A 72,089-nucleotide genomic window follows, 5' to 3' on the forward strand; every position below is an offset into this window, starting at 1 on the left:
GCTGGGAAGTGAGCTCAGGCCCTCTGGAAGAGCAGCAGGTGCTTTCAAATGCGGAGCCTTCTCTCCAGCCCCTACTTAATTTATATTATTATTTTAGAGGATATCCTTTCCATGGTGGTTGTGAAGAAACAATGAGATGCGGAATAATAAACACTAGTGAACTGTTAAATCTACTTTAACCAGTATGAGGACACCCCACATTTCTAGCCAAAACTTGAACTATAAGAACAGAAAGAGAGAGAGAGACAGACCAAGAGACAGACAGAACACAGGAAACAAGGGGGGAGAAGGAAGGAAGGAGGGAAGAGAGAGAGAGAGAGAGAGAGAGAGAGAGAGGGAGGGAGGGAGGGAGGGAGGGAGGGAGGGAGGGAGGGAGGGAGGGAGGAAGGAAGGAAGGAAGGAAGGAAGGTAAAAATAAGGGAGAGGGCTGAGGATGAAGTTAGTTGTACGGCACCGGCACCGGAATAGCATGCCCAAGACCCGGGCTCAGTCCACAGCACTGAAGGGAGGAGAATGCCATGAGGGAAAACATCTCGAGAAACTTGAAGAGACTCGGGAGGAAAGAGCAGTGCACCGCTTATAGCTTGCAAGCTCTGCACCGTTGTTCATTCCTCCTCAGAACAGCCCAAGAGCACAGTGAATCATTACCATGATGGAAACAGAAAAGAATGTTTAAGGAAACACCCACTGAGAGCAAAAGGAAAAGGGAGAAAGGGCCTTGGTATTGACATAGACAAATGATTGCCAGTGTGACATAGGACTTCAAAACTTCCTTTACTGTTTACTGGAGTTTTTGTTGTTGTTATTGTTGTTTCTATTTGCTTGTTTCTTGAGACAGGGTCTTACTCTGTAGCCTACAGTGGCCTCAAACTCTGCCATTCTCCCACCTCAACCTCTGGGTGCTACTAACATCTATTACTTTCTCTTTTCTTTGTCTTTTTTTTATGTGTCTGTATGGAAATGCTTGTTTAAATAATGTGAAATGCTGCTACCAAAAAAGGAAAGTAAATACCAACTTAGATGCAAACCCTTCAGTCCACAATGGCATCCTGTCTGCAAGTTATGCTAAGACAATGGGAGCACAAAGCTTGTAGGAGTAACCAGCCAAGATCGGATCTGACTTCAGGCCTACTCCACAAGATGAAGCCATACCCAAGACTGCTTGAGTGACCAAGAGCCTGAGACTAGATAGTCCAAGGACCTAGGGGAAAATGAAATACTACTCTTCTACTAAAGGAACAGAGCAATAAAATGACTCCTAATTCTGAATACATTCTGCTATATTCATAGATCAATGACTTGCTCAGCCATCACCAGAGAAGCTTCCTCCTGTAGCAGATGGGAACACATACAGAGGAGACTTACAACCAGCATTATGCAGAGAATGAGAGACCTTGGAACACTCATCCCTAGAAAATATGTCTACATCAAATCCCTTCCCCTTGGGGCTGAGGAAACTGCTTGGAAGAGGAAGAAGAAAGACTGTAAAAGCCAGAGGGGATGAAGAACACCAAGGAAATGAGGCCTTCTACACCCAACAGAGACTGAGGCAGCATGAACAGGGTCTGCACAGGTCTGGTCTGTACCAGATGGGGTCCTAGAGCTTAAAGAAGAAGCGGTAACCCCTATTGCTAACCCAGAATCTCTCTGCAATTGATAAACACTTGCAATTGAAAATTTAGTTTTCTCCCAGTGAGTCTCACTGAGGAAACAAACTATTCTTAAGGGTAGACTTTATGTCCAGCAACAGATGGCCAAGAGAAAAGGAAAGCAGTGGCATCTTTGGAGGTTCCTTGTCTCACAATGCAGTGTCAGATTTTTTTTCTTCTTTTTCTTAATTATGCCTTTTTATGTTTTATGTTTTTATTCTATAGATCTTTTGCATATGAAATATGACTTTCCAGTTTTGTGCTTTTGTGGGATTTCTGAGTGTGTAAAAGAGTAGGTCTCTGTATCTATGCTTCTTGTGCCTTTTTCTAGGGCTTTTTTCCTTCTATTTATTTTGTCCTATTCCAGTGTGTTAGTTTTTGTTTTATCTTATAATTTTATCTTATTTTACTTTCTTTGTTTTATTATTATCCCTCAGATGCCTGTTTATTTCTAATAAGAAATAGAAAGGGGATGGATCTGGATGGGAGGGGAGGTGGGGAAGGACTCAGAGGAGTAGAGGGAAGGGAAACTGTAATCAGAATATATTGTATGAAAAAAAATCTATTTTCAATAGAAGAAAAATATACATGAAATGCAAGCCTTTAAGTACTGTTTTAACTAAACTGAACTTACATAAGTGGGAAAGGGGCTATAACACAAAGCAAAGGTTTCAGATCACACCAAGAAACCTAAGTTCTCTAAAACAGAGGCTACATTCCAGTAAGCTAGGAAATCCTTTTTTTTTTTTTTTCTTTTTTCCTAATCCCTATTCACACTCAATTCTGAGTGATGTAATGTCAGGTTGTATGTCAACTAAACCATTCCTGCAATGGGCCTATGACCCAAATACTTACGGAATCTGTCTGGAGTTGATAGCAGGCAAAAGAAATGAATAATTCTGTGCTATATCTGCGTTAGTTAACCAGAGGTTTCACAGAAGAATGCAGTCATTCCATTTAAGATGCTCACATACGTCCCCTGACCCCAATCCAGCTTTGAGATCAAATCTAGGTTGTGGCTTCACAGATATTTCTGATGATCTCCTCTCCACTGGCCCTTTAAGAGACAACAGTGAGTCACAAATTCAAACCAAAGATGAAATGCTTTCTGGTACTGCATGATGTAATTTAAACAGAATTTGGCATGCTTTTAAAATAAACTTTGAAGAGTTTGAGCTATCACAGACAAAGGTTATTATGGAATTAAGGGTCAGCCACCACAAAGTCGGCTGCCATAGGTGGCCTGGATATAGGAAGATCACAGGAACGAAGGAGTTGAGCAACCGCCTTGAAGTTGCCTTTCATCTTTCTGGAATGTCAGGGCACCTTGATTTTTTTTCCTTGAGAAGCTGCCATGCCCTTGGTATTTGCTTCATCAGACAGAGAGGAGCAGTCTCCCTGGCCAAAAGGTCATAATCCCACTACCCAGCATGGACTAAGGGCACAAATTTTCATGGGCACCTTATCACCAGCACTTTGTTTCACACCTCCACACTTCCCTTGGGACCATCACTTGTAAGCCAAATCACTAATTTCCATACCTATCCAGACCTAAGTTCTCCCAGATGAAGAGCTGGCCACAAGTATTGGCCTTGTCCTTCCCAAGAGTGTGAGAGTTCATAGGAAGTAGGAGGTGAGAATGGGAGCTGCCTTCCCACACCCCTTACCTTCCACTGCATATGACTGCAACAGCCTCAGCTAGTCTTCCCTTCTAATTTCTTCTTTCTGTCTCTTGTAGTTTTGAGCTCTGCTTCAACTGGTATACGAACTCCCCTAATTCATCAGAAAAAAATAATTTAAGATGTTTTTCTATTTTTATTTCTTTTGGGGGGGTGGTTGAGACAGGGTTTCTCTGTAGCCTTTGGAGCCTTTCCTGGAACTTACTTTGTAGACCAGGCTGGCCTTGAACTCACAGAGATCCACCTGGCTCTGTCTCCCAAGTGCTAGGATTAAAGGCGTGCACCACCACTGCCCCGGCCTATTTTTATTTCTTAAAAGAGTATATTCAGCTGGATGTGGTGGTACAATCCTTTAATTCCAGAAATTTGGAGATAGAGGGAGGTGGATCTCTTCTGAGTTCAAGGCCAACTGGTCTACATAGAAAGGTCCAAACCAGCCAAGGCTATATAACGGCATAAAATCTATATGTTCAGGGTTGAAGATGTTATTCAGTGGTCAATTACTTACCTTGATAACTTGTCTGAGGCCCTGAGTTAAAGCCTCAGTATAATATATGTGTAGGACAGAAGAGTAACCCCTTAATAATTCAGCTTTTGTTGTTGTTTGTTTCTGTTTTGTTTTGTTGTTGTTGTTGTTGTTGCTGTTGTTTTTGAGACAGGCTCTCTCTATGTATCTCTAGCTGGTCTGAAACTCACCATATAGACCAGGCTGGCTTCACACTCATAGAAATCTGCCTGCTTCTGCCTGTCAAGTGCTGGTATTAAAAGTGTGTGCCACGGTACCCAGCCTCCCTTAAGTGTTCTGAACAAGGACTAATGTTCATTTGGAGGTGAAGCAAACTGTGTAGGGGACTGTAGAGATGGCACAGTGGTTAAGAACACTGGTTGCTTTTCCAGAGGACCTGGATTCAGTTCCCAGCATCCACATGGTACCTCTCAACCATTTGTAACTCCAGTTCCAGGGGATCCAATGCCCCTTTCTGGCCTCTGAGGCCAAAGGCACACAAGCGGCACCCAGATATACATGCAGGCAAAACACTCTTATGCATTAAAAAAGAAAACAAAACAGACAACCCAGAATCAAAGAAACAAACAGAAACCAGGAAGAAAACAACGTGGAGACTGTAGTAGAGCACAATTTAGGAGTAGTCCGAGCCTCCTTATTTGCCATGAGCAGAACACTGAGTTTTTCATTTGTTGGAGTTTAAAATGTTTCTCCTCACAGAGGAAGGTTAGTGGTATTTGTTCTCTGTATTGTTTGGAGCACTGGGCAGTAAAAATCTACAAGGACTGGTCATTAGAACAGTACTCAGTGTATAACAACTTCCATCTAGTACTTTTCTACTTTCTCCCAAATTATCACAACAATTTGTGATTTTTTGAGTTAAAAAATTTTCCTGGTACAAAGAGTTTTTTGATGACCCATCATAGAGATATCAGTACAATAGACATAATGTCCAGTAGCCATTGCTTTATTTTTCTGAGAACTTAATTACAGCACTTATCTTTTATATATGATATTATATATTATATATTATATATATTATTTTTATATACAAATGCTCCGCATGTCTCACTATGATCATAAAAATATTCTCACTGAATCACAAACTGATTTTACAAATCACGCACACACACACACACACACAGAGAGAGAGAGAGAGAGAGAGAGAGAGAGAGAGAGAGAGAGAGAGAGAGAGAGAGAGGCTTGCCAGTAGCTTATGGAAGCGAATTTTCAGTTGCAGTGTTCAGAGTGTGAGATTCCTGGGCAATAAGATCAGTTCAGTTATAATTCGCTAACGAAAGATACACTGGGTTATGGTGACGGGCCTGTGATCCAATAACATGTCCTTCAAAGAAACAATTTAAGATACAGACATGGAGTAAAGAACCAGCAAATGTGAAAGCAGGGGGTGGAGAGGTTCTACCAGGGGACACATTGACCACTTGGCCATGGCTTGAGACCTTCAGCCTGTAAAACTGAAAATATTAAATTGTTATTGTGTTAAGCTACCCACTCTGGGAAACTTTGTTATGGTAATCCAAGGAAACAAACACAAGCGATTTCATGAGCTTTCTGAACTGTCTGGTGTCTGTCCTAGGCACTCACTTCCCCTGTCACAGTATTGGAAACTCTGAAACAGAGGAATCCAGGAGCCAACCCATTCCAGTTTGCAAGAGATTATTGTTAAATCCTCAGGAATTTTTTGCAAACCTGCTGCTAACCATACATATTATTTAAAAATTATATTGTATGAACTTTTGGTTAGGTAAAATGAAAGCAAATATAATGCAACCTCAAATTTTATTATCACTTCCTGATTTTTTGACATCTGATTGCTCTATGTTCTTGAATGTATTTATTTCTATAAGTAATTTACTATCATTTATTTACATAAATAGTGTGGTCATGTACATCTATCTGAACTGTACAGTGGAAATGCTGTACTGAGGTATATTACTGCACATCTTCCCCCAACTCATGTTGATTATTCCGTAGCAGATATTGATATGATGAAGGTATTTAAATCACTATAGAAAGCATCAAATCAGTTCTTTCCAATTTACATGGAGCTTGTTGTAAACATTTATCAACAGAGAATCAAAATTGTCATCCTGTAAAGCATACTGGGATGGCTACAGAGGAAAGTACCAAGATTTCTCTATCTGCCCAGGTTGACAAAGCTGAGCAAAGCGTGAAAGAGAAAATTATGCACTACTACAAGCAATGAAGGCCAAGTGAGATTTGACGAGGATTGTAAAGAGGGGATAAGGGAGGCTTAGATGCCAGTGACCTACTTTTAGTATTATGTACTAAATCTCTTCAGGAAGTGGTTAGCTCTGATTATAAATATTAATTAGATTTCAAAGAGTACTATTTAAAGGCACTGTGCTCTTTAGACGGAAAACATTTCAGATACACAAAAGGTAAAACACAGATAGAGAGGGAGGGAGGTAGATAGATGGACAGATGGATTTTTTAGATAAATGGCAATAGCTGTGGCATTCAAATGTACAACTTGCTCAAGTGGACAGTGAACTAAATGATGTTACTCAGTAAACAGCTCCAAGCCTTCAACAAAATCATAGGCAAATTAAATGATGTTATAAATGGTCCAGATAAAACTTTAGTGGCTTTAGCAGACATATAATTCTTCTATGTACGGGTAAGGTCAATATTCTTTAGCTTTGCTATGACATCTTCCTTGTTCCACCTAGAAGCTGAACAAAAGTATTTACAGGCACAGCAGTTCTATGCATTTAAATCAAAGATCCAGAGAACATGATACCTATTACATAGCTACTTCCGAAAACTCTTAAGGGTAACCTGCCCCTGCTGGAGGCTTAATTTTCTTTGGCACGGTGGGGAGTGGAGTCTCAAGAAGAGACTGCCCAAGTCCTTGAACTCTGTGCCAGCAGGAGCTGGGCGGACTTTCCGCCAGTGCCAGAGCAAAGGTGGCAGGCTGTTCTTGTTTAACCCGCAATGGTAGCAGCAGACTAAGGAGTGGTACTAACCACAAAGTCAAGTCCTGCTGAGTTGGCTTGTGCTCTAAGTCCTAGGCTCTGACCAGGAAGTGTTCTCAGTGAGGAATGTGTGAAGCATGCCTCACCTCAGTCTGTTGTGACCAGGGCATTCTTTGAGAACGTGTCATCTGAGTCCAAAAATACTATTTAATTAACCGACAGGGATTTTCTATAATAAGTAAAAGGTCTCTGTTCTTCTCTGTGAACACTGCCCAACAAGAGAGGAAATTCAGTCTCTCTGTTTTCTATGGTTTAATATCCATTCTTCATTTGTTGATGCATTTTAATAAAGTAAAAAGGCTAATATAGCTCAGACCTAAAGCAGTCCCCTGACCTATCACCTACGAAAGAATAAAAACTGTCCAAACTCATTGTTTTTGCAGTTCTGCTTTTCAGTACTTTAGGCTTGGGTAAAGAGCCTGAGTTTTGGATAGCATTGAGCTGGCTAAGTAGGAAGAAGCAGGGAGCTGTTAAAAGAGTGGGGTCGGAGTGCTTCTGTCCTTGTGTTTCTTCTCCTTGGCTTCCTCTTGCACAGTTACTGGTGCCACTCCCAGCCCTCAGCCTATCTAGAGCCACTACTGCTGCTTATGACTAACTTCCCACATCATGGCAAGAGCTACTGGCCAAATCTCTCACACATTTTCTCATGGATACATCTTTGAAATGAACAGAAAATGTGCTCAAGACCAAAAGTTAAAAAGAATCCAATTTTCAGAAGTTTAGAGTGAGAAATACCATCATATCAGACCACAGAGAAGATAAACCTGCCATATTCTATTATAGGCCTAGGAAGGGTTTGAGTTCTAAGTTGTTCCCCAAATTAGGAGACTGGGCCTTCAAAACATTTCTATTTTAACAAAAATATCATAAGACATCATGCAGAACCTTTCAAAGTTTAACATAACTAGTCTTTTCTTTGAAAGCTTAAATTTGCTTTATATTACACCAGAACAAAATGTTAACTATATATAACACACTTTGTATTAGAAGGTTCTCCTTCAGACTTACTTAAAAAGCAAGAATAGCACGTCTCTTTAAAGTTATTGTTAACGTCAACTACTGTCTGAGGTATGCAAGGTACTCCACTGATAATTTTACGACTTTTTGAACCAAGTTCAAGCTGGATATGGAACACATGGGGTTTGCTTTGCACTCAGCTCTGAGTTGGACTTTGAGTTTATAATGAAAAGCTGTCCATGACTCAAATGAGAGGCGTCCATAATTACATGCCACGGTGCAATCCTCATGCAATGAGCTTCTGGTTTGCCAGCTTTAAGACAATGCATGCAGTTTTATGGGAGAGCTGAGGTTTAATTTGGTTCTCCTTTGATTCCATAAATGGTGGTTTTGACTTTGAAACGAGCCACCTAACTTACCACTTTTTTTTTTTTTTTCATTTCTAGAAGAAGAGTTAACACATGTGAAGTTCTGGCTTGTTGACAAAACAATTTCAACAACCTTGTCCCTGACATGAGATATTTCATTCAGAAGGCTATGTTTTCTCTCCTTTTAAGGTTTCTTAGATGAGAGTATGATATAAACAAACTCCAAACACATTAATCTATGTTATTTTGAATAAAGAAGCTGAATGGGAAGCGGGGCCAGAAGAACCAAGGACACAAATATCTAGTTGTACCAGAAAACAAAACAAAACAAAACAAAACAAAACTCAACTTTAAAATACGTCAACAGAAACCAAAAATTATAGTTTAGTGGGTAGAAAATAGTATTTTCAGCTCTCATTGACACAAATACAATGTTCAAGCTGTCTTATAACCTATGTACTTTGTACTAATTTACTTGGCAGAAGTATTGCAGATTAATAGTTTACAAAGTTGTGGGTCTTCCTAAATAGCTGAAAGATATAGGGACATTGTCAAAGAAGACAAGCATGATTTCACTAGTTATTCTCAGTGTTTTTCTTCCACAATTAAAGATAAAGGATCCAGCAACTTCTCTGTTTGAAATTCAATTCTGCTGCCACCTCAGTGTTTATATGTATATGTATATATATATGTATATATGTATACATATATAAAATCTGGCTAGTCTATTTTTCATTTTGGCTTGTGGTAGTATACTGGAATATTGCTCGAGCAATTATTATTTCACTGTACATTTTCATTAAATTTATTATTATTATTATTATTATTATTATTATTATTATTATTATTATTATTATTATTTGGGACAGGGTTTCTCTGTGTAGCCTTGGCTGTCCTGGAACTCTCTCTGTAGATCAGGCTGGCCTCACAGAGATCCTCCTGCCCCTGCCTCCCCAGTGGTGAGATTAAAGGCGTGCGCCACCACCATCCTGCTTCATTGAATTATTGATTGATTAAACCTTTTCGGTCTTCTTTGGGGAATTATTGGGCCAGTTTTCTAATGCTAAGCGTATTGGCTTTTCGGAAGCTTGGGGGACAAAAAATGACATAAAATATAGCCATTCTTCTGCCCCTACATTAAAAAATATGTTTGACAGGTTGTAATTGTAGTGGGACAACTTTTAACTTAGTAACCTAATATGGGGGTGCTCAGTTTTATTAGGACTTGCAAGTCAGTTCCTTAGCTTCAAGATTGAGATTTTTTTGATGCTCTTCTTGTCTGTGACATACGGTACAAGGGTTGGCCCTGGTTTGGTCCACCTGCCAGCCGAGTTTAAAGTTTCCGAGGCTCAGAGGAACACAATGACTTGGATGAGACAGCCTAAATGGGGAGGACCCTGCTGCCGCAACCAGGGAGCCCTTAAACCCCAGCTAAGCTAACCATCTCTTCCTTTCTTAAATTCGTCCATACGGCATATAAACACGACGAACCCACTTCTTCCATTGACCAGAGATTCTTTTTTTTTTTTTTTCCCCCGACGATCCACGATAGTCTGATCCTTGGAGACATATGGCTGGAAAATGAAACGACCCGGGAGTGTGGCCACATCGTTTTTCTGTGTGGTGTAATACCAGATGGGCACTGTGAACGGCGCAGAGATGTGAATGGGCAGTTTGAAATGGGAATTTCACCCCCGATCGAGCAGGTTCCGTTGCCCTCTCCTGCCTCTTGGTATAACGTACTAGCTTTTGCCCTTCTCTGCAGTATCAATTAACTCAACTTGGAGGTGGAGTGGCCAGAGAGGAAGGAATGAAGCGATCTGGCTAATCTTGCTAGCTGCGGAGCGGCAGAACCTGGAACTGCGGCCGGGTGCAGATCTGCCGACTGCGCCCGCGGCATGGAGCGCACCGGCGCCCGCGGGGACCCAGGCCCGGCCCCGGGAGCCGGCTGCTGAGCTCCAGAGTCCGCCAGGCCTCCGCCTCCTTGCGCCCTCTGCCTTGACTGTCAGTGTCGCCCCTCTCCAAGAGTCATGGAAGACGGCCCGCTGCCAGACCTCAGAGACATCGAGCTGAAGCTGGGACGCAAAGTGCCCGAGAGCCTAGCGCGCTCGCTGCGCGGGGAGGAGCAGGCGCCCCGAGAAGGGGCTGCGGACCCCAGCGGGGTTGGCGGGAGCTGCAGTAGCAGCAGCAGCTGCAGCAGCTTCGCTCCCTCTGTGTCCTCCTCGTCTTCATCCTCCCCTGCTTCTGGATCTCCACGACGTAGCCACCCCAGCGCCCTGGAGAGGCTGGAGACCAAACTGCACGTCCTCAGGCAGGAGATGGTGAGTGGGATGCGTCAGCGGCGACCTGGGGACCCGGGGGCCTGAGAACCCGGAGGGTGGCGCAGGAACCGGAGAAAGGCCGGGAGGAGAGCGGGAACTCGCTTCTGGACGAGACTACAGCTAAGCTTGAACCCTGAGGACTTTGCTCGGTCACCGGGTGCTCTTGCCGCTCAGTCGGCTGTACTTTCTAATAGCGTCACTCACAGCGCACCACTCTGCAGCTGCTAGCCGCGGATTCTCCCGCACCAGCCTGCCGAAGGGCCGCAGTTGCTCCGCGGGTATGGGCCTGCTGTGAGCAGTTTATGCTTTGCCTCGGTTCAAAGGGTGGTTTTGTCCAGTGCACTTAAGGCAGAAATGCCTCCCAATTGTCCGGGAGGTGGCGCGGCGGGGTCCTTGCAGCCTGCCTTGGTAGTTTGCTCTCCCCCCACCCCCCTTGATGCAGCAGCTGCAGCTGTCCCAAGGCCACTGTAGAGTAGATTCTCCACAGCTGGTTCTGAAAACAATGGCTACTCGCCCTTGATGTGCCTATGAATGGCTTGTTTCACTGTTTTGATCCTGGAGAGCAGGTGACCCGAGCCCAGGGATTTGTTAATGACTGCCTCCTACCCTTTCCTCTAGTCCTCAATCAGCACTTGTTTTCTCTGCCATTTCTGTTAACCTCGGATTAGGACAATGGGTCAAGTAGATCTAAGACTCGTTATTCCGGATGTACTTAGTTAGACTAAGGCATTCATTCATTCGTTGGCCTTGAGCTCCTGGGCGAGTCTTAGGCTCTGCAGATCTCACTTTATCTTTACAGTGATGAGCTGATTGGAGGAAATTATCTCTTTCTAAGCCTTCTGAAGAAAAAGTCCACAACCAACAGCATTTCCTACCAACTTGCAGGGGAGGAAGGTTCCAACAGTGACCCTCCCTCAGTCCTGGGGGCGGAGGAGGGGGAGGGGTTTGAGAAAGGCTTCTTACAGAAGCAGCCTATCTATCTAAGCTCACGTCTCAGCTTCCTTCCAGTCTCATTTTCTGTGTTTGGAAGACACTAGAAAAAAAACAAAAAAAAAAAAAACAAAAAAAAAAAAAAAAAAAAAACAAGCAAAAAGACAGTCTTCAGAGGTCATGACCTATTAAAACACTATAGAACATCACCCCAAAGACCCCCACTAAATCTCTAAACATGGTCTGCTTAAGGACTTCATGTCTTAAAATACTCGCTTACCACTTGAGATGTTCCCAATATTGAAATATATGATATATTTCTGCTTGTAAGAATATATATCTTTGCATCGCAAATTATTTTATTACTCTTCATATTTCACTAAATATGTCTAAAACACATATACAAGTTATGCATATTAATCTCTCCAAATATTTATTAAGTAGTCAACATATCTTTCTAAGCAATGAGTTCTGAAATATAAAATACAAAAGTAAAGGAAGTGAGATTGCCTAGACGCTAAGCACTCCAAACCTCTACCAAGTTTAGAGTCATTACTGCAGTTACCTTTTAGTCTAAATAGTGGTTCTCAATATGTGGGTTGCAACCCCTTTGGGTCACATATCATATATTTACATTACGATTCATAATGGTAGCCAAATTACAGTTATGAAGTAGCAAGGGAGTAATTTTATCGTTGGGATCACCACAACATGAGGAACTGTATTAAAGAGTCACAGCATTCAGAAAGTTGGGAAACTCTGGACATTAGAGGGTGTAAAGATTCATGCCCCTGAGCCTGATGATCTGATACCCAGGACTCACATGGAGAATCAGCTCCTGCAAGCTGCACTCTGACCTCCACACTGGCACTATGGTGTCACATGCACACATATGTACACCCTCACAAATTAAATCATAGTTGTAAGAACAATTTTTTTCAGTGAGTTTGTCTACCAAGGGCTTTCAAATTCCTTGTGCTTATTTGCCTTTTATTTGTAGCATCCAATTCTGTAGGATGAAGAAAACTATCATTTTCAACTAAGAGTATCTGCCAGACATCTATTTTTTTCTAATGGAAATTTCCAAGTTCATAAAAATCCTTTTCTTTCAGCTAAATCTTGATATTTCAGATGACCAAGGTGTATCAGTTTTTTAAAAAGGATTTATTTTTGTTACATGTATGAATGTTTAGCATTCATGAATGTCTGCACTGCATTCATGCCTGGTGTTCTCAAAGGCCAGAAAAGGGTGTTTGACACCCCAGAACTGGAATTACAGATGGTTGTAAGTCACCATCTGGGTACTGAGAACTGAACACTGGTTCCCTGAAAGACAAGTGCTCTTAACTGCTGAGCCATCTCTCCAGCACTGGCATTAATTTTTGAAAAGGCAAGTGGACAGCAACAGCAGACTCATGAAACTTCTTTATATTTTCTCTATGATGTCTCAGTGTCTGGGGACTGAGAAAAATCCATGTCAGATGCTTTGTGATAAACTTTGTGTTCTAATGAAGATTGTCACTGAGTAAATCTTTCAGTGGGTTCAGAAATTTAGAAGGCAGTGGAGGTGTATTTCTTTGTCAAGAAGGCCATCGTTTCCCTCTATTTCTATGCTGTTCTTGTGGGTATCCAAAATGCTTACTTAGGTATAATTGCAAAGTGACTAACTAACTTGTCTTATGTAGAGCTGGTTAGTGGTTTTGCTGTGAAGATGGGATGGATACAACTCTGCAGTCCTTTTTGTCTCCTCCTAAGCATCCCAAAGTACGGGAAGTAGACAACTAGCCTGGGCTCAACCTTCCCGTCCTATTGCCCAGCACTGAGTCAGCCTCCTTAGTAGTAGGCTCAATCCCACATCTTATTTTGAGTTATTTATAGCTTGGGTAGTGAATAATTACCAAGTTTTTATTTTGCTTGTCCTCACCATTCCTTCCTCAAAACACTCTAGCTATGCACAAACCTTTCTAGGGATCTCCCAGAATTAGGCATTTCTTCCTTTCCTATTAGAATACAGGAGTGTACCCTCAAGGACACAGTGCAGTTAGTTTCAACACCTAAGCTTTTATGTACATAAAATCCCATCATTATCTCTGTTATTTTCTTTAAACCTCCGTGTGTGTGTGTGTGTGTGTGTGTGTGTGTGTGTGTGTGTGTGTGTGTATGATTGTATGTGTCTGGGTATGTGTGTATGTGTGCAAGTACATGTGTAGGTTGACACCATATGTCTTCCTCCATAGGTCTTCACCTTTTATATGGAGGCAGTGCTAGTCCATTTGGCTAGTCTAGCTAGCCAGCTTGGTCACTGGATTACATGAATGCACCTGGCGTTTGTGTGGATGCTAAGGATCCAGATGCTGGTCCTTACACTTGTGCAGCAAGCACATTTCCCATTGAACGCCTCTGAACTATCTCTTCATCTCTTTTTATGCTTCCATGGATAACATCTTTCATTCTCGTCTTCAAATGTTATAGCCACTGCTCCCAGAGATCAGGGAGGTAGTTTATGAAGCAGAAAAGTGAGAGAAGAGACTGAAGAAGGGTAGGAAGCTGTTTCTGGCCAAACTCCTTAAAGTTGAAACCGTTCTTAACAATACACATCGTGCCACATGTAAGGAAAATATTGGTGAAGACATTGGTAAGCATAATTGGATACAGTAGGCCAATTCTTAGTAATTTCAGGACTTCTTTTGCGGGGGAAGGAACAAAGATTTCAATGAGAATAGTTCTTATTTTGAATTTAGAGATTAGGACATTGACAATATGAGAAAGGAATGTAAAATTACACATGAAATTTCTTATGCAACTGGAGGTAGATGCTGGGCCTCTGATACCTAATCTACCCAATAAGCCTGTGAATGCTGGCAGCATTTGGGAAGCAGAGGCATGAAACAGGTTTTCTCTTTTGGGCCACCCAGTTAAAATAATATTCTACAACAGAGGCAGGCAGATCTCTGTGAGTTCCAGGCCAGCCACTGGGTAGCAGTGAGACCTTGTCATAAAAACAAAAACAAAAGTGAAACACCACAAAATAAATAGATAAATGAACAGCATCTGCCCAATAGTATTTGTTCACTACTTTTCAGTTCATTTTAGTGTGTGTCATAGCATTTGTACCTCAGGTTAGACTATAACAAAGGAAATATTCTCATCCACAGTTTGAAAAAAATTTTTTTTCTTGGCATAGAGATGGGTTGAGGACACAGACTAAGGTCACACAGTTAACTAGTGACCAATATCATCACCTGGACTCATGGTAGCTGATTCCATGTAGTCTTTTCCCCTACACTAGTCTGTATTCCAGAAATTTAAAAAATGGTTTAGCTCTGTAAACCTGTGATATCTCAGTACCTCATAAAATGACAAACCCACAAAACAAGCCCTCAGGATATATGGTAGGGTTGTTGGGAGGATGGATTCTTTTATCAATTAGCAATTATGTCTGTGTTACTCCTGCCTTTGACCTTAGGAATCTAGAACAAAATGCCATCCTTAAATACTCAGTCTTGAGGCCCTTGAGATGGCTCAGTGTACAAGGGCACTTGCTGCTCAGCCTGACAACCTGAGTTCAAGTTTGGAACCTACATGTAGAAGGAGCTGACTACCTCTAACAATTGTCTTCTGACCTACACACACACACACACACACACACACACACACACACACACTATGGTACATGCCACTACCCTCATACACATCATATATGTATACATATACGATAATATGTTTTATTTTTATCTGTCTGTCTGTCTGTCTGTCTGTTTTTAAAGTAAGTTTGGAGAGACTTTGGACTTTGTCTGGACTCTGTTTTGGAGCTTTCTTTCCACAGTATACAAAAAGACTCATTTTGAACAGTTTAAAAATGAGGACTTCACTGGTTATTAAATATGACTACATTTTATAATCTCATAATATCTGAAATCTTCTTCCAATAAATATAAATAATGTCTATCATTTTTCCGAGCACTTAGTAATCTAGTATATACCATACTCTTTCTTTACAAGTTATTCAAGAGATTGTTGTACTATTTCAAAATGTCTGTGTCATACTTCTAACTTGAGAACAAAAACCATTTCCATTTATTGACCCTGTAGTAAGTTTAAAATCCAGAAGATAATGGAGGCAATAAGCAAAGGGTAGGAAATAGAAGTTACAAGGTGTCTAATGGATATTCCTAAGCTTGCCTGTCTAGAGGAGTTGAAAATCAAAGTGTTTTGTGGACTAGGACATGCACTGACTGTGGAAGTGACAATCTGGATCCCAGTCAGGGCCATCTCAAGTGGAGACACTTTGCAGTCTTTATGTAGGGTGATGCCATTGTGAAAGCCGACTTGAAAACATTGTGTCCTAATTTCCATATCTGGGGCCATAGTTTGCAGATTTCAATATCTGTCTGTGAGCATAGAAATCTGAAGGTAGTAACGTAGACTTTCTCACTATAACACAGTCACATGCTGTAGCTGATTGTCAACTTTTGCTTTAATAAAGTTTTCAGAGCAACACCTTGGACTCGACACAAATACACATATAAAGAAAAATGGGGCTCAAGAAGCACCCCAGCAGTTAAGAACAATTGCTGCTTCTGCAGAGAACTCAGTTTCAGGTTTCCAGCACCCATATACATACATACATGCAGGCAAAACATTCAAACATATCAAATAAAATAAATAAAGCTAAAATTTTTTGAAAAACAAATTCATAAATGGTACTGGAACATAATTTTAAAATGTTTGAAAAAAATCTTGAAAATAGATTTGTGTTTGACTTTTATGGAGACTTTTCTTACTGAGTTTTACTATGTCCCTGCCATTTTAAATGGTTTCTTTGCTTTTGTAACTTAAAAAACAAAAAAACAAAACAAAACCTTCAAAATTCCCTGAAAAGCAGATTTTAATTTCATTAAATTAACTTTGCATTTGCTTCGGGTACACTTCAGTGTGGGCAAGGAGACTTTTATCACTTAGATCCCTTCAGGTAGATGCTGGGAAGTGGAAGGTGTTTTCTTTAATGAGTTCTCAAGATGGTTGGAAAGATAAAGTGGGAAAATAATTTGGTCTGAAAAAGATCACAAACCAACATGTCAGCAGGTGCCAGATGTCACACTGGAGACCGGGGAGCCTGGCTGTGGCGGTGACTCATGAGGATGAGCCCCTCAGGTGACCTGGCAACCATGCAAATTAAGGGTTTAACCTAGGATAAAGACCTGAAGGACAGCTAGTTCCCAGCAGTAGCTGTTGTTAGGTCTCAAACCTGGGACAAATAGTTGAGGTGCCAATTTAACATATCAGAGTGGACCTGGATGCCAGGTTCTCCCTGCATCCCCCAGTTCCTACCCCTTATAAGGTATGGCTGGAATACCCAGCCACCCATCGTGAACTTCTCCAGTCCAGAGACTGGAATGCCATACTCCAGCTGCCCTTCCCTATATAATCCAACCATTTTGTTTACCCGGTCTTTTGTTTACCCTTTATCCTCTTGGGCTCTTGATCTGACTCTCCCCTTCCCACCTCTCCTCACATGGCTCAGGGTCAGGCTCACCCTGGACTCTCCCAGATGTCCCTGTATCTGGTTATACTCTCCCTTTAATCTACAATAAACTTTCTCCTCTACCATACCTAGAGGCAGGCAGTCATGTCCTTTTGTTTTTATTTTTTATTGGAATCAGCTACTTCTGTCATTTTGCCACAGAATGGTAGCATTCTTAATGTAATAAGTAAATCTTCTGAGATATGCTTCCTTAAGGAGTGGCACTAAGGTAGACAGTAGCCCTAATGCCATTTTGCTATAAGTTCATAGAAGGTAAATATATAACTTGAAAACCATCACATTTCCTCAGACTAATGTCCTACCCAAAACTGAAGAATGTGCTTTGGAATTATTGACACAGATAAAGAACATTTTCTTAAATTTAAAAAAAATTACGTGGTGTGTGTGTGTGTGTGTGTGTGTGTGTGTGTGTGTGTGTGTGTGTGTGATAGAGGACAACTTGTAGGAATTAATTTTCTACCAAGTAGGTCCTGGAGATTTAACTCAGGTTATCAAAGCTGCTGCTGGGCCATCTTGTTTATCCAATAATGCACCTTTCTTTCTTTCTTTCTTTCTTTCTTTCTTTCTTTCTTTCTTTCTTTCTTTCTTTCTTTCTTTCTTTCTTTCTTTCTTTCTTTCTTTCTTTCTCTCTCTCTCTTTCTTTCTTTCTCTCTCTTTCTCTCTCTCTCTCTCTCTCTCTCTCTCTCTCTCTCTCTCTCTCTCTCTCTCTCTCTCTCTCCCTTTTTTTGAGACAGAGTCTCACTGTGTAACCATGGCTAGTCAGAGTCACAACTACCTGTGCCTCTCAAGTGCTCTAGTTAAAGGAATGTACCACCACACCTCTCCTAAGAACATTTTCTGGAAGAAAAGAACTTTCTTCCTTTCTGGTTGCATAACAGAAGCATACTGCATTGTTTAAAAGATACTACAAATTCTGTGGGAATTTTAAACTCATAGTGCCTGCCCATCCTGTGCTGACATAAAAATAAACCTCCTATCATCTTCCATTGAAGTGAGTCGCCTTTAAAAGATGTTTTCCTGCATCAAACTTTGAGTTTTTAAGACACAACTGTGGAACTTGGATTCCTGGTGAAAGTCTTTGGAATTCCTTAACAATTGTTAGTGTCAGTCAGAGGCATTGGGTCTCCTGGACCCGCTGGAACTGGAGGTACAGAGAGTTGTGAGCCATGATGTAGGTGATGGGAACCAAACCTCAGAAAGAACAATGATTACTCATAACAGCAGAGCTGTCTCCCAGACCCTTGTTTTTTCTTTCAATCCCACACTTTTGCTATTGACTTTTGCCCTCTACTTTGGCAGAGCCGCGGTAGATTTCAGAAGGGGCTTTTAAACACAGGCAGGATCTGGGAAAGTGGCACAATCCATACAGTGCTTTCTGAGCAAGCCTGAGGACCTGAGTTTAGAGCTTCAGCAGTAAAGCCCACCCTGGGGGGGGGGGTTGGACAGAGAGAGGAGGATCCATACAGTTTGCTGGCCCCATAGTCTAGCTAAGTTGGTGAATTCCAGGTTCTCTGCAGGACCCTGTGTCCCAAATACGGTGGAGAAATATAGAGAAAATCACTCAATATTAATCTCTGTTGGAGAGAGAGAGAGAGAGAGAGAGAGAGAGAGAGAGAGAGAGAGAGATGAGTTAATGGACTGAACACAAACTGGAGCTCCAGATGAATCTAAAACAAGTTTTGATACTAGGAGTACCAGTGTGAAGAGATTTTTAACACATCAGAGTCTTACTATGCAGCCCTAGCTGGTGTGAAACTGTCTATGCAGACGAGACTGCCCTTGAACTCACAGGGATCCGCCTGACTCTGCATCCAGAGAACTGGGGTTAAAGGCATGTGCCATCATGCTCAGCTATATTCATGACTCTTAGCAGCTCATGATGCAGCTATTTTTCTAGGTTCAACCAATCAATAATCTTCTATCGATCATCTGGATCATCTGTCTGTCTGTCTGTCTCTCTCTCTCTCTCTATATATATATATATATATATACATATACATATATATATATATATATATAATCTACATCTGTTCATCTGTCTGTCTGTTTATCTGTCATCTATCTACCTATCATCTATCATACATACATGTTGCTTTAAAGGATACTTAGGGTGTTGTGATTGTGTTGTGCCATTAGAGACTAATAGCAATAAAATTTGATGCTTGTTTGCAAAGAGAAGAGAGGTGCCAATGTGCTGCCTTGTGCACTGGAAGAAATGGTCACTGATGCTTTGCTGTGGGTGGAGTGTTAAAGTACCTTGATAGCTTGATATTATTATTAAAAAAAAAAAACCAAAATGTACTCTAAGGCAACTTAGGGAGGAAAGGGGTTGTTTCTTCTCACAGCTTGTAGTCCATCATGAAGAGAAGTCAGGGCAGGAACTCAAGGCAGGAACCTGAAGGCAGGAACTGAAGCAGAGGCCATGGAGAAGCATTACTTGCTCTCCACAGCTTGCCAGCTTTCTCTTTTTATACAGTCCAGGACCATCTACCCAGAGCTGGAATCACCCAGAGTGAGCTGGGCCCTCCCACATCAATCCTGAATCAAGAAAGTACCCCCAGATTTATAGGCCAGTCTGATGGGGAGGCAACTCCTCAATTAAAATCCTTTCTTCCTAGCTTGTGTCAAATTGACAACAAACAAACAGCACAACTGAACCTTTGTCAACCTGACACACAGGCATATCTCTATTAAATCATAATCCTTGCCTGTTTATCCCCAAGATATGATGTTAACATCATAATATAAACTATAATATAACATCAAAAGTCCCACAATCTTTAAAATTCAAACACAAAAATTTAAAAGTTCAGTCTCTTTAAAATACCCAAAGTCTCTCAACTGTGGACTCCTATAAAATTAAAAACAAAAACAAAACCAACAACAACAACAACAAAAGAAATTAAATACTTTCTTCCTTCAAGAGGGAAGAACCTAGTCAGGCAGTGGTGGCGCATGCCCTTAATCCCAGCACTTGAGAGGCAGAGGCAGGCAGATCTCTGTGAGTTCGAGGCCAGCCTGGGCTACAGAATGAGTTCCAGGAAAGGTGCAAAGCTACACAGAGAAACCCTGTCTCTGGGAAAAAAAAAAAGAGGGAAGAACCAGGGACAGTCTATAAACAAATGCAAGCAAAGCAAAAGTCAAAAAGTGTAAATAAAATAACTCTGTGCCCAGCATCCGGGCCATTCTGAGTGAGTAACAATGGGATTAATAAGTACTCTGAGGTAGTTGCAAAACATTCTACCCAGTGCTCTTGATAGCCTGAATACTGCTGGCTAGCGTAGTTGAGGAAAAAGCATTAGTCCCACTGAAAATGATTAAATAAAGGCTTTTAGGGAGAAAAATAGTCCTTGTCAAGACTAGAGGATTAGAAATAATTAAGGGCACAGAAAAGCTTCTTTTTAGGATTATACATGACTCATGGACGAGAATCAGAACCTGCACTTTAGTCCTCTGTCGCTACGATGTGACTATAAAGTCGTACTGCAGAGATAACGCACGGCACCCCCAGTATATGGTTTTATCACTTGGACCAGTGATTTTAGTCACACTTAAAACTTAATGAGTTATAGTCAGATAAAGTATGAACTGAAAAAGATCTTTCTAGAGGGAAATAAAGTTATTGTTAAAAAGATTCATGAGCCTCTGGTAAAAGGTTTCCATGGGGTGAAAGTCTGACAAAATTACACAGATGTGACTTCATTTGACACTCCCCTGTTGTGCCAGCGTCAGATCCTGTATCCTACAGTAGAATCAATTCCAGGTCACCGCTATGACCAATCAATTGGATGCTTGTGTTTCCCAAAGGCCTAGCCATTTACTTACAGCTAAATGTGGGTTCAAGTCTACCTCAGTCGGTTTCCAGCTTTCATGTGTGGCGTGCACCAGCACTGCCTCCTTTGCCTACCTCCTTGGCTGACACCAGCCAGACCCAGTCATTTGGAACGAGGCTCTTGATTAGAGAGCACAACATCTTGCTGCTGTCTGTGATTGTGGTAATAGGCACAAGATACTAAAATAACTATTTTCTACCTGCTTTGAAAGAGTGTTAGAAAATTTGTACTTGGCGTGTGGGTCCCACGCTGTCCTCACCTGCAGCCAATTTCAGCAGCCATGTGCCTAAGAGTGTTCACAGAGCACAGCATGGAATGGAGTTGCTCCTCCTTGCCTGTGCACAGAGAGCACATGCATCCAGTTCCGCCATCGTATCATGCTCTGGAATGAGATTTTGAGGTTTCAGGGTAAAGAGACAATTTAACATACCACACCATACACACATTACCATCCCCACCCCCAACACTCACACAAAGATTAGAATTCATATAATTTGGTACACACAGAGAAATATAGATGCACTGTGCAAAGTTTTGCACATTTTAGCTGAAAATGAGTAATCATTTAATTTGATAGTCTCACTTGAGAGCTAGGTAGCATTAGGGTATGAATTCTCTGACTGTCCTTGGCTTGGTGTTCAGTCTGGAACTAGGACATTACAAGGGCAGTGTGGCTGGGGCACATGGTATCTGAGGTGTTTAAAACAACAAACTGGTAATGACCTTCACATAAGCAAGGTCCACATGGGAAAGATGAGTGAATAGAAAGAGGAACACTAGATTTCTTGAATGTTCTCTATAGGATCATAATATTGGCACAAGTTTCGATGATTCAACCTATTTGTGTATGTGTGTCTTCATTTGAAAATGTATTAATTAGAAAGATTTTAAATGGTCACCACAGAATGTAGTGTTGTAACTAAAGCAGGAACTGTATATTCCCTTCTGGATATTTTTGTCTGTACACAGCTGTGTGAATACTGCCTTTCCCAGAGGCATCAGTCTTTGCCTTTTGAGAAGTACCACTGCCTGGAATTTTCCTGCTTATAATCAGTCTTTCTAATTCAAATCCTCTACAGGAAAAATTCTAAATATGTGACATGCATTTAAAAATAATGTGTTTTTTTAAAATATTTTAGTCTTCTCCTAAGAGTTGTGAAAAACTGGGCCCAAATCAATGCATTGTGCTTAACCTGTTTCCCCTTAAACCTTCTCATTCTCTTCCTTCTCCCACTTTCTACACATACCACATGCACATAAACATTTTTAAATCCCTAAATACTGCAAGTATGATTGATATTGCTCTGCTGCTATGACTCTCAATAACTTAGTGAGTACTTCCCAAGGCAGACATTCATTTGCGAGGGGTTTGGGGTGGGTGTCTTTTTCTCTCTCCTGTGTCTGTTGCACAATAATGAAACAATCGCTGGCTTATTTAACTCTTTCCCACTGAATTCAAATTTGCCCTTAGAAGTTTTTGTGATAGAACACCTGTAGGACCTGTCTCACAGAAGCCTACCGGAGACCAGTGTTCAATCAAAGGTTCTCAATCTGTAGGCTGCCACACCCAAATGGGTTGCATATCAGATATTTGCATTATAATTCATAACAGTAGTAAAATTACAGTTATGAAATAGCAAGGAAAATAATTTTATGGCTGGGGTCACCACAATGTAAAAAAAACTGTATTAAAGGGTCACAGCATTAGGAAAGTTGAGCACTCCTGAGTTAGATGATACAAGTTGGTCTGCCTAAAGCCTGAGAAAGGCCTCAGAACAGCATACCAGAAATTTCTCTTCCTGCTTGGTTTATGCCAGTTCTGTCCCAGAAAGTCCTATCTTCACTAAAGCATTCAATCCATGTGAAATCTTCAAAGGCTGATGGGAAGATTTTGCTCTACAGAAGGTATTCAGTAATTATAATTTGAATGAAAGATAAAGGAACAACATCATCCCCTGTGTTTAAACAGAATGAGTAGCCTGTGAGCTGTTTTGTTAGGCAAGTTACAGAGAGGGAGGTACTCAAACCAAAGAAGCAACTTGCTTGATTATAAACCATCACCATATAAACCCATACATGTCGTAGTAATTCATACCAAGGGAAAATGAAATCTCTATTCTCCATTGCTGTGCTTGGAACTAGATGAAACTATTTTCTCAGATGTCTGCATTATTTAGGTTCCTGTTATGAGTTCTGAGTATGGCTGTCAGAGCTTGTCATGTCTTCCTTGGCGCCAGTAATCAAGTGGGCCAAAGGGACTTTTGCCTGCTCTGTGACTGTTACGCATAACCATTCACAGTTAGTTAACTCTCTTAGGAGCAATAGCAAAGGCTCAAGTTGCTGAGTTGGAAATGGAGATACAGAAATGGAGAGAGTTCACACTGATAAAGACAGGCCAGCTTTCCCACTTCCAGAACTGGTTGTTCCAGGTGTAAGGGCTTGGCCAATATAAATAGAGGAAATGCATTTCCATTTACACTCTGATTCCAAAAGTCCAGCATCACTACTGGGAATGCTCTGCAGTTTCACCACATGAAGTGTTGGGTCATGTTTGTTTGCATTCAGTCTCGAGACAAATGGATTCCATTTGGATTTCACCCAATTCTTACAGAAGAATGTACTGTTAGGACTTTTTTTTTTTTTTTAAATCACTGACTTGGTTTTGTTGCAGTAAAATGAAGCAACTTGTATTTCCAAATCCTCACTTCTTGTTGGATCAGACACAGATGAAAACTCACAAGCACACCATTTAACAGTGTAAATATGTTCCCTAGATGGGGCTTCGTATCTCCACCTCAAGAAATGTTTCAATAGAAGGCATGAAGTAAACACAGCACATATGTTTAGGTATTGGCAGTATCATTTCCTGTGATAAGCCCCATAAGCAATACAGGTTACACTGGAGACATAAGGTTCAAGTAATTTACAAGTGAATCAGGTAATAAGGCATGGGGCTACTATCAAACAATTTAATTTCTATGTAGGTATTGAAAATTTGTGTCGAAGCTCAAAGGTCTCATGATTTGTAATAAAGTGTATGTTTTTATAAAGAAAATTATTATTTCATAGCTGTTTATCTGATGCTGGGCCTGGAGCTATTCATTTGTATCTTAATTTGCAACTGGAGCCCATTTCCCTTCCTCAGCCCCTTCCAAGTGTTCTAGCCTCTTGTCATCTGTGGGCTTAGCTCCCTTTGCCTGGCTGGCTCTTCGCTCCCTTCCCATATTAACTCCCACATTACAGGTAGTTAATTCCAACTTATTATAATGATGGTCAGACGATTCATTACATTTAACTTAGTATTGGTTTTGATTTTTCTTCCTTTTTGGATCTCTCAATAGATGACACATTCTCTCACAGCTAGAACCACATTTACTTTATTCACCTTTAAAATTTAACAGAGTACAAGAGTTCAGTATTAGAAGGAGATTAATAATAAAATAGCTCATTTGCTAGATTAACCCTCTGAGGAGGAGCTTGGAAGGATAACAGCTGATTCAGAGGTGTGATTGTTTAAATAGCTTGAGCAAATCGGAGGTAGGGGGAAGCATGAATTAAGTGTGAAACCTTAATGACTGAGACAGATGTATGGCTGTGTTAAGAGTTAATGAAAATGAGATTAATAAAAAGGTGGGATAATCCTAGATGAGAGAGTGCCAGACTAAGAAGTTTTTGTATGGCTGAATAGTCGACAATGACCAATTATAGCTGCTGTTTTAGAGAATTTATATAATTCAGATGGGGTGTTTTTGCATGCTTGCTCATTTTCTTTTATTTCTTTTCTTCAGAGAAAAACAGTTTCCATGTGTTTTGTATCTAGTATCTTGAAAAGATGGACCTTTGAACTTGCCATAACAAGAAAACATTGTTGATTACTGAGGAATAAAATCTGCAGTAAAGTAAAACATGACAGCATATTTTTGGAACAAGAATAGAAACAAAATAGGACTATTAAACTTTTATATGATACAAATATTTCAAAAATATTTGTTTTCTTCCTATTGACTATAATCCCACTATTATAATGATTTTATAGTTTCATAATATGATGTCAATAAATTAAAGTTGCCCAGGTTACCTTATTGAAGTTTTCTAGAGAAAAATTAAATGTTTCAATCATCCTAATGATGTAGATTCATAATTCTCCACTAATAGCAGGAGCAAAAAGATGATTATGCTTCCCAGACTGCATTATTTTATTAGTGGCATTTTCATTTTATTTGGGTGTTTTTCCTCTGCAGTTGTTTTTATTCTAGAAGATATGCTTTGTCATTTCTATCTTTACCTTTTTGGGAGCCAAGTCCTTTGCTTGATTTTTTTTTTTTTACAAGTTTTTCTCATGTAACTGTCCTTTAAAAAAAGATTTATTTTATGTGTACTAATGTTTTGTCTTCACGTGTGTCTATGCAGTACTGACATGCCTGGTGGCCACAGAGGTCAAGAGTGGGTTTGGGTGATCTGGAGCTGGAGTTACAGATGGTTGTGAGCCATCCTGTGGATGCTAGGAATTGAACCTGGGTCCTCTGGAAGAGCAGCCAGTGCTCTTAAGCTCCGAGCCATCTCTCCAGCCTCTCTATGTGACTGTCTTAAACATTATTGTTTGTATTACCTGAAAAATTGTCTTTTGTGTGTGCATTCCTATAATACTACTACATATTTAACTTGTTTCTTAGATTTTAATTTTGACGAATAGTTTCTAAATTTCATATGTTCAAATAATTCCTAGCTCAAGGAATCAATGTCACCGCTTCTACATGATTTTCAAATTCTCGAGGGAGTTTTCTCTTGTCACATTGAATCTTTTCCATAAAAGAGTACATGCATGCTGTTTCCAGAGTTCTTTCATAGGGCAGAGTAGCAGGTTAAGCTTCAGAGCCACCGAGAATAAGACTTGAGTCTCATTCCCACTGATGCACAGGAGAATGGCTTCTTCCAAGTTGCAGTTTCTACCATTTAGTGCTTTAAGATTAGGTGGGAGGAAATGCATTGAGGTATTAGTTGTAGCTATGACCCTAAAGCTGGTTAAAGACTACCTGTTTTGTCTGTGCTGTTGTTTATTGTTGTTGGGATATAACCCAGTCAGCATGAAAGCCACCTTGAAAATTAAAGAAATTTCTCCGTGACATTGTAAAACAAAACTACTAGGAAGACAACAAAACCCTCCACTGCCTTTGCAGTGCATGGCTGGCATCAGCTGGAGCTGTACTAAAGGGGACTATGCCTCTGCAGAATTCAGTACCTCGCTGCGGGTGCTCCTTTACCCTGCTTCCCTGGCAGTGGACTCCGATAATTGCAAATCAGCAAGGAAGCTGAGCCTGCTGTTACTGGAGAGAAATAAAAAAGAAAAAAAAAAAAAAAAAGCAATGGGAATAATAGTCTGATTGCCGTATAGATGCAGCACGGGTAAAACCAAGACAAGTTCCACATTCAGTTTGTAATCATGTTCCTGAAGCAGAGGGGAAGACCCTGGCCACGGAACCAGGTTGTTTTACTGACATTAGAGGATTTTTTCCAAAGCTGTGTCCTCCAAGATCTTAATTGGCATAAAAGCATCTCCTGTTCCTATGAGTGGCTGTGTGAAAGATGAGCTTTTGTTGTTGGACTTTGTCTTTTCGTTCCTGTGTTCAAATGTAGGGAAAGTGTGGTGGTTTTGTTTTAAATTAGGAATTTGTATAAGGACTTTTGTGTAAGAGTTTTTATTTGACTTAGCAGAGAGAAATCAAATCAACCTAAAAAAACTTTTTTTTTTTTTAAAATGTATACCCTAGAGAAAACATATAATTTTGTGATGAAGAACGCTATGTGATGAAGAACGCTACATAACAAAATCCAGCCATTCAGTTTTCACTGTGTGGGCACCTGTTTTATCTATTGTGGAACCACCTCCATGTGATAGCGGAATTCCCATTACTCCAGAGCAGTAATTTAATGTTACTAATGCCCACAGAAATGAGCAGACTTGGATCTAAAGGTGTCTCTGCAGTGTCATAGTTGAGTCAGAGTTTTACACATTAGTTTTTTCCCCCTATGTCTGCATTATAATAACAGGCATGTAAAAATATAAAATTGTAAATGAAAAATTTCAGGTTACATTAAACTAGGTAATCACAGGAGCAAGAATTGTATACTTGGAATTAGGAACTGAGGTCTGGACATGTCTTGATGAATACATTATGTGCCATCTGCTCTAATAATTCTTGCCACCAACTGACATTCTGCAGCAGTAGAGCAGGTTCCTGTCTACAGTTCTCTGATGTTTGTTTATGAATTTTCTACCTGGATAAGACCAACACTATGACATGAAACACCCTTGCCAACTGAGAGTCTCGTATTTTTGTAGGACACATAAAAGCTGTGGGAAAATTAAGAGCCTGTTTAGCCCGCCTTGCTTGGATTGCTTCTGCTCCATTCCATTCACCTTTTTTGATAGGAATTAAGAAAAGTGAATCACTCTGTTCCCAGCAGCTCTTTCAAATGTGTTGACCCATCTGTTGCCATATGTCAGACATCTGCTTTTATCATCCTCATCTGTGGTTCTTCAAAACTAGAGGCAATGAATTAACATTGAATATATGCTAATTTGTAGTGCTAGAACAGCTATTTGCAAGGCATTTAATCTGGCAGTAGCAATTTTCAGAAATTAGCAATATTAGAGGCTAAGAATAGAAAGCAGAAGTATATTTGTATTCTCAGCCACCTTTTTTTTGAGTCAGTAATTCTAAAGCCTTTGTCATTACCCTTTTTATCATTAAAATGTGAGGAGTGAGTCCTTGTTATTTGTTGAGTTTCCTCTAAAGCCAGCATAGCATAATATGACAGGGTAGGATTGTACAAAAATGTTCTATGTTCAAGCTGTAGAGTTGTTTCTTTTTGAAGAATATATTGTCTTTATCCATCATCAGAATATATTGGAGAAATTTAAGCTATCTTGCCAGTGTATCGTCAATCCTGAGTTCGTTCTTTCTTTCTTTTCTTTTTTCTTTCTTTCTTTCTTTCTTTCTTTCTTTCTTTCTTTCTTTCTTTCTTTCTTTCTTTCTTTCTTTCTTTCTTTCTTTCTTTTTTTTTTTTTTTGATTTTCGAGACAGGGTTTCTGAGTGTAGTTTTGGTTCCTGTCCTGGATCTAGCTCTGTAGACCAGGCTGGCCTCAAACTCGTAGAGATGCACTGGCCTCTGCCTGCCAAGTGCCAGGATTTACTATGCTAAAGTCAGTTTTTAAATAACACTTTTGATCAAATGATAACCAAATTTTGGTCAGAAATAAAATTCAGCACATTCGTTTTCATGCCAGATGCAATGGTGTAGACCATTAATCACAGAACGCTAGCTCGGTCTGCACAGAGCCAGTCTTTAAATAAATATATACATACATTCTAACTTCCTTGATGTAAAATTTTCTGCCATAAAAATTTTTATTGTTTACATTTAAGGTGAACAGGATGCTGTACCTATATAGTTAAGTAACTACATAGTTATGCAAGTTAACATATTTCATATGCTACCCTTTATGATATTTTTGTGGCAAGATCATCTAAAACTACTCTTGGTAAGTTTCTAGTATGCCATCTTGCATTATTAACTGTAGTCTTTATGTACATTAAATCTGTGGGTTTATTGGTCCCACATAACTGCTACTCAGTACAGTTTGACCTATTTCAAAAGTAAAAGAGCTATCTAAATTCCATTGAGCACAGGCTGCATACAATATTTCATGCAGTTCCACCACCATGCAGTCATTTTGTAGGTTAGAGAGCTAATGTAGAGAAAGTATTAAGTAACCTGTCCAATGGACAGAAATGCAAAAACCACTAAATGGAAGAATGATATTTTAACCTGTCCTTTGAAGTCAAAACTAGGCATGTTCATTTGTTTTAATATGATGTCAAGCTGTCTGAGGCTGTGTTTTAGCACATCTACATTTGGAAACTCACAGGGGTTTAGTAATAATAATAATAATAATAATAATAATAATAATAATAATAATAGTAGTAGTAAATCATGGAATCCAAAAGTAAAATAATCATTTATTGCCCCTTACTGAGTTTAGATTTTGAGGATGTGTTTATGTACATTCCTAAAAAATGTGGAAATGATGCCTTAGGAAAATCATTGGAATATTTGATACATTAGTAATTTCCACATTTAAATAATGTTGGTAGCTGTCTCTCTTGTCAAGTTCAAAGAGAAATTGAAACCTCTTATTTTAGATAATTTCTAGGCATAAAGTTAATTGTGACTTCTAAGGCATAAAGCAACAGAAAAAATTTAAAGCTTTTACATCTTGATAAAGATCATAATTCTTATCTTTAGCACTAAAATATCTTTCTAATGAGTTGCTTAAGTAGAAAATGTAGTCTCTTAATTATAATTATTGCATAGCCATCCCCGTTGGCCCATTCATCCAAAAACTTTGAACAACTCCACAAGCTGTAACAGCTGTGCTCCTGGAGGAAACCTCACATCAGGCTATGACTTCAAATGTGGTTGAGAATATTGAAAATCATGCCCATAGGCATTGGTGAATTAACAGTTCCTAAGCTTACAGAGAACTCCACGCCCCCGTGGCTTCTAGAGGAGTGCCAGCATAGGTACTGCCCACCTCCCCACCCCCTCAAAAGAAAATGTGTTCCTAAATTCACCTCTGATCGTTTAAAAAAGTTTTTCTGTATCCATTTAATTAGACTGCTATAAGGATGCCACATTAAGAGCAAATCACAAGTCTTTTTTTTAAAGATTTATTTATTCATGTATTTTATGTATATGAGTGCTCTGTCTTCATGCAGACCAGAAGAAGGAATCTGATCCTATTGCAGATGGTTGTGGGCTACCATGTGGTTGTTAGGAATTGAACCCAGCACCATTGGGCCACCTCTCCAGCCCCAAGGACATCTTATTTTTAACTTTTTGTTCGAAACTAGATCATGCTGTAGTACCAAGACTGTCCTCAAATCAGCATCTTTTACCTCAACCTACTAATAACTGGGGTTATAGGCATGCATAACCGTGCCCAACAAAGAAGAGCTTTCAAAAATTAAAGCCCACAATGTAATTGGAAATTAAAAGTGGGAACAATGCATTTGAAGTCTTGACAATTTCCTTTGTGTCCTTTTTTTTTTTTTTTTTTTAAGACATAAGCTGGAGCAACTTAAGAACGCCCCCCACTAAGGGAGGAAGACTCAAAACCCCAGAGGACGAACGTATTTTCCATGAGAATGTAGGAACAGCAAAAACTGAGTTTATGGGGAGGAAATGGAGATCAGAAAAAGAATTTGGTGTCAGTGGTCTAGGTCTTTCGGTGTCATCCTCCAAAAGCTCTTTGGCCTGGTTTTAAAACTCTGAGAAATGGGAAGCCGACTGCTTGTGCTTCTCATGTGCAAATTAACCCTCTTTTCATTCCCATCACAATTCCTCCAGAGTAGACCTGTCACTTTGAACTCAGGAGACTGAGGTAATTACATGCAGTTTGGAAGACAACACTTGAAGAGTCAGCACGCCCTCTATAGAGACATGATTAAATTAGGCCCGTGTCAATTTAAACAGAAGTCCTTCAATCTGCTTCTTACATGACCGAATCAGTTTTCTCTAATATCCTCTGCTATTATTACTGGTGCATTTTTGCCCACAAGAAAGAATGGGCTTCGGATGCTCATAAAGCCCTGCACAGTGAAATGCACTTTCTGAGGAAGTTCACTCAGCAGTTTGCAGCACAGCGAAGTCCAATCTCTGCTCAAGAACGGTCTAAGAAAATGCACGGAGCTTCTCCATGTAAATGTGCAGTTAGGACCTTCCCCACCTCAGGCCCTCCATGACACACTTTCCCACACTCTGCAGCCTAGCTCTTCCAGGTAGATTGTCAACTTTAAGTACAAAGGGATATTTATATTTCTGGGCAAGTGGTTCTTTTCCTTATTCTCAACTCAAAATGATTTCACTGCCACGTGAGTTCTTTGCCCAAAGGACAGCGAGTCTGCTATTCTCTGCACACCCCCGCCTGCTGCCTTTCTGCTCTTCCTCTCTCACCCACGTCTTTAGCACCGGTTGCTGTCTGTGTCCTACCCTGGGATCAACCTACAGGATGAACACATGCTGCAAGTTCACTTTTTCACTTCTCTGTGAATGACCATCCTTGGTGTTTTTGCTTCTCCTGTCTAGAGATTTCATTCCTCTGAAAATTGTTATTCATGTATTAATTTTCTTCCCATGCAGTCTCTTCACGGAGCAATGGCAATTCATTCTGATGTCTTGAGCAGCTGGAGTTTTCTTTGCAAACTTTCCAGTGGCCATGTACTTCTAACAGCCTTTTTTTTTTTTTTTTTTTTTTGAGAGCCAAAGCATTGCAGAGCTAGAGGGAATCTTAAGAATGGTTTTCCATATTCCCATCTATCAAAACAGACAAGGAAAGCAAGAGTGGACTATTGGAGAAATTATTTTGGCCACTCCACGTAGTTAAAAGGATATTTATTTAATGGCGTAACTCACAAATTAAGTAATGGGTAGGTCGCAGGGTCTGGGGAAGGTGTAACACAGTCCAGCGGTGTTCTCCAGAGCTCTGCACAGTCAATCTGCACCGGTGAGCGTCCTGGCACCGAGAGAGCGCCCAGAGAGAGCGCTGACCCATCCAGCTCTCGGGTCCCCCGGCGCCTCCCCTCGCCCCGCCTCGTAGGCGTGACAGTTGCCAGAGTCTCAATGGGGGTTGGAACTTCCAGAACCAAGCTGGAATGGCTACCCACTACATCTCCCCCTTTTTGTCTAAATAAGAAGGTTCTAAACTAATACAAGACTATATACAAAGGAATGGTTATCAAATATTGTCCAGAAATAATGAGAGATAATGACCTAGATAAGATGTAACTACAACCAATGCAAACAATATCAAGCAAGAAACACATACTAAAATCCAGAGAAGTATAGAGCATAGGTAAACAGCGTGTTATAAAGATCATTCAAAGGTGTCCTATCCTAAAGAACCTGAATCTAATACTTAATATGTTCTATCTAAGATATTATATATACTAAGTTGTAACTATAACTACTAGTCTTCAATCCCATCAAAGACCTGAGAAGGAACATAATGGTCCCTGAGAAATGGTAGATGGATGCAAGCAACTTTCGGGAATCTTGCAAGAGTAGACCAAGACAGCTGGCAGCCTGGACAGTCACCTAATGTTTCTCAGCATTGTTGGTGCATTCAAATTGGCTACAGGCCTAGAGTATCTGACAGACCATTTTCAGAAGCAGGATTTCTGAAAGACTATCTTACCCTGTCTTGGCAGAGTACAGTGGTCGCTTTCCTTGTGTCCCGCTTGTCCAGAAAGGACAGCATTGCATTTGTACTGTCAGCCATCAAGGCAAGGGCAGTTCTCTGCCCAGTAGGCCATTTTGTGCCAAAAAGACAAACTTTCAAATGGAAATGTCTTAGAAGCCCAACATTCTCTCGGGATCAATTGGTGCAGCCAGGAGCAATTGTGTCTCATGTCAACAGAATTCTAAGTTATTTAAATGCCATATTCTCTAGGTCTATGAAGTGTTTGAAGATTACCTGCCCATCTGACCTATGTATCTGTAAATCTCGATAACCTAACTAACGTAACTATAGAGATGACAGGCATAGGCGACTATAAGCAAATGTATGGTGAAGAACGATGACTTCAAAATTGTGACAATACACAAGATATTTATAACAGAGGTAGGAATATATAGTGCGATATGCAATATGACAATAACCTTAAATATATATCAATATACCGAATATCCTAAACAGAAGTAGATCATATATAAAGTATGACAGATATAAATTTACATTTGTATCAATATAAATATGTTTCAAATGAGAGTAGAAATATATGTACATTATAACAAATATAGTTCTGTATTTGTATCAATATACAAATTATCTTAAACAGGAGTATAAAAATAGTTTACATTTGTATCAACATATAAGAATCTATAACAGTACAAATTACAGTGCAAATTATCTAAGGTTGCTATTTTACTAAGTTTGTTTACTAGTATATACAATGATTTACCATCATATCTTATACCTATCTGTTCCATTTCTTCTCCCCCCCTTTTTTTTTTTACAATACTGAGTAATGGGTAGGTCGCAGGGTCTGGGGAAGGTGTAATGCAGTCCAGCGGTGTTCTCCTGAGCTCTGCACAGTCAATCTGCACCGGTCAGCGTCCCGGCACCGAGAGAGCACCCAGAGAGAGCGCTGACCCATCCAGCTCTCGGGTCCCCCGGCGCCTCCCCTCGCCCCGCCTCGTAGGCGTGACAGTTGCCAGAGTCTCAATGGGGGTTGGAACTTCCAGAACCAAGCTGGAATGGCTACCCACTACAGCGGACCAGCTGATTTAAGTCGAGAGTATGCCACTGGCGTCAACAAAACTAAAACAAGGTTGTATTCTCGCAGCAGCAAAGCCCTCAACTGCACCATCAGTGGATGTTTGGGTTGCAAAGCATCATAGTAGTAAATAAATAGCAAAGCACCTATCATTTGCATTTTAAATCTACTTACATGTTATTTATGCTGGAAATGCATCTTCCTAGATAGCCACATGCCACGTTCTATCCAATTTAAAAATGAGCAATCTCTTACATGTCCCAATAAACTTGTTTTAATGAACAAATGTGAAATTCTTGAAGAAAACTAAATTAGAAAAAAAGAATATATTTGGGGACAGCTAGTTCAGTGACTCCAAATTCATTTAGAATAAGCGTAATTGTCCAAAATGGAACCGTGCAAAAGGATTGCTTAAATACATCTAAAAGATGAGGTAGGAGTATATGACTGGGGTCATTGATATTCTGTGCTTTAGTTGCCATTAAGCTGTTTGTAGAAATATAATGTAAGCAGCTAAGGAAGATTATTGCCGAACCATCACAACACTTAATACGTGATAGATGTTGAGTCACAGTACAATGTTGTGAAATCTACGGTTGGTCTTTCTTTACGTATTCTGGCATAAAGCTCCTCAAATCCTTGCAAACTCCTCAGTAACAAAGGTGTTTTGTACAGCACTGAGTTGACTGAAGACTATCAGTCCACTAGTGGTTTCCACATGGGGACGTGTCACCATGGCAAGACAATAAACAGCATAATTAGAAGATTGCTAACCTCAGCCCAAACCACCCAACTCTGGGACCAGTAAAGGGGATGAAGATTAGGTTGGTCAGTGATGTAATTGATGAAGCCTATGTGTGGAAGCCTCCAGAAAACACAAAAGGACAGGGCTTGGAAAGCTTCAGTTAGCTGTGCCTGTGACGCCTCCTGGACAGTGGAGTACTAGAAAGGGTATGGGAAGTTATGGACCTTCTTTCTTGCCTTGCATCCTTTGTGGTACCCTTTATAATACACAGGTAAATCTAAGGAAGGTGGTACCCTGACTTCTGTGGGAGGCACTAGCAAGCTGTGTAACCCAAGAAGGGGAATCCCAGGAACCTGGTTTATATGTAGCTGCTGGTCAGGAGCATGGGAAAACAACCTGGAGTGAGACTTAACCCTTAACCTGTGGTGACATCTGCTCAGACACAGCACCTGAACTCAACTAAACTGATCATACACAGCTGGATGTATTTCAGACTGCCCTGCTTGCTTGAACCTATGTGGAAAAACTTCCACTTCACACCTTTTTGTCTCCTGTGTTGGTTGCAAAGAAAGGCGCTTTGTTCTGACATTTTCTCTGTATTCTTAGAGACAGTCAGACATAAATCCAAAAAAGGTAAAAGCAATCCACTTTTTCCTCATGGAATTCATCTTGTTCCTACCCAAAAGATGTGTTTTACTTAGTTACTCTTGAAGTATTAAATTCAGTGTGTGCCTGTGCTGGGCAAATGAAATTTTTTTATTATGTGGAATAAAGGAATAATAAATTAATATTAACAATGAATTGAAGGCCTAGAGACACGAACGTGGTGGCCACTGGCTACGCTGCTGCCACGATCGCTCGGTTTGTGCTTCCGCTGCGCTATCTAGACTGTACTGAAACCACCTGCGCTTGTGTCGGTTCTCAGAAGATGACTCTCGGTGGTGATCAGCTGGTACCATCAAAGAACATGTTTCTTCAAAAGAGCCAAAGGACAGGACACACAGACATGGAACAAGCCTTTGCTGAGGACTTCTGCAGCTCAGTTTGGGCAGCCATTGGGATGGAAAGAGTGGACAAAGAAAGAAAGACTCTGGGGCCCGACTTCCAGTGATCCAGAAGAAAAGCTCACAGCAAAGTTCTCCAGGAAGTGTCTTGTCTTTTTAAATTTTTATTTTATTTATTTTTTTGCTTCTTTTAATTTATGGAAGCTGGGATTTGGGCAACCCAGTACCTACATCTAGCTCTCTTGTTATTTGCAAATATTTCTGTTGGATCACAGAATGATTTTTCTATGGTCTAGCTGTCTTCATGGAGGGTCATTTACCCAGAGCCTTGCAGAGAACGCAAGAAGAGTTTGGCTATGAAAGACATTTTCAATCTATTCCTCTCAATTTGGGCTTATATTTAGAAGGGAAAATTGAAAGGATTCTTGAAGTAGATTTAATTATTTTATTAAAATACTGCCATGTGTACTTGAAAACAATAAATAGCTATAGTTTGAAGTTAGGACACTTAAAAAAAAGGTGTGCTCATTTTTAAATTTTATGTGTATGAATGTTCTGCTAGTATGTATGTAAATGTACCACATGTGTGCCTGGCACTCTTGAAGGTCAGAAGAAGATAGTCTTGGATCCCCTGGGTCTAGAGTTACAGATAGTGAGCTGCCATGTGGGCACTGGGAATAGAACTCAGGAGCTCTGGAAAAGCAGCCAGTGTTCTTAACTACTGTGGCATCTCTCCAGCCCCCTCATATTCTTCTATAAACATTTATTATGATTATTATCATCATCATCACCATCATCGTCATTATTGTATGTGTGTGTACATGTATCCATGCTTTCATGTGGGTTTTGGGTCAGTTGTTATGTAACAAGGGACTTTACCTGCTAATCCATCTTGGGGCTCCTGCATGTGATAATTTTACTAGTGTGTGGTAAAAGATTTTTCATTTTAGTCCACAGCCACCTGCAGGAATTGAAACCTCCGTTTCATGGTCTTGAGCATAGGACAATAGAAAACACAGGCTACCGGGATGTTTTCTTCACAGACCTTAGCAAGTTGACAAGCTGACAATAGAGAGCAGCTGGCTATATCCACTGTTGCCTCCCAGATTATATGGACAGATTTCTATCTTTTCACAGGGACCATGAAGTCATCCCATCATGAAACCAGATTGTCAGTTTTAGGCACCCCCAAAGATGTATAGAAGGTGAGACTCAATGTTCATTAGCTACTGGAGGTGGCTGTTTACACACGTTTTGTTTTTGAGGCATATTTGGCTGTGTAATTAAAACCTGCCATTATCTAGTTGTGAAATGGACATGATATGATCACAGAGTTAAATAAAACATGGAGCTACATAGTCAGGATTGGGAACAGCAAAGCAAACAAACCAGAAACAAAAAGAAGAAACCAAGTTCCTGGAAGGTGAAGTCCCCTTCCTATGCTTTCCTCGGCCCAGAAACAGCTTAAGCCATTCTGTATGAGCAGGTCTTGTGGTGGTGAGTCCAAGGTGCTTCCTCGGGGAGGGCTCTGACTGTGACACCAGCAAGCTGAAACCTTGACTTTCACAAGAAATTTAGAAGGAATATGTCAAAAATGATGGAGCATTTAGTTAGAAAACCAATAGATAAATGTGCTGTGGCTATATATTTTCTTAGGAAAAAATGTAAGCTCAAGCTCCTAATTTAGAGCTAAAAACTGTTAAACATCTGTTAGAACAATAAAACTGAAGTTTTTGAGATTATCATTTTTTTTTCCATCCTGGCCTAAGCCATTTGTTTGCACATCTTTGAGACACAAATTTCCAAGTTCGATTATGACTTTGTAAGTCTGTGCCAAATTGGTAGTAAATAGCAGATTACCTGAAAAAAAAAAAAAGTCAGCCTAGGTCATCAGGTCATACCCTTAACCTCTTTTAGGGTATCATTGAGGATATATTGATTTTACAAAATTTTATGTTTAGATTCAGAAGTCTATTTTCAAGAAAATTTAAAAGTTTATGGTAAAAATTATCATATTAGTTGGTTTTTAATCTTTTCTGATAGGCCCAGGGAACAAAAAATAATTAAATGAAGTTTATTTCTTGAGTGTGAAGTTCTTCCGTTGGGGAGATAATTTCTACTCCCTCTATGGATATTACCAGAGTGTCACACACCCACTCTCAGCAATACTGATGGAAAGCTTGTTATTAGCTCTTAAAAAAACAAAACAAAACTAAACTAAACAATAAAGCTTGCTGTTTGGACTACTATTCAACCACACTATGCCACTCCTATCAACAACCAAAGTCCGAGAGGTGGCCTACTACCAGAGGATTGTGGGAGGGCCTCGCTGTGTGGACCTGGACTGTGAAGGTCTTTCCATGCAGCTTGAAGGGAAAGAAGAACAGGCCATACTTGACTAAACTTCGGCCTGATTCTCGTCACTGTGATGCTGTGGGTACGCAATTCCTGTGATCGATTTGATTCCCCCCCTTCCCTTCAGGACTTAAAAGTATTTCTGTAGTTTAAATAGTTTGCAAAAGAAGTAGCTTCTTATACTTGTTCTCTGTGGGGTTGGTTTTTTTGTTTTGTTTTTGTTTGTTTGTTTGGTTGGTTAGTTTTTTTGTTTGTCTGTTTCTTTGTTTTTATGCTGTTCTAGGCAGTTTCTAGACTTTTCTCTGGTCTTCTGTGGCTGTTGGGTATGAAAAAGGAGCTGGGTTCTGAGGCCTTTAAGTGCGGCTCCCTGTTTGCATTAGCCAGCGTTGGGCTGTTTACTGTTTATCTAGCCGTGGGTGTCAGCGACTGAAATTTCCTCCAGGACTCCTGTTTTGGCACTCAATAATCTCTCACTTTTCTCAGGCAATCTTCACCAGGATCAAAGGCCTGAAGCACTTTCCATCTTAACCCCAAGTTACCCAGGAGTAGCTGGTTTACTGGATGGCAGCCCAAGGCAGAGTGTTCTCTAGTGAGCCTGACTGAATCGTTTCCCTCTCTCAACTAAGATATGCTTTAGGGAAAACCTAACTTTACTAGTCTTTGTAAAACAACCTCCTGTCAGGAGAGTCCTGCATAAGGAGACCAGAAAGGTGTGCGAGTTCCTACTTCAGAGCATCCCTCTTCCTGCCAGAAACCCAGGAGATCAGAACACAGCAGCACTCCTGGAGGTGAAACTGAAAGTGTGGAGTGTTGAAGCCATTCCTAACTCCCAGGCAGGTGCCGCCCAACCTCCACCAACTCACAAATTGCCCTTTGAAACATTGCTAACTGACATTGGTCCTAGCTCAGGGCTTTCTGCTTCTGGACTCCTGGCCGCATTGATTTTATTGACCTGTGTCCCAGGCTGTAGTTTGCCTTGTGACCTCAGTTCTCTAAGGATGTTGTTGACATGCAGTTTGTTCAGTTGTTTTCTTACTGTAAAGACCTTTGTTACTTGTCAGATTGCAACCACCATGAGAATAATCAGCTTCAGCAATTGCTCTCTCTCTCTCTCTCTCTCTCTCTCTCTCTGTGTGTGTGTGTGTGTGTGTGTGTGTGTGATGACATACTGACAAATTGATATTTACGGCAGCTACCTAAGTACAGGGCATAGGAAGCTTGTGATAAATGAATGGCATACTTCTTTTTTAGTATTCCCAAAGCTGCTTTTAAAAGCTGAGACTGAATAAATCATGAGAGCAGAGAGTTGAGGTACTGCAGTGAGTGTTGGAATATTGCAGGTGTTGTTTATCGGCTGCTCCTCTCATCATTGCCTCCACCCAGTGAGGCTCACATCACTGCTCCTGTCTGGAGAGTCTTGCCTGAAATCTCAAGTGAAAATACTTAGTCAGTGCTGGGCACTGTAGGGAAAATAGGACAAGGCTGAGACTCATCTTCCATAACGGATTGCAAATGCGGCCAAATCACTAACAATAGTTGAAAATGAATTTCACAACAAGATGCCAGTGGTTCAGTTATGTTTCCTATCCAAGGGGATCATTTTACAGGGACCCATTGTAAAGACAATGAATTAACATATAAATACATTCTGGTTTATAGTAAGCTTCTCAATAGAGAACTGCTTTTCCCATCCTATGCTCCTTCCATTTTTCCTCTTTTGAGGCCAACTCAAAACATTTTCAACTTAAATGGACAATTTTGAAAAGAAAAATTGCTATAGAAGAAAATTGTAAATATTGAAACTTCAATAATGTCACCTGTTAATCTTTTAGTTTGTTCCAAATTCTTCTTCACATTGTGTCTGCATGTTATGATGTTAAGTTTAGATCTGCTAATCAGTGTAATTATTTACGTTTTATTTTCCCTCAAGAGTTATGTGAGTTATCTCCATTGAGTGTATCTACTCTGTCACTACTTATCAAACATTTCTCCCACCATCACTCCTCCGTGTAAGAAACAGCATTCTCTGGTGAAGAAAGTTTGCCTCGTGGGAAATCAAGATAGCTATTTAAATATTGACTTTGCCTTACCTAGAATATTCTTTGTTCCCACCAATAAATACTTAACTACTTACTCGTTTGTTAAACAACAACCCATTAGATATTAGAAGAGTGGCATTCCATTAACACAGTGGTCTGCCATTCTCCCAAATTATCAGAAGCTGAAAGACCTTCAGGCCCTTGCTGATCAAAGTGTGGCTGGGTTGTCACAGCAATTATTTATCAGTAATCTGTGCTCCTCCAAACTCAGCGTCATCAAAAAGCAAACTGATTCAGAGTTCCTGTGAGTCAGGGGTCTGTGTGCATTTTAATTGAGTGACCCTGGATCAGAGATTCTAAGCAGACTCCCATCAAGGTGCAGGGCAGGGGTGAGAGTGAGGGCTGCAGTCATCTCTAGGCTCAATTTTTCAAGAATGTGCTTCCAGGCTTACTGAGATGCCTGGGGATGGTGGATAGGTCCTTCCCCTTGCTGGCTATTGCCTGGCACTCACTTATTTACCATGTGGATCTCAGATTAGGGCATTTCACAGCATGGAATGGGGCTGTATTCAAGCAGAAGCCATGCTCTTTGCAACCTTTCTCAGAAGGGTTGTCCCAGTACTCTTTAGAAACCAGGCAGTAGGCTTGATCTACAGTGCATGGCAAGGACTACCAAAGGATATACATCAAGAGGAGGAATAATGGTGATATACTTTACAGGCTTCCCATGAGTTAATATCAACTGAGACCGTGTTTGAAATGCAGAATCATGAAACTAGTAAGCCAAATCTATATATTAGCAAGATTCTTAGGAGGTCCATGTGCATATCCAAGCTTGCTGTCTTTGTTTTTCCATTGCTATGATAAAATACACTGAAAAAACCGCTTGAGGGAGAAAAGGTTTATTTTGCTCATATATGGTTCCAGGCTATTGTCCACCATGGCAGAGAAGTCACAAGAACAGGAGTTTACGGGAGCTGGCAGTCAAGAGGCACGGAGCAACAAATGCATGTTGTGGCTCACTTCACTTTCTTTACTTTTTACAGTCGGAGGTCCACAGTCCAGGGAATGGTAGTATCACAATGGGCTAATCTTCCCAACTCAGTTATTTTCAGGTAATCGACCCCATACCCGAGGCCCATCTCCCAGCTGAGTTTAGATTGTGTCAAGTTGACCATTAACACCTGCCATCCAAGAGCTTTCCCCATGAGCAGGGCCCACTTGCTTTATTGTGTTGTAGAAGCTGTTTACTCAATTTTACTTACTTACTCGTTACTCTCTATTAAACTCAAAGATCAGTTTTTCTGCTAATTCCCTCCTCCCTTATTCAACAAGTACAGGAAAAGCAAATGTCATTAGAGCACTCATGATTTGGACTAAGTTATCAGACTGGGGATAGTGTTGGTGGAATAAGAAAGATGTAGAGGATGTAAGGACTGAGACCAAAAGATGTAACGATGGGTGGCATTAAGATATTAAAGAGGTAGCTGGAGAGCCAGCTCACAGTGGTTAAGAACACTTTTTGCTCTTGTAGGGGATCTGGGCTCAATTCCCAGGATCCACATGGTGGCTGGCTCACAGCGTTTGTAACTCCAGTCTCAGGGGATCTGACATCCTCTTCTGACCTCAGTGGGCACCAGTCATGCACATGGTACACAGAAATACAAACAGGCAAAGCATTCATATACAAGAAAAAAAAACAATAACACAAACAAATAAATGTAAAAGCAATGTTAAGAATTTAAAAAGGTTAACTATAAAGTGCTTCCATTATAGTCCTGTTTTGTTTTTTGACAACCCTTAAATCCATTCTTTTTTTCCCCAGAACTGAGGACCGAACCCAGGGCCTTGCGCTTGCTAGGCAAGCGCTCTACCACTGAGCTAAATCCCCAAACCCCCTTAAATCCATTCTTGAATGACTCCACATCAACATGCAGCATATTATTTATAATGGTAACCAACCCTTATTGCTTGGATTTATTTGATTCTACCTACCAAGACACAGAAGTGTTGAGCATATTTTAAAAATATAACCATTAAATCATCACAGTATAAAAATGTAAATGCTCATTGGAGTTTCAGCACCTTGATTATCCCTTCTTGTCTTCTTCATGTCTCAATAATGCTAAAACAATAGTCTACAAACTGAACTTGACCATTTCCATAAATGACTTCTTATATTTGAGACAGTGTCTTGCTGTGTAACCCAGGTGACACCATCCTCTCGCCTCAGCCTCCCAAATACCTGGATTATAGCATTTAGTACCATGTCTACCTTGACATTAATTATTTCACTATGTTTTATATTTATCTCAAGTTCTGGTTAGTGGGAAAGATAAAGGTACATTCTTTTTTTTTTTTCATTTCTGAGACAGGAACATTCTGTTTTTAAAACATATATATATATATAGAGAGAGAGAGAGATAAAAATCCTAAGGTATAAAATGAAAGTCCCTAAATATACTTTTCACAAAATACAATAAAGTAGGCAAAGCCTTCTATATCTTCCCAGTGGTTCTGAAACCAACACCTATTGGGATGCATGAGCTGCTTATTAAACTTTCAGGGGCTTTGGGAACTTCTTGTCAGACTCACTATTAAACCTTTAGGTTTGTATGTAAGCCTACAAATCAATACTCAATGGTAGCAAGTACCCAACCACTTCTTGATGATTTTACTGTTTTACTATCAGTTATAGTGGGTTTTTTTTTCCTGGTTTTAAGGCAACTGTCTTCTATACATGACAGGGAAGCTATGCCCATGAAATTTAAATAATATGGTTACCTAAATAAGACCTAAAAAATGAAAAGATCAGTTGGCATGCCAACATTTATAGGGGAAACTCACCAGGCTCCACGCCCTAGAAGAAGAAGAACCGTCAGTGGATGTTGAGAAGAATAACAAGCCTTCCCCAAGGATAAATTCTCTGATATGTTATCTAATCCCAAATGATCAGCCCTTAATAGATTACATGTGACAACACTAACACTAAATAGACTCAACAGGTTGTGTATATAAATGTATATGTATGTATATGTCTGTGTGTGTGTTTGCATATATATATGTATATATATATTTATATATATACTAATAATTAAAGAATGAGAATCCATGAATTTGAGAAGTTGAGGTTACAAACACCAGAGGAGTTGGAGACAAAAAGTATAAATGATGTAAATATATTACTCATGAAATCCCCCCAAAAATAATTTTTTTTCTGTTTGTATCTAAGAGATGAAAATACTGTATATGAGATGTTCTAAACACCTATCAGTTGTGTTGGCTGACATCACATTGCTAACTAGAAATTAGCCATGATAGAAGAATTCATACACAGAAACTGGAAAACACTATAAATAAATCCTGTGTTTTAATTAATTGATTCTAGACTTTAAAGAGTCAGAGATGATTTTAATACTGAAGACTAAACTTCAAAATGTCCCTATAGGGCTGGAGAGATGGCCCAATGGTTAAGAACACTGGTTGTTCTTCTAGAAGACATTGTTCAGTTCTCAACACCTACATGGCAGCTCATAACCAACCATTTGTAACTCTGTAGGCCCCCAGCACACAAGTGGTGAACATATACATGTAGATTAAAAAAAATCTGTATACATAAAATACAAAATAAGTACATTTTGAAATGTCCCTGTTACTTTGCTTACAGTGAAAAGGGAAATGGAATCTTTGGTGTGTATTCAAAATCAGTTATACAGTTCACCAAAGAAATTGCTGACACCATTGATAAACCAGTAACATAAACAATGTAAGGCTAACACAGGCTTCAGTTTTAATACACATAATTTGTACTATATGAGAAAGTTTAACCACATGTAACTGTGTATTTAAGGATAAATAATTATCGAGAAGAATCAGTAAGGTGGGAGCAAGTCTATCTGTTGCCATACATCCAAGAGTTCGGCAAGAATGAATAAGGCATCCTTTGAAAATCAATTGGTTATCAGAAGTTTATAGTAAAGGCTACTTTATATGTTATTGAAAGTGTATCTAAACCAGGCGGTGGTGGCACACACCTTTAATCTCAGTACTTGGGAGGCAGAGCCAGGTGGATCTTTGTGAGTTTGAGGCTAGCCTGGTCTACAGAGTAAGATCTAGGACAGGCACCAAAACTACACAAAGAAACCCTATCTCTAAAAAATCAAAAATCAAAAAACAACAACAAAAAAAGAAAGTGTGACCGGGCGGTGGTGGCGCACGCCTTTAATCCCAGCACTCGGGAGGCAGAGGCAGGCGGATCTCTGTGAGTTCGAGGCCAGCCTGGTCTCCAAAGCGGGTTCCAGGAAAGGCGCAAAGCAACACAGAGAAACCTTGTCTCGGAAAAAAAAAAAAAAAGAAAGAAAGAAAGTGTACCTATTACACACTTTCCTTACTAGCCCACTTTATATTGCATTCATTTATATGGTAGAGTTTGGCTCTTAAATGCCTTGCAAAGGCCCATGTGTCCAAGGCTCGATTCCTGACTTTGGGACAGAACTGGAAGGTGGTAAAACATTTCAGATATACAGCTTTCTGGAAGGCAATTGAGTTGCTGGGCATTATGTCTTGATGCTGGGATTACAGCCTGTCTCTCTGTTTCTCACCCACTGCAGGTTAAACAGGCCCTCTTCACATGCATTCTCCCTGTGAGGTACTATTCTGCCACATGCTCAAAGTGTGCTGTGTGAAGACATGAGCCAAAATAAATCTTTATACCTTATAAATTGATTAGCTCAGTTATTTCAACACAGTGGTGGGATGTTTCAGTCACTGCTTCATTGCTGTGATGAAGTATCATGATCAAAAGCAACTTGGAGAGGAAAGGGTTTACTTGGCCTGCACTCTCACATCATAGTCCATCATTAAAGGAAGTCAGGGCAGGAACTCAAACAAGACAGAGAACTGGAGGCAGGAGCTGATGCAGAGGCCTTGGCAGGGTGCTGCTTACTGGCTTGCTCCCTGTAGCTTTTTTTTTTTTTTCATTTATTTTACATACCTACCACAGTTTCCTCTCCCTTCTCTCCTCTCATCCCCTCCCCCCAACCTTGCTCCTACCCGCTCTCCCCCCCCCCCCCGCCCCCATCCATGCCTCCATCTCCATTCTGAAAGGGGCAGGCCTGCATGGGAGTCAACACAGCATGGCACATCAAGTTGAGGCACGATCAAGCTCCTCCCCCTGCATCGAGGTTGGACAAGGCAACCCAGCTTGGGGAACAGGTTCCCAAAAGCCAGCTCAAGTGCCAGGGACAGGTCCTGATCCCACTGATAGGAGCCCCACAAACAGACCAAGCTACACAACTGTCATACACATGCAGAGGGCCTAGGTTGGTCCTATACACAGCCTGCTTTCTTATAGAACCCAGGACCATCAGCCCAGGGTAGCACCAAACACAATTGTGTGGGACCTTACCCATCAATCACCAATTAAGCAAATGTCCTACAGCAGGATCTTATGGAGACATTTTCTCAGTTGAGGTTTCCTCCTTTCAGATAACTCTAGCTTGTGTCAAGTTGACACAAACTAGCCAACAATAAAGCAGTAAATAAGTGTGTATTGACTAGTGATTGGCTGTTGAACACTTGGCATTATAATTCCCTTCATCCTCCTCTTAGAACAGAAACCTGATCACTACAGCCACAGAGAAGCACATGCTGTGACCTCAACCTCATCTGGAAATACTGCTTTAAGATCTAACTTGGAGAGATGGATATGCAGAATAATTTATGTTAGTGGACAAACTATGGTCTTTGTTCTCTGTGGACTAGCTTCTCTGTTGGGAATGTGAGACATGTTTGTTAACTCACTCTAAATAAATCTTGGCTCAGGTAATTTTCAGTTTGTTGTATTAATGTCAGTTATGCTTCAGACATAGAGAAGGTTGACTTTCAGTCAGTCCATTAGAACATGAAAAAGGTACCAGTTTGAGTACAACCTGATGGGATAAGAAAGAAAGAAAGCTGTGTAGCTCACTTTAGCTATGGGAAGACTCACTGGAAGGAGCTGATATGTACTCACAAGCTGCTTTCATGCTGGAACTAGATTCAGAGTCAGTGAAGTCATATGTATCTCTTTCAAATAACCAAATTCTACTTTCTGCGTCATCAAAAGGATTATTGGTCAGCTGTACTGATGGCAGTGTTTATGTCAGTAATGTGGTTATTGGGGAAATTACTTAGCCATAAGGCTTTGGGAAAAGAGCAAACTGTTGTAGTTAATGTCCAGTTCTACCAGTGAGCAACATAATGAAGCATGTCAAAGCTGACTGATATAAAAATTAAACCCTCCATTTCTTAGTTAGAAACTAATTTTGCTCTAAAATTTCAACCAAATGAGAAAGGTGTGTGTGATCACAGGCTTTTCTCCTGAAGCTTCTATATTGAATAGAAAGTCAGTGAATAGAAACGTCCTATAGTGTCTTCCCAGATGACAGGGACAGCAGTGTCCTCATGGATCTGCTGAGAAAGGCGGATAGAGAGACATGCTGTATAATACAGCTATCAATAAAACTTGTGGAGGATTCAACCATGAGTAGGCAGAAAATGTCTTGTGATCATCAAATGGTTATGTGGTGAATTCAGAGAAGGAACAGAATTGGATACCAGGAGGTTACACAAGGAGGATGTTCATTCTCTGGATAGTTTTATGTCAACTTGACATAACCTAGAGTAATTTGGTACAAGGGGACCATAATCAAAAAATGACTGATGTAGGTGGGCCCAGGCCATTGTGGAGGCTGCCACCCTTGGGCAGGTGGTCCTGGGGTGGGGAACATAAGAAGGAACACGCCATGAGCAGCAAGCCAGTAAGCACTCCCCCATGACCTCTGCTTCTGTCTCTGCCTTCTGATCCCTGCCCTGACTTCCTTTGTGTAAGGATGTGATGTGTAAGTGTAAGGCGAAAACACACCCTTTTCTCACCAAGTTATTTGGCCATGGCGTTTTATCACAGTAATAGAAACCTTAACCAAGACAATGCATAAACTAAGACAAGCTGCTGAAAAAGTAATATTTCAGGCACCTTTCCAATACCCCTCCAATTCATGTTTAAAATTTAAATACCTGTAAAATAAGTATGGTAAGAAAGTTGGAAATAAATATGACTATAAAAGAGGGTTGTCCAGAATCAAAGACGTTCTCTAACTGTAATTGGGAGGAAAAAAAAAGAAGTAGATGTTCATTGTTTCTTCTGGTTGGAAACTAGGTATAGGGCACAGCACTAAGAGGCACATCTAACCTTTCTCTTATCCCATGAACTTTCTTTTCCAAATTCCTATTATCGCTTTTGGCACATTTGGGATTTATATCATGGGTTTATAGTAGGAATGTGTAACTTAGACATGGCATGCTTTATTGGTTTACTCAATTTAGCATTAGTAAATAAAAGGGTAAAAATATAGGGGACTTTGTAAGAGGTATCTTACGTGGTCCTCAAGTACAACAAGACAACATGAGAAACGGCTGTTGGAAGACACATTCAACAGCTCATGTGCACGTTGATTAATTTAAAGACATTATTTGGGTGGCAAGAGGCTTAGCTGGTAAAAATACTGCTGTGCAGGCCTTAAAACCTGAGTTGAATCCCTGGATCTCTTTGTGAGAGGAGAGAACTGATTCCAGAAAGTCACCCTCTGATTTCCACATGTATGCTGTTACAAGCACATGGCTTTGCTTATATGCATCAGACATACACACTGACAAGACAATAGTAAATAAAAAAAACCGTTTGCCTTGGAACATAAATATGATTTTTATTAAACTCAAATGGTGAGAATACAAATTATTCTCAATTACACAATTGAACAGATTATCACACAATTCTGATAAGCTAATTATAATTCATGTTGACTTACAATTTCAGTTTTAACCACAAGTTTTTTTTTCTTTTTGCTAACATTTCATGCTGAAGCTGTTGAGCAAGAATTGTCTGTCTCTTCATGGCCCATATGATTTCCTCATAGCAAAAGTGACTTAGTAATCACACAGCCTCAACGAAGACAGAGACTATGTCAGAACGGAAGGAAAACCAGGGAGCATCTGATCAGTAATACTTTCTTATAAAGTAATACCTAAAATGAAACCTTGGTGGGGATGGAGACAAGTACATGAGGCAGGCTCAATTCAGTCTCAGTGATGAGGATTCTTCTTTATTTCATGGAACTCACTTTGCTGTCCTTATTAAGCCCCATGGTTCATGGAGAACTTAACAGAACTTCATGATTTTTCTTTGGAGGAATCTGAAGTCCTACACACCAAGCTTGTTTATCCAGAGATCACAGATAGAACATGTCAAGGTCAGACTTGTACAGTGTACTGTGTTCCTCATACAACACCATCTTGAATATCAGTTCTCTGATTTAAAAAAACAATTATTTATTTTCGTCTATGTGAATGGGTGTTTTACCTGCATGTATGTCTGTGCATCACTTATTGGCCCAATCCCCTCAGAGGCCCTGGAATAGGAGTTGGAGATGGTTGTAAATCACCCTGTGGATGCTGGAAATTGAACTCTAGTCCTCTGGAAGAGCAGCCCGTGCTCTCAGACACTGAACCATCTCCTCAGCTACCTCGGTTCTTTGGTTAATTGAAAATTTAACTGTATTCTTCCTTCAATTCCATCATGCTAATTCATAACTGTTGCATTCTTTCTTATGAAAAGGATTGTGTGGAGCCAATGAGATGGCTCTGGTATATGTCAGGAAATCTACTTTGGCCAAGCCCAATGACCTGACTTTGATCCCTGAGACCCACATTGTGGAAAGAGAGAACTGACTCTACAATGACTTGTATTCATGTCTAGGACACCTGTACACATCCACCCTCTACACAGATAAATAGATAAATAAATAAATGTAATTTGAAAAATGGTTTTAGAAGAGATTTTTCGTAAGAGAATAGATCTTGAAAATGTTGTTCTTAGCAACTATTTGAAAATAGTTGTTCTTTCTAGATCCTTCATTTCAAATTTTGTACAAACTCAGTCCACCACTTGTCAGAAATGACATGAAGTTTCAGCATTTGCCACACAGGCCAAAAACCTGTTTGGAACAAACCTAAAGGTTGGAAGACTCAGACTTAGGGTGAAGGCAATCCACACAGCAGGAATTGTAAAGATCAGAATAGGGGGTGGGAAGTGAGGAAGGAAAGGGAATATACTGACGTGACTTTGAGTCAGTCAGTACGGACACTTGTATTAGGGAAAAAGATATGTGGTTTGATTGGTCTCTTTGTTCAATTCCTTTCACTGGGTGTTTGCAGAACACCTGTGCTGTGCTAGAACAAGTTATCACCCCTAAGCAAACAGAATCATGTGTGCACTGTGACTCACAGCCTGAAGTCCTCTTCCCTTTGAGATGCTATCTTACACTCTGTAAATTTAAGCAAGGGTGAATTTATGCCAGTGACTCAGTGCCAGAGTCCTGTGAATGAATAGAAACAGGAGTGTATGCTTGGGAATGCTTCAGTCCTGGGGTGTTTCTTCCTGATGATTTTCCTTCCTTTCAAGTCCTATACCACCAACTTACACAGAGCTCCAGGCTGCTGAACCAAGGGACCAATCCGGAGCATAACTAGTGTTCAGTCATTGGACAGATCTTGATTGAGTAGATACTGTGTGCCAAGCACTCCCCTAGGTCTTAGCAAGTAGTTGTGATTAGGCAGTCAAAGTTCCCCATACTCTGAAACTCCTTCATGCGCAAGTAATAAGCAAATTGATTCTAATAAGTCATAAATATGCAGGAAACAATAGTCATGAAACTCAATCTGTGACTGGACATGATTAATCAGGAATGGGCTCTCTAAGGTTATGGTAACATTGAAGCTCAGAGCTTCAGGAGGGTCCCAACTCTCAGTAAACTCAGAATAAAGTCAAGGGGCTTACGAGACTCCAGCTGAGAGAACAACAGCCACTGTGGTAAAGCTACTCTGTTCTTGGTGCAGTCATCACAAGGACTGAGATGAATCACACATGGAAAGGTGGGGCAACCACTGGAGACAGGAGTAACACTGTGATTCAGTTTTTGGTTGATTGCTCATACACCCAAGGTTCATCAATACCATAACCACACCTCAGTTCTGGGACAAGGCCCTGTATAACAGACAAGAACTCCTGGAACAGACTAGCAGCAGCCAGTCATAGAAACCAGCACACCCAGCAATCAGGCAGACACTGTTTACTGCCCTAGAGGACATGGGGTTACATGTACTTACATCTATAATCATTATCTGCATCAACAGGCTTTAACCACGTTACTTTCATAACCCACCCCCCAACAATGACTCAATAACATCTGAATGTTTTGCTTTTAGAAGTCAATGATTTCCTTATTTAAATCATTTCACTGTCAAAGGAAACTTTTGTTTCTTCATAGCCTACTTTCTTTTTATTATTACTCCTTATAAAATTGAAAATGATAAAATGTCTATTAGATGTTACCAATATACAAGACCATAATTGCTGAAAGAAAATATATTCTTAGTACATATTAACCCTTGCGTGACGTAATTTCTGTAAGTGTGAATTTATTAGTATCTTAAGATACTTAAGTATCTTAAGTCCCTTCTTTAAGGGACTTATTGCTAAATTGAGAAGATCAATATATACATATTTATTTGTGATATGTATCCCCAATCAGTCATAGTATGCAACCGCACAAAATTCAGCAATGTTGTGAGACAGAAACCAGAAAGTGCTATAGAGGCTCGTGGATCAGCAGAAGAGAATAAGTAGTCAGTAAGCTTGGCACAGTGCACCTGAAGGAATGAGGAAGCTTTGGAGAAATGAAGATCGCTGATGGTCCACTGCTGGACCCAGTTGGGGGTTTTCCTGGGATGAAGCATGCACGTGGAAATGGGCATCTATTGTCCATTTGGGGACTGGTTGGGAAATGGCCACGCAGATCTTGCCCCACGCCTCTAGTATGTAGCTGGAGAATTTCTCTCCAGCTCCTGCCAAGTCCTGCCAGTCCCGGAGCCCACTTATAAAATAAACACACAGACTCTTATATTATTTAAACTGCTTGACCATTAGCTCAGGCCTATCATTGTCTAGCTCTTACTCTTATATTCAGCCCATTTCTATTAATCTATACTTTGCCACGTGGCTTGTGGCTTACTGGTACCTTACATCTTCCTTGTCCTGGCGGAGGCTCCAGGCAATCTCTCCCTCTGCCTTCCTGTTCCCTCAATTCTCCTCTCTGTTAGTCCTGCCTGTACTTCCTGTCTGGCCACTGGCCAATCAGTGTTTTATTTATACAGAGCGATATCCACAGCACTAGTAGGCATGGGAAATGTCTTCAGCTTCAGGGACTTACTGAAGAATTTTGTAGAAGTTTTACCCACTGATTTTCTGTGCTCACCAGTGGACCCATGTACATTGTTGGTGCTTTGTAAATATTTGTATTATTTGTAATTTGAACTATGTCTTGTTGGCCTTTAAGGTATGTGGGTGAACTGGAACACAAAGACTTTCAGAAAGCCTCCTTGTTGGTCACAGTCAATTGCAAAGTTATTGAAACACCATTTTTTTAAAAAAAGCAGTTTGAGGCCTACTGAGCTCATATCCTTCTATTTGAGATACCATGGGAGACTAATTTCAACCTGTTACTGTTTATGCCTTTCACTGAGAAGATGCAGAGGTTGCTTTAATATCTTAATGATCCCATGGTATTTTAAAAGTGCACTTTGTACTTTCTGTATTTACACTTATATTTCCCTTATGTTTTGAAAAGTGTACTCTAGAGTGAAACTTTTTCTTCCTTCTCATTGTCTCTTTCTCTTCTTTCTGTGTCTTAGTCTGTCTGTCTCTGGGTTGAACCCAGGGCACTTATTAGGCAAGTGCTCTATTCATGAAGCACTATCCCCAGCTGCTTTCTGGTGGAGATTTTATCCCTCCCTGTTTGTCCACATACTCAACAGCCAAAGTTCACCTTCAGTTATGGATGAACTCCCCAGCAGAAAGTAATTTTGGATGAAAGCACATTTCTGATGACAATAGGCTTCTTTTTCTTTGTGGTTTGAGTCACTTAAGAAGGAATGCTTTTGAGAAGTCTAGAGACCTAGATATCTCAATTAGTCCTGTCTCTCAAAGAGAGAATTGGCATGGCAAGCGTTTTTTGGCTTACTATTCCAAGTGGGAGAATGGGTATCCATTTTCAAACTGTAATCAATGTGAGTAGGCCCCCTTGTGGCCAGACAGGTCCCTGCCTCCCAGTTTGGTTCTCCTTAGAAGCAAATGTACTATCGAGCATTCCTTATGGAGAAACAGTCAGGATTGCCTGTTTCTACTATATTCTTAAAATTTTCCCTGCAGTTTTCAGTTGTTTATAAAGGAAGAAGAAAGTGATTCTGCCTGCAATACAGTGTAATTAGGTTTTCTAATGAATGTTGATTTTTTTTTTATAATGTTGCTTGGCATGTTATCATTTAATAAGCAGAGGTTTCTATAAAACTAATGAGGATTCTTTCATTTCTCCACTTTTTTGTTAGCCTAGTACTATATAAATATAGATAAGTTATTAGTTTGCCCAGAAAGAGAATACATTTCTTAACAGACAACTTGCCATTTGATGGGTGTATTCAAGGAGCTTGATTGGGGTTAGAAACACAATGGAGCTTTTATTGTCCAATTAGGAGGCTGATGCATATGCCAGGAAGTAAGTTCTTGAGTCTGACTCCTATCAGGAGTCAACAGTTTCCAAAGAGAGTGGTACAAGTGTATTTTTAAAAAATTCTATGAATTTAAAATTGTGGACTGAAGTACACAGGATAAGCAAATTTGAGATTTTTCTAGAACGTGAAATAACTGGCATGTATTTCTTCTCCTCCTCTCTTCCATAGGTTAACCTCAGAGCCACAGATGTGAGGCTCATGCGCCAGTTGCTCCTCATCAATGAGAGCATCGAGTCCATCAAGTGGATGATTGAGGAAAAGGCCACCATCACCAGCCGAGGCAGCAGTCTCAGTGGCAGCCTGTGCAGTCTGCTGGAGAGTCAGGATACCTCCTTACATGGCAGCTATAACAGCCTCCAAGATGGAAGTGACGGGCTGGATGGCATCTCTGTGGGGAGCTATCTGGACACTCTGGCAGATGATGTACCGGGCCATCAGACCCCTTCGGACTTGGATCAGTTCAGTGACAGCTCCATCATAGAGGACTCCCAGGCTCTGCACAAGCATCCCAAGTTGGATTCTGAGTACTACTGCTTTGGCTAATGACCCAGTTTTTTGCATGGGACTGGTGTGCAATTAACTTGTATGTATCCTTCTTCTCTGCTGCTATATTTTTGGTGTGATTTATTTTAATAAGGCAACCTTTTTAAAGAAGCTTATTTTTAAACTGCTTAATGATATTTCTTTTGCTCCTAATATTTCTCATCTAGACTGATTTATTTTTCTCTGTTACATTTTTATTTTATTTATTATAATAAGCTTCCTCCCCTCTTTGATAGTAGCACAGACAAGTAGAGGGGAAAGAATAAGCAATAATTGTTTCCGCTTATGTTTTCAGAGCAAGGGGTCAGGGATTATAAGGAAAACTTTGCTAAATTTTACAATAAACCAAAGTCTGATAACTTCCTTTTTGTTGCTTGTGTTCTTAAGTGATTTGATATTTCTATGTGCCAGAAGATATGAAGACATTTTACTGTTTGTATCATAAGTTGAAGAAAATATTTGGATCAAGTTAGACATTAATTCAAAGGCAGGACATGTTAGTGCATAGTGAGAAGCACTCCTGGTCACATTCATCAACATGATTAACATTTGAAAGACTAACTACGTAGACTTGATTAAGTCCACTCTGGTGTTAACATTGTAGATTACCATTTTATAATCAATGAGTTAACTCAAATCTTAAGTTTATTTGAGTTACAATATGTATTACACTACTAGATTTCAAAGAAGAATGGGCAGCAGTTTTCAAGATGAGTATAGGCACAGACAGATTTCCCTGAGTGGCTTAAAGAGAGATGGGAAGGCTGAACGAGAAGTGAGTCTGATCTTAGGCAGGACCATGTTTGTTGGTAGACACACAGTGAGGGGCACCATCTCAGTGTCATAGATGGTGGAGCTAGATAGGCACATGAGAAACCTTCCACAGGACAAAGATGATTACAACCTTTATAGGGACAGAAATGACTACCACATGTGTATCAAGGTCCGTCTCAAAGTCCTCTCCCTTCAGGAGTTGCCTTGCCTGGTTGCAAAGAAGCTGAGAAGTATAGCATTCCAACAGGAAACTATTAAAAATGCCCTACATTTAAAGATAGTTTGAGATTTATTAATATTTTCTTGTATATATTTTGACATGCTAGTAGAAGGTATAAACAGCTCAACATGTTATTTTTTTTTTCATCCTGGGATGGAAAAATATTTTCTGAAATGATACCTGGATATATTTTTATTTGTGTAATGAATTAAAACATCTGGTTTTCCTTTTGATGTTTATTTATTTTTTTTACTTTATATGTGTGGGTTTGGTGTGGTATGTGTACATGGATACCTGTGCCTGTGGTGGTCAGCTATGTTAGGTGCTCTGGAGTTGGAAATACAGGCAACTGTGACCCATCTAACATGGGTGCTGGAAATCAAATTCTGGTCCACTAAATGAGCAGCCCAAGTTCTTAATAGCTGAGCCATCTCTGTACCCCAGTTAATTTTGATGTTGTGTTATTATTCCTATACATACTATTTGTATACATATTATTATTTTTATACATTTTTTCTTTATGATTTCTAGTGAGGTAGATTTATTAAGATTTCAAAGTATCCTAAGAAATAATACATGTTTGTGCACTAAACATTTGACAACATAAGTCAACAAGACCTTGCATTGCAACCAAGGAATGTCTCTATTCAAGAAATATTTTCTCTCTGTACATGCTCATTGTATACTTGTCAAATTTATCGTTTCTTTCTAAGACATATCACTCAATTTCCAATTCAAGTCTGCCAGGTCTTATATTTTGCACTATAAAATTTTTCCCATGTAATGCTTATAGTATCATCACAGCAGTCTCAGGATGTGAGGACCAATGCCAATTTACATTTAGGAAACTGAGGCACATAGAATATAAGTGATGAAAGGGGGCATCAGATTCCCCCAGTATCAAGCCTAGGGCTTGAACTGAGCTGAGGTCTCTGCTGCTCTTAAAAACTACACTCACTAACAATCTCTCCCTTTACTTTTACTGTTTGTTGACATTAGGTAATAAAATGGAGATGAGAGAGCCAATATAAGCCCACAATTATAAAAATGTAACCAACCGTTTTCCAGAATGAATGCATAAAAGTCTCTTTTTCAACAATGAGTTCCTGTTACCAATCTCTGATCCTGAGCTTTTGATATTTGGTCTTTGTTAGCACCATGAGGAAGTGGGCTAAAAAAATTAAAGTAACAATGTTTTCCAAACCATTCTGCCTACACTGAGTTTGCCACAGAAATTGGAATGTGCCTGAGTTATGTTAGTCTATTTTTATGAATTTGTTAGTCTTTTAATAAAAGTGAAATAGTTGAACAAAACAATTCAGACAAGCCAATACTGATATGGTTTTGGTATTACTCTCCACTGCATGAGGTCAGAGTTTAGAATTCTAAATATCCTTTAATGCTCAGAGGTGCAGCATAGACTCCTTGCGGTTGGCTGGATTATAAGACATTTGGATCACCACTAACAACTTCACTTAAAGCATTTGCTCCCACAACTCCATCAAAATACAGTCATATCCATGATAATAAAACAAATGACAGTTTGGAGATACCGAACCTACTAACATATCAGCAGTAGTTCACACATTTCCCCCCTTTTTTTTGAAGTCTCTCTTTGCCTGGACCCAGAATGCTACTTTCTCCCTTTTCTACGCTGCCTGCTTCTTCAGACTCCATTGCTGTTAACCCTTCTTCTCTTTTCCTGGTCTCCAAACCCCAGGGCGCTGGGCTATTCTTTTCAGAGATCCCTCTGGGAGTTTTATTCAACACCACAGTTTTACATGACCTCTACATGCTGAGATTTCTAAACAGACACCACATTCCACAATCTCTTTCTAGAACTCTACTTTTCCATGTCCATCTGCCTGCATAGGTTTTATACTTAATTTCTGATACGTAATTCATTCTGAACATATCCAGAAACTTTCACAATCTTCCCAAGTTAAGTAAGTCGTACTTCCTTCTTGCCAAATTCTCAGCGAAAATTCTCAGCCCAAATCCTTCTAGTCAATCTTAGTTACTCTCTTTCCTCACACAGGATCCAAACTGTATAAGCTCCATCTAGACACCTGGTGTCTAATCAAAATTCTTCCCAATGACTGTAAAATACTATGCACTGAGGCCATGCCGCTCTTCTGTTCCCTGACCTCATCTTTTCAGAGCTTATCTTTCATTACAAAACCTCACAGGCATCACTTTTCTTCTCTAAAGAGTTTCAAAATATATTTCAATCTCAGAATCTTTGTACTTTTCAATTCTTTTTTTTTTTATTGTGGGCATCTTCTTCTACTTCTATAGTTCCCTGTGGTCTCTGATCAAATGGCCCTTTTCATAAAAGGGCCTCTTCTGTAGCAGTCCAGAACACTTTGCATTTCTTACTCATAGTCCTTCCTATCACACAATTTTCATTTTTGTGTGCATTCTTTGCTTTTCTAAACCAAAGATGAGGATTATGAGAACATGAATGATATTTTATTCACTGCCATGTTTCCCACCACCTACAAGAGTGTCTTTCACATAGTAGATACTCAATAAATACTTTAATTGAAGCACTTTTACATGTTTGCTTGTTGTGTTCTGGAAGCACCACACAATAACAATGCTCTGTTGGAGTGATGAAAAGATAAATAAAATGTAACACTGCCATCAATGAGACCACCCATCTATTATGTTTCTCTGCAGTGAAGAAAAATGTCCTTACTCTTACCCAAAAAAACATTAATGTCTTAATCTGTGAAGCCTCTGAATGGGAAACCTTGCATGCCAAAGGAATTCTGAAGAAACTATGAAGTTGAAGACCTTGAGAAGATGAACAATCATCCTGGTTGATCTAAATGGGGCTTTTAAAAAGGGAGGATAGATGAGAAAGAGATTAGAAGTATTTTAAAATATTATACTGATAGCTGGGAGGCCCAAAGTGGCCATGAACCAAAGAATGTGCAACAAAGAACAGTTTGCTTTTCTGCGGTGCCAATTGTATTGACTGGTGCCTCAGCCTTACAGTATCTCTTTATAATTACAGTTATCATTGTTTGATGTTCAGTAAATCATTTCCATTAGACACTTAAACACTAACCAACATTTTAATATTCTCACCTATCACTATGAATGAATTGTTTTGTGTAGCATGATTAGCCCAAGGTCTAGTTGAGCCAAACCAGAGCCAGCACTCGAATCGCATCTATCTGTATTTGACCACGAATTAAATTCCAAACATTTCCCAAAGTTGGTATTTCTTCAAGTTCTTAATAGCATGTGCAGAATCTGTTTACCAAATGTGGGAGGAACTTTGTGACATTCCATGATTTACCCATGAGCAGCCTGCACTACTAGGGCAATGCATGTATTCTTGATTTTAGATTGTTCTCAGAGTGATTTGTGACAATTATTTTTACATCAACCAAATCCATGTATAAGTCAAATAGACTTCTGGCACTGAGCTTTGCACTTTCCCCCTAATGCAGAGGAGGGTCTGAGAAGTTGGAAGATCCTCCTTTTCTTTATTCATAATGCATTTTGAGTTGTTGTCCCTTGGTTTTTCTCCAAATCACTTTCACTGTGATTTTCTTGAACATTATATGAAAAATTATTAGTATATATTGCTTTTAAAAAACTCCCTGAAAGTTGTTTCCATTGTAAAAAAAGATAGAGGAGATAATGGTGTATATTCTGCTTAAACTCTCAAAACCCTTTTTTAAAAAAAATTTTGAAACTATGTGGTGTTAAGTCAGAGAAGGTTGCTTAAGGACATGGAATAATATACTCTGAAAATCAAGAAGGATGAGATATTTAAGAGCAACTATTACGTGTTGGAGAGATGGCTCAGAGGTTCAGAGCACTGACTGCTCTTCCAGAGGTCCTGAGTTCAATTCCCAGCAACCACATGGTGGCTCACAACCATCTGTAATGAGATCTGATGCCCTCTTCTGGTCTGCAGGCATACAGAAACACTGTATACATAATAAATAATAAAACTTTAAAAAAAGCAACTATTAGTATCTGATTGACACAAGCTAAATTGCCTTTGTAGATCACTCTTCAGAAAATTATCTGATCCACACTTATAGAACAGCATGACTGGTTGAAAGAATAATGCAAAGCAAAATAAAGCAAATAAGTGAAATTCTTTTAAAATTTAAATAATGAAATATAAAAATAAAATATTTAAAGAATTAAGTAGCAGAATAACTTACAACTAAAGGTGGTATAAAACACAAAGACTGACTTGAAAGTGTCTCTATTTCTCCTATACTAGATTTTGAACTTAAGGAAAAGGAACTTTACTTCTTTGTATGTCAGTTTTCTTGTCTGTAGAATGAGTGTAATGAGCCCTGATACAGAATTGTTGGACAACTAACAATGTGCTCGGTGTAACCCTTGGCACACACAAAGGCTTAATGAATGATGCGACTATCATCTACAATAGATACATAAAGGGGGATTTTACATCTAAAATATCCTGGCTGGTTGGTCATCAAATTTCATACACTTTTATAACATAGCGTATAGAGAGCTCAATCCAGCAATTATTTAACCAAGTTATCACTTGACATCCTCTGCAAATACCACAGAAGTAAGTTATCCTTGTAGTTTCCTTTGTAACTAGCCATGACCACGGGACAAAGTTATGGCCAACAAGCTGTGGGCAGACAGGAAACAGGCTTCTGGAAAAACTCTTGCTGTCTTTGAGCTGTTTATATAAACTATTCTTGAACTCAATATTTTGTGGTTTTCACATCCTAACTTTCTATGGAAGTTATAAAACTCTTGAAGACGATGCCAGTAGTAAATTAAAAAAAAAAAAGAAACTGAATGAAATTTTTTTTCATTCTGTCCTTGAGATCACTATAAAACTGCTAATATAACTGGGCTTAAAGAAAAACTTGAGTAATCAATCTCAGAGGAAAGCACTACATTTAGACTGTGTTTTCTTGAATTTGTTTTCTAGAAACCAATGAATGTACAGATAAAATTTAGAAATTACTACTTTCTAAAGTATTGCCAATTTTCTATATCAAATTTTATTTTAATTTATGTTAAAAATGGGTACACATTTATGTGTCAACTTTTTTCAGTCTCTTACAGATATGGCAATAGATAAATTATGATGACATATTTTTATATTTATATTTAAATATATATATATATTTAGATTAAAATGAAGTAATTAAAACACAAATGGAGTTCTTTTTTCCTATTAGTTTTATAAAATGAATCTGTGAAAAATTATAGGCAAAGAAATAAGGACTGATGACATTGTTTATAGTCATATTTAGTGTTTATTATGGGAATCATTCTGTTCTTTAAATGTTCCCCAAATGACTTAGCAAAAATCTATCTAATTTGTTATCTAATACAAAATGGTCAACTCTAAAATCACATACACAAAAACAAAACTAAATGAACTAAGCAAGTTATATTTATATATTTATAACACTAATAACTAAAATAGGCCATCAATTTGAGAGGGAGGGAGGGAGGTGACAAGGGATGGGTTTGAGAGAGGACAGGGAAGGGAGGAAGTGATGTAATTATATCCTAAATTAAACATTTTTAAACAAAAATTTAATTTGTTTAGCAAAAATTAGAAAAGAAGAAAAATCCCCTACTGGATAACTGATTTTCAGAACACATTTCTAGTGAAACAAGAGATCTGAAAGAACATGCTGGTAAAAGCACACATAGACATACTTAATGGATTAAAACAATGGAGAAAATAGTCATTTGATCAAGAGCACAAAGAATGTGTTAGGAATTTGAAATCAGTGTATTATACACTGTGCGAGTTGGTGTTCATCTTCTTGACAAACAACAAAGTGAGTTGTCTGGGAAGAGGGGAACTTAACAGAGGAATTGCCTTTATTAGATTACCAGTAGGTAAGTCTGTGAGGGTATGCCTTTTCTTTTTTCTTTTCTTTTTGTTCATTTGTTTGTTTGTTTTGTCTTGTTTTTGCTTTTGTAATTAAAAATAAAATTCATTTCATGCAATATATTGTAATAATGGTTTTTCCCTTCCTCAGATCCTGCCCACCTCCCTACCCTTCCAACTCCGTGTCTTCTTTCTCTCTCTTAAGAAAACAAAAAGGCAAATAGACAAACAAGAATAAAACAAGACAAACAAAAACAAATGAAACAGAGAGAACAATAAGCACACACACAAAAAAACCTCTTTAAAGTAAAAATTTGAGAATCATAATACATAAGACAGAAAAATCTCTAAAAATACCTTTGAGTTTGTTTTATGTTAACCATCTACTGCTGGATGTGGGGTCTATCATTAGGTGTCTCTTTTTTAATACACAGTAAAGAAGAAAGTTGAAGAAACAAAGTGTTCCTTTGTGAGCACTTATCAACTGGAAATAGCTTCTTGGTTGGGTTTAGGAGTTCATGTTAATTTTGCCATATCAGCGCTGGAAACCCATGTGGATCGGACCTATGCAAGCCCTGTGAATCTTGTGTAGGGCATTTCTTGATTAATAATTGGTGAGCAGTGCCAACCTGGGCAGATGGTCCTAAGTTGCATAAGAGAGCAGGCTGAGCAAGCTATGAGGAGCAAGCAGCAAGCAGCATTCCTTCATGGCCTCTGCTTCGGTTTCAGTCTCCAGTTTTCTCCTCGTGTTCCTACTTTGACTTCTTTTCACAGTGGACAGTGATTGGGACTCATAAGTCAAACATATTCTTTCCTTCCCAACTGACACTGGGCCGTGCTCTTTTATCACAGCAATGGAAAACAAACTAACACATATACCTCCAACACACAGCACAAACCCAGATAACCCAGTGTTAGAATCAAACACAAACTGAATAGTTCTACAGCCATCACACTATGTCTGCAGTCCCAGGACTTCAGTGGATCAAGAAGGAGCATCATGGATTCTATGCCACATTACCAAAAAAATGTTTTTGTAAAAGTCAAAGAAGTTTAGAAAATGGCAAAATAGGTTATGAAAAATTAAGTGAATAGAATATCATTGTAAAGAATATTGTTAGTATGCCCATAACTAAATGAACAAAGAATGTGAAAAGTTTGAAACATAAAACATCTCAACAAAACCCTGGTATTGAATATTGACTACAGTAAGTTCCATTTTTCTCAAATTCTCCAAACCTTCCAAAACATATAGTATGTATGAATTCCTAGTGCTGTAGTAAATATGCATTGTTCTCTATAATTTAAAAAATCTAAATTTAAAATTTTGGAAAACAAAAGCTCCTGGGTGTTTACCACATTAAACTACAAATCCAGAAATTATGGGAATATTTACTGAGAGAGAGAGAATGTTATTTAGCTATACTATGTGCCCAGGAATAAATTATATCCATATAAGCATGAATATTAATAAGATAGAAATGTTTGATTAAATATAAAATAAGTATTCATATTTTATGTAAAATTATTATAATTATGGAAATAAACGCATATTGTGTGAACTGTAAAGAAGGACTTGCCATTTTTAATTTAAGTGTATGCATGTGTGTCTGTGTTATAGGTATGTGCACTGAGTTCAGGTGGATATGGAAGGTAGAGATGTCTGACCCTCTGGAAGCTGGAGTTACAGGCAACTGTGAACTGCTGCATAATATAGGTGTTGAGAATCAAACTCAGGTCCCCTCCAAGAGGTCCCCTCCAAGAGCATTGTGCATGTTTAACCATGTAACTATCGCTATAGCCCAGGATTTTAAACTATGTGCAGATTGAGATATTTTGCTCATTTGTTATGAAATATTGGAGCATTGTATACAAACTTTGAATTTAAGCTAACTTTAGGGCTGACAAGATGGTTGGGGGCGGGGCTGGGGGAAAGGCACTCCAGGGCAAGCCTAGAAGTCTCAGTTCAATCCCCAGGCTCCACGGTGGGAAGATAGAACTGACTTCCAAAAGTTGTCGGACCTCAACCCATGCTCAGACACACACACACACACACACACACACACACACACACACACGCTGTATACTCACAATAATAATACAACTAAGTAATCTTAAAAAGATAATTTTAAAACATACTGCCAACCGCCTTCTAATTATGCTGTAGCAGTCTGTCCATACTGATTAGAGAACCAGTTTTTAGTACTATCATGACTTCTAAATATTATATATCCTTTTAACTTTGCTAATTTAATTACAAATTCATTCTTACTGTTACCTTGTATTTTCTTTTCCAATTGGTAGTATAGAGCATCTGTCCTTCCTTATTTACCCTTCAGTATTCTATTCATTAATTTTTAATTTGTGTTTGTGTGGTTTGCACACATGTGTATCTTTATGCTTGCATTTGTGTGTGTGTGTGTGTGTGTGTGTGTGTGTGTGTGTGTGTGCATGTGCATATGTGCGAGTCAGAGGCTGTCCTCAGGAATTTTCCTATACCCCCTGCCACCTTATTCATTGAGACAGCGTCTCTCAATTGAACTTAGAGCACACAAATAAGGGTATCTTCTTACCCTAGAATTCCTACTTCCCAATTAAACACTGGAATTACAGGCAGGATTTTTCATACTCAACATTTGCAAGGGTGATGGTCAGTGTACCTGTTGAATCAGCTTCCCAGCCCTTCCTTAGCTGGTTTTTAAAGGATGCTTTCACAATTGTATGAATACATTTATATACAACAGGTAAAAAAATAACATGCATTGTTAATAATGTGATTTTTTTTTTCAGACAGTCTCAGGTTATCCCAGGTTTCCCTCAAACTCTTTGTGTAGATGAGAATGATCATGAACATCTGGTGCTTCAGACACCAGCACCCAAGTGTTGGGAATACAGTATGCACCACCCACCCCACAGTTTCATGCGTGCTAGGAAAGCAGTCTCCAAAATGAGCCATATCACTTGTTTCTAAAATGTTTTTTTGTAAGTGTAAAGGCTCTAAGACTTAGTGGCTATCTGTTGATTCTTTGATCTTTGCTTGGAACATGCAAATGCATATCTTCATTAGTTACTTCTTAGTTATTTTAACTTAAGATACTCGAATTTTTATTTTTACACACCATTTTAACAGATTAAATTTTAGATAGTTTATTATTGGAAATGTTCAACTTCTCTTATTTGAAGCTTGAGATTCACATACTCTAATGAAAAATTCTTTTTATTTTTAAGTTGTTTTTTTTTAATTTATTTATTGTGTATACAGTGTTCTGCCTGTATGTCTGCCTGCAGACCAGAAGAGGGCACCAGATCTCATTACAGATGGTTGTGAGCCGCCATATGGTTGCTGGGAATTGAACTCTGGACCTCTGGAAGAGCAGCCAGTGCTCTTAAGCACTAAGCCATCTCTCCAGCCCTAGCCATCTCTCCAGCCTGAAAAGTTTTTACACTCATGATTAACTCTACTGGGATGAAAGCAGTTCTGCTTCTGAGCTGAGAATCATCAGCAAGCCTGGCTTGTTGATTTGTGTTTGTTTGGTTTTTATGGATAAAATGGAAAACATAGCTTTCAAGATGGAGGAAGGAACAGATTAGACAGCATTACAAACTGCAGACTTCTACAAGGTACCTCTTTCTGCACTCATGATATGACCTGGAGCCCTGCACAGAAGGCAGCTCTGTATGAAAGTTCTGGTAATTATTTGGTATTGTTTGCTTACTGTGATGTTTATTAATGACTAATCCCAAAAGCTTTCAAGTAAACTTCTATATAAAAAAGCATCATGATTAAAAATAATGTGGATAAGAAATATGGATACAGTTCTTAGTTGCTCTTGAGACTTAGCTCCTGAGTTTTGGTTTTAGGTTCTGGCCTTGACAGTGAAGAACATATGGATTATATGACCAGTAACAGAAAGATTGCCACTAATAAGTTATTTCCCAGGAGGCCTTTCAACATTCTTTAATTAGTTTTCAATGAAATTTATAATGTGTTTTATCACCTGAGTTTGGAGTCAGATTTTTTATTTTGCAATCTTTTAAGATGTGTCTGTGACCTGACCATTACATATGTAGGGTTTTGCTTGATTTGAGAAGGAAACTCTGAACAAAATATGTCTCATCCCACTCTTTTGAGAACGTCCATTCATGACTGTTCATGGATGGATGTTCCTGTCTGCTAGCTTAACTGAAAGATTATTAATATTTGCCACTTTCACATCCCTATTTAATCTGACTTAAATGCTCACAAAAGACAGGAAAACCCCATCCTGGTCTACAGAGCAAGTTCCAGAACAGGCTCCAAAACTACATAGAGAAACCCTGTCTCAAATATCCCCCCTCCCCCCAAAAAAACCCCAAAAACGAAAACTAAAACCAAAACAAAACAAAACAAAAAAACCCAGGAAAACCTTGGTTTAATGCAAGGAGTCCAGTAGAATCTTTTGAATTTGAGAAGAAAAGAAATACATTTATACACAAATAAAAGAGACTATAGAAAGCTATCTGCATCTGGTTTTATAAATTAAAGAGTTTCATTATTTAAAAAATTCTGATTAAACACTGAGTATCACAAAACTCTTGCATTCCTGTTTTGGCAAGAATAGTGACAGAAAGCTGACAAAATGGCTCAGCGGTTAATGTGCCTTTGGCCAAGTGTGAGCCTCTTATTTCAGTTTCTGGTACCTACACGGTAGGAGAGGACCAACTTCTCCAAGTTGTCCTCTGACCTCCACTCACACATTGTGGCAAGAATTACTCCCATATACAACACATGCATATGAAACAAATGAATAATGCTTTTCTGTAAAAGAAGAGTGACAGAGTACGTGAAAAAGAAATAGTTTTATGACGATATGTCTCACCTTTTCAAGCAGTCGTTCCCCTAAAGCCATCCTTATGGCGTTCCTTTAACTGCATGAATGCTTCGTTGGAGTTAAAAAGGAAATGGCTGACTCTTGTTTCAAATGGCTTGCTCTCTTGTAAGGAGGTGTAGAGACTGAAGTGACTTTGGTGGAAATGTCAGTGCCAGTACTGAAAGGAATCCAGGTACCCGCTTCTCTCGCAGGCTAGCACACTGTGAATTTGTAATCAAAACCAGATTAAATGATGATTACTTCGCTAGGAAAAGTCGTCATTGGACTATGAGAGTCAGTGAGCCCCAAGACATTGACTAGCTTGGAAATGAGGATAGAAGCTTCAGGAGAGGAAACGTGAGAAAGTTTGAGGGTTGGGACAATGACCAGAAGTCAGAATCTGGAAAAGATGAGTTGAAATTGGGTGTAATATACAAGTCCAGAGTCAGTTCTGAGAGGAAGGTGTCATAAACAGCAAATGACGACTGTCTCATGAAGAAAGATGAACCCGAACTCAGACTTTGGACACTTCACTGGGTTACAGGCTTGCACGGCCTCCCCGTGACATTCTGTAAAAAGGAAAGTTGAGTTTCACTTACTCCTTTGGCTGCATTTGTGTGTCTGTCTTTCAAGATCCATCTACACATGAGGTTAGACTTCATTGCAGCTGACTGGCCCACACAGTCCACAACACTGGTGTGAACGATACCTTCAATGTCATGTGAAAACATGAAGGAGTCATTTATCCTATAAATGAGTGACTAGAACATGGGAACAGCCTCATGCATGCAGTCTTTGAAAAGAGAACCTGTGTTGGGGAAATTTTATTTTGAAAGTATGATGGTGAGGTGAAGTAGGCTGTCAACCTCACCAAAATTTTAGTTCCTACCAAAGTCGGAACCCTGTGTTCTCATCAAGCATCCATTTAACGACTTCTGCAAAAAGCATATGTGGATTAGAAAGACACTTCAAAGCAAATGAAAATACAACCATGCAGAACCACAGCAGAACTCTGTAGGACAAATGACTAGATTCCCTGGTTGAGAGAAGGAATTGCCAGAGAAGAGCAGGGTGACTTAAGGTACCACAGACAAATATGACACACAAGTTTTTTGAGAATCCTAATTATCCCAAGCTGGTCTTTGCTGTGGATATCGTTCTGTATAAATAAAATACTGATTGGCCAGTGGCCAGGCAGGAAGTATAAGTGGGACAAGCAGAGAAGAGAATTCTGGGAAGTAGAAGGTTGAGGAAGGGAGACACTGCCAGCCGCTGCCATGACAAGCAGCATGTGAAGATGCCAGTAAGCCACGAGCCACGTGGCAAGGTATAGATTTATAGAAATGGATTAATTTAAGATATAAGAACAGTTAGCAAGAAGCTTGCCACGGCCATACAGTCTGTAAGCAATATAAGTCTCTGTGTGTTTACTTGGTTGGGTCTGAGCTGCTATGGGACTGGCGGGTTAGAGAGATTTGTCCTGACTGTGGGCCAGGCAGGACCAGAAAAGCTCTAGCTACAGGTCTTGAGTTTCTGAATTTCCTGCCTACATCTCTGCAGGTGCTGGGATTATAAGTGTGTGCTACAACATCCAGTCTTGGGTGGTGTTGGAGACTGAATCCAGGGTTTTATGTATGCTACGCCAGCACTCTACCCACTGAGTTACAGTCCTAGTAAAAGAAATGTGGGGAGGGATACCTTCAAGAAACAATCTGGAGAAATGGAAACTTTTCTTGAGACAACTAAGGAAATTTGAATACATCTCATATATGATGAGTACCAAAAAAAAAAATCAAGTGAAAGGTCATGGGTTTAGGATTCACGGAGTGCTGCAGTTGGCAAAGGGTGGGGGTCAGTTCCCTCACCCACCATAGGTGGCAGGAGCAAGGCGGGGAGGGCATCTTTCCCTCACCCTCACTACCACATGGCAGATGAAAGGGGTGTGGCCAGCTATCCCACTCTCACACCCTTAGGGCCAGCTCACCCATGCTTCTGCCAACAGGGTCAGGTCTACTGTGCCGCCCAGGCGAGGAGCAGGGCCCACTTTCCTGAGTGCTGCAACGGGTAAGGGGGAGAGTCAGCTCTCTTGTCTGTCACAGTCAGAGAGGGGTTAGGGGTAAGGGGGTCTATCTTTTCCCTGCCCACACCACTGAATGACGGATGAGTAGTGGGAACAGTGCTCCATGCTCACAAATTGGGGGCTGGCTCACCCACTCCTTTGCCAACAGGGTTGGCTTTACTGTGCTGCCTGGGCAAGATGGTACTGGGCCTGTTCTCCCAAGTGCTGCAGCTGATTAGGTCCTGGGGCAGCTCTCCCACTCTTAAAATTTCAGGGCCAGCTCTCCGACCTGCCTCAGGTATAGAGGGGCTGGGGGAGGGTATCTGTCCCCCACCCATGCCGACATATGACAGATGAGGGGCCAATACAGATCTCCCAAGCTCACATTCTCTGTGCTGGCTCACCTGCACATCAACAGGGTCAGCTCTACTGTGCTACCCAGACAAAGTGCAGGGCCTGGTTTTCCTGTGTGGCATCAGGTAGAGGGAGGGTCACCTCCCTTGCCAGCTGGAGGTAGTTGGGGCAAGGGGGAGCGCATCTTTCCCTCGCCTCCACCACCACATCACAGATGAAGGAGGTGGTAGCAGCTATGCCCTCTTATGCCCTCAGGGCTGACCTACCTGTGCCCTTATCTACAGGATCCACTCTACTGTACAGCCTAGGCAAGGGGCAGGGCTTGTTCTTTTGAGCTCCTGTTGCAGCTGGTGAGGAGTTGGGTCAGATATCCCACCTGCTAGTGGTGGTGAGGGGTGAGGGGAGGAGGGCATCTTTCCCTCATCCATGCCACCACATGGCAGATGAGCGGGGTGCAACCTGTTCTCCCATTCTCACACCCTCGCCCATGCCGCTGTGAACATGGTCAGCTCTATTGTGCTTCCTAGGTGAGGTGGACCTTCTCTCCTGAGTGCTTCAGCCAATAAGGGGCAGGACCAGTTCTCCCTAGTGTTGCAGGTGAGAGGCAGGGCCAACTCTGTACAGCCCTCCTACCCTCCATGGTGTCAGGAGCCTTGGACATCAACACAGACTGCAGCTGTATCTGGACCATGAACCCAGATATCTCAGGTCCAGACATCACCCTAGCCTTGGATGGTAGTCAAGCCTGCCTTATCAGCCCACTCCTCACCAGTTTCACCTCTTCAGATATGTCTCTGTACACAGGACATGAACCATTCTGTCTCTCTCTTCCATAACACACCATACATTTGCTTACCATAATAGTGCCTGTCTGCCTGGAGTGCCCAGGCCTGCAGGAGGGTCTCCTTGTCATGCTCAATCCATTATGCGCTGTTTACTTTCTTGGCATCTGGTGCTGTTGCTCCTTACACATTTCCGGCTTTGCCTAAGATCAATCCTTTATTTTTCCCAAGGAATGATCTCAGCTGATCAGCTATATGACCATTCTTCACCTAAGGCTCCTGTAAGAGCCTCAGCGAGAGCCAGAGAATATAGACGGACAAGAAAGGAGTAGGAGAATGGACTCTATTGACACAGCCCCAGGAATTCATCATCATGCTGGGTGCAGACCTCCAAATATGGCTGCATCACAGTTATGCTCCTGACCATAAACTGGTCATCTGTTGCTCCATAAGCAAGAAGAATAAACTCATTGGCTCCCTAGAGTCAACTTTGGTGCAATTGTATCTGGGTTTGTTTTTAGGATGTTAGGAGAGGGTGTAGATGTTGTTTATGTCTCCCCCAGAGAAGTAATTTTCCCAACACACTGACTTATGTCCATTTCCTACGTTCAAACAAGGAACACTGTCCAACAGACAATGGAAAAGCAATTTGTGCCACAACTGGAGTTCACTAAGAGGTCTGCAGAAGCCAAAACATTATGTAATACAGCTTGACTGAAACAGAAACAGGGAGTGAAATTTATGTCCTAATGTAAATTAGTAAATATTTGTAAATAATCCAACAGCTATTGTCTATGAGCCATATTTTTATTTTAAGCAAATAAAAGCACCTATGACATGTTATATCTGCCTGTCAGTAGTGAGCACTGTCATAAACTGCCAATAACACAAACTGTTCCTGTTATATTGTAAGCATGACCTTCCTTTGATAGCTCTGCGTTTGCTGTAGCAACAGTGTGTGGCAAACATCCCACATGCCCTTCTACAAACAGACATTCTGCAAGTGGATCCAGGGGAAAAAGGAGATGAATTATGTTTGTTCTATCTAACCTTTCCTTGAGACAAACTTAATACACAGCTTAAAAACACAAAAGCAATTGGTTTACACCTAAAATTAAATTGATTTAAAAATAGGCTGTGAATGCAGAGAGCATATTATCAGAGAAAAATGATGAAAGTGACAGGATGACCCCTCAACTCAGACGGTATCGCTTAGACTGCATCACCACTCCAAACACCACTTCCGGCACTTTCTCTAGCCATAGGACACAGGTCAGTTGGAAGTCCTGTGCTCTGCCAAGAAACTGTGTACCACTTGAGCAGCTAGATTATTGAACTGACTCTAATTAGGTATTAGAAACCAAATGACACATGCTACATTTATTTCATTTAATTATCTTTTTCCCTTTTGAAAAATTAAAGTCTTAAATTACATCCAATCCATTCGGTTTCATTGTGGTATTTTCAAACAAATTTGCTTCCTCCGCCTGACTCATCTTGCATTCCTCTATTGCTAGTAGATGCTTCTCCAATTTCATGTCACGTTAGTTCTATTACTTCATTTCAACACCTTTTACCCTCTAATTGTCCCCTTTCTGTTTACAAGTCCCATTCTCTCCATTCCTGTGTATAGGTTGGTAGATAGATAGATAGATAGATAGATAGATAGATAGATAGATAGATGATAGACAGACAGATAGACAATAGATAATTTAAAGTTAAGATCCACATGTGATACAGAACATGAAGTATTTGATTTTTTTCTGAACCTGGATTACATTACTTAATGTAAGATTTTCCAGATTCATCCATTTTTTCTGTATGTTTAGTAATTTCATTATTGTTTAGGGTTAATAAAATTCCATTGTGTATACTTACCACATTTTCATTATCCATTTATCTGTTATGTACAGCTAGGCTTCTCCCATCCCCTTCCTATTATGAACAGAGCAGTAGTAAATAAACATGAATATACAAGTATCCATGTGCAAGGATATAGACTCTTTTGGGTATATACTGACAAGTTGCAAAACTAGGTTATATGATATTTCCATTTTTAATTTTTCGACAAAATTCCATACTGATTTACACAATGTCTATACCAGTTTTCTCTCACCACCAGTGAATAAAGTTTTTTTCCCCATATGTTATTTAATTTCTGTTATGACTATGCATATTATATATCATTACCTCATTCTATTAAGGAGAAAATTACCAGGGAAAAAGTATATTGACTCGTGTACTGGCTAGTTTTAATTGTCAACTTGACACAGTCTGGAATCATCTGAGAAGGGATTCTCAATGAGGGATTATCTGGATCAGGTTGTTCTGTGGACATGAATGTGGGGAATTATCTTGATTGCATTAATTAAGATGAGAAGACCTTCCTACTGTGAGCGGTATCACTCTCTACTCTACGCACGAGTTCCTGAACCACACAGGAATGGGTAAAGTGAGGTGAGGACAAGCATCATGCATTTATTCTGTCTCACTTCTCCTGACTGTGGATGTGACCAGTGCTCCACATTGTTGCTACTTTGACTTCTCTACAATGATGGTGGACTATGTCTTGGAATTGTGAGCCAAATAAACCCTTTTCCCTCAAACTGATTTTGTCAAGGTTTTTTTGTTTTGTTTTTCTTTCTTTCCTCCCTCCCTCCCTCCCTCCCTCCCTCCCTCCCTCCCTCCCTCCCTCCCTCCCTCCCTCCCTCTCTCTCTCTCTCTTCCTTTCTCTCTTTCTCTCTTTTTTTAACCACAGCAACAGAAATGGAACAAATACCAAGAAGTGGGGCTTTTGCTATGATAAAACTGTTTCTGTGACTCTTAGGCTTGTGGGAATTTTTCATTTTATTTTATGTGCATTGGTGTCTTGCCTATATGAATTTCTGTGTGAGGGTGTCAGATCTTGAAGTTACAGACAGTTGTAAGATGCCAGGTGTGTGCTGGGAAATCACTGAGTCACCTCTCTAGTCTGTTGTGGAAATGTTTTATGGAAAGAATGTGCAAGAGTTTTTAACTTTAGTCTGAAAAAGCTGTGGGAGAGCTTACTGGGACATTCTAAAGGGAACTAAGAACAACTATGTTGAGAGAAATGTTGACTGTGGAGGCCTGAGGTTAAGAGGTTGAAGAGGAATAACAACTCTATCAGAAACTAGGCTACAGTCTACTTGAATCTGTGACATTTTGATCAAGAATCTGGCTTTGGATCTCTGCATGGGGAGTCATCAAAGACAGGCTCATGCACATGGGATGGATCCTGATCCTACAGCCAGGGGCCCCTAAAGCAGATCAAGCTGCACAACTGTCTCACTTGTGCAGAAGGCCTAGCCCAGTCCCATGGAGACTCCACAGCTGTTGGTCTGAAGTTCATCAGTTTCTACTAGCTTGGTTCAGTTGTTTCTGTAGGTTTTCCCATCATGATCTTGATGCCCCTTGCTGATAGAATCTCTCTTACCCCTCTTCAACTGGACTCTTGGAGATTGGCATGGTGCTTGGCCGTGGATCTCCTCTGCATCTGCTTCCATCAGTTACTGGATGAAGGCTCTATGATGACGGTTAGGGTATTCACCAATCTGATTACTGGGGTAGCCTGTAGAGCTATAGGGACCTGAGAACTTCACACTTCAACTTGGCACAACTGTGCCAGTAATTCACTCTATGAGCATTGTTTCTATTCCTTATTTTATATTAATTTTAAGATTTTATTTATTTCATGTAGTGAGAGTTTTGCCAGGTCAGGCAGTGAGTGGTGGCCCACACTTTTAATCCCAACAGAGGCAGGCAGATCTCTGTGAGTTCGAGGCCAGCCTGGTCTACAGAGAGTTTTACCCACATGTGTCACATGTGTTTTAAAAGTTCAGCGGTCAAAAGAGGGCAGTACCCACAGAGGCCAGAAGAGGGCAGTGAATATCTTGGAATTGGATTTACAGAAGGTTATGAGCCACTGTGTAGGCACTGGGAATTGAACCAATGTTCTCTGCAAAAACAGTGAGTACTATCACCTGCCCAGTTTTTTCTCCTGCCCTATTCTTTCATATATAAATATACGAATATATGTGTGTGTGTGTGTGTGTGTGTGTGTGTGTGTGTGTGTGTGTGTGTGTGTGTGTGTTTTACCTACTGTACATCCGTGTAGCACATGTATGCAGTGCTCATGGAGGCCAGAAGAGCATTTCAGATTCCATGGAACCAGAGTCACAAATAGTTGTTAGCTGAGATGTGGGTTCTGGGAATAGAATCCAGGTCTTCTGGAAGAGCAAACAGTACTCTTAACCTCTGAGCCATGTCCCCCCACCCCCACCCCATAGCTTTGCTTCTGTGTATATTTCTCAGATAGTTTTAGGACTGTTGTGTCTGCTTGTCCCCACAGCCTACTATAAAGCACTATTTTGCTTTTCATATACAACTTCTATATCTCTGTTTTTATTCCAATGTTTTTCCTGTTTCTCTCATCCTTATCCTCTCCTCTTGTATTTACTAAGATAATATTCTGTGGCTTAAACAGTCTCTAAGATCTCTGAACTGTAACAATGTTTTAAATTTCCCTTCTAAGCTTTTTTCCACAATCTCATTTTTTCTTTTCAAAGTTGATCTAATATTTATAATTAGGTTCTCTCACCCAGCTTCCCTCCCATCCCCAAAGTTAGTAAATAAGATAGGAATAAACACATTACTCTCCTGGTTTTTT

At 39.9% G+C, this 72,089-nt stretch overlaps 1 protein-coding gene across 1 annotated transcript; it reads left to right on the plus strand.

Annotated features, from left to right (window-relative positions):
• Positions 1–9,523: 9,523 nt before the first annotated feature.
• Positions 9,524–52,857, plus strand: Lurap1l (leucine rich adaptor protein 1 like). Its single transcript, XM_006986439.4, has 2 exons — positions 9,524–10,499; positions 52,120–52,857. Exons 1-2 carry the CDS (start codon positions 10,209–10,211, stop codon positions 52,492–52,494), a joined length of 666 nt encoding a protein of 221 aa, XP_006986501.3. The 5' UTR covers positions 9,524–10,208; the 3' UTR covers positions 52,495–52,857.
• Positions 52,858–72,089: the final 19,232 nt, after the last annotated feature.

This window comes from Peromyscus maniculatus, chromosome 2 (assembly GCF_049852395.1).
Source record: "Peromyscus maniculatus bairdii isolate BWxNUB_F1_BW_parent chromosome 2, HU_Pman_BW_mat_3.1, whole genome shotgun sequence".
NCBI classification, from domain to species: domain Eukaryota; kingdom Metazoa; phylum Chordata; class Mammalia; order Rodentia; family Cricetidae; genus Peromyscus; species Peromyscus maniculatus.

Bases quoted from the DNA above. Each gene is read 5' to 3' on its own strand.
- Lurap1l (XM_006986439.4), top strand. From the start codon at position 10,209: ATGGAAGACGGCCCGCTGCCAGACCTCAGAGACATCGAGCTGAAGCTG. The intron at 10,500-52,119 runs GTGAGTGGGATG...TCTCTTCCATAG, and splicing joins ACGTCCTCAGGCAGGAGATG to GTTAACCTCAGAGCCACAGA.